Here is a 71,602-nt window from a genome sequence, read left to right on the forward strand (position 1 = left end):
AATGATAAATCTTGCAATGACAAATATATGCAGCAAAATAATGCAAGTTGCAGATAAAATCTTATATTGATACATTTATATGACTGCAAAACATGCGAAGTAAATGTTGTGTATTGCTCTGGGATACACCTATAGAAACAGAGGATTCCACATCTCATTCAGTATAGTGGCTGTCTCTGAAAGGCCGTTTCTGTTGAAGGGAGGAACACAGGGGTTTCAGCCATATAGATAATGTTCTTTCTTTCCCCTTGAGCTTTGGAATGCTTTAACGGGGTTTCACTAAATTCCTTACAACTCTATTAATGTTTTACATTTTTTTTCTTTTTAAAGATCTTATTTATTTATTCATGAGAGACACAGAGAGAGAGGCAGAGACCCAGGCAGAGGGAGAAGCAGGCTCCTCGCAGGGAGCCCAATGTGGGACTTGATCCCGGATCCCGGGATCACGACCTGAACCAAAGGCAGGCACCCAACCGCTGAGCCACCCAGGCATCCCTTTACATATTTTTCTTAAAAGAAAAATGAGCAGACCTCTAAAATTAAATCTCTGGGACAAAAAAAAATCACAGGCTGAATGCTGAGCGGGTGGCAAAAGCAGCAAGGAAGAGCTGTGGAAGGGGAAGCTTCTGCATGGCCACCGACAGTGGACAGGCATGTTGACTTCCATGTAGAGGACCCAGGATCCCATAGAATATTGATCTTTAACGACTCCTGGGCTCCTAGCTGGTGAAAATGAGTTAATACTAGTATTTGAGTGTATAGATAACTTCAAATCCAACATATTGGTACTAATTTTTTTTAAAGATTTATTTATTCACGAGAGACACAGACTGAGAGGCAGAGACACAGGCAGAAGAAGCAGGCTCCTCACAGGGAGCCCGATGTGGGACTCAATCCCAGATCCCAGGATTATGACCTGAGCCGAAGGCAGGCACCCAACCACTGAGCCACCCAGGCGTCCCTGTACTAGTTATTTTACTATTGGTGACCCTATGACTCAGATTAAAGGTCTTATTTGTTCCAAGAAATGTGCCCTGGACTCCCTTTCCTTTACCTTTCATTCTCAACATCTGGCTGTGAGAAAATGGAAACAGCTGGAGACCTTCAGGTGGCATGGGGTGACCACTCTTTAGGCATCTCTGAGGAAAGGCATGCTCCTAGGAGAACCTAGATTCTCCTACTGCCCTCATCTCTTCCCATTCAGAAACCTGTGGCAGCTCAGAAATAGCTCAGACCCCCATGGTAGGGGCATGCATCCAAGAAGGCTGTGCAGCCCAGTCTTTGCCTCCTTATAGTATGGACAGAACAGAGTGTCACACAGCACACTAAAGTAAATGGAGTGGGAGAGGGCTTGAGTCAGAGGAAGCAGTATTCTCAGATACCTGTAACCCATTCCCTACCCAACCAGGCCCTTGGTGAACAGCTCTGCCTTGCTCTGGGTATTACAGGCTGGACTGCAGCCCATGAAACAAAACCTTGAACCTTCTGTTGCCTCTACCTTTAAAATACTAACATCTGGGACGCCTAGGTGGCTAAGGGTTGAGCATCTACTTTTGGCTCAAGTCATGATCCCGGGGACCTGTGATGGAGTCCCACATCAGGCTCCCCGGGTTCTCCTTCTGCCTATGTCTCTTTCTCTGTGTGTCTCTCATGATTAAATTTAAAAATCTTAAAAAAATAAAACACTAACGTCCAAAACTGGACGCTGATTACCACCAGTGTGATCTAAGCTATCATTTCCCACTTTGATTACTACATTGGTTTTAAGGGGCATTCTGCTCCCTCCCTCACCTTTTTAGCTCATTTTTTACACATAAACCAAAGTGATCCTTTGGTGAGGCCAGAGCTCATTAGTGCTCTGCTCCGAACCGTGGGATGGCTCCCCATTTCACTCAGAATCAGAGCCATCAAAAAAAAAAAAAAAAAAAAAAAAAAAATCAGAGCCATCACAATGACCCTAAGGCTGTCTGAAATCTGGCCCCTAATTGCCTGACTACCGTGCTGTTCCCCCAGCTGAGCCGTGGAAACCACGGTAGACAAATCTACAGGCAAGATGGATCAGGAACAAGGAGGAAAAGGTGGGGAGCCAGGGAAGCTGGAGCTGAGGGACACCTCAAACTCAGCCGGGAAGAAGGTTCCAACAGAGTCCCAAAGCGCTGTCACTGGATTTGGGGATTCCAGATTCAGCTAGAGCTGGAGGCTGGGGTTGGTGACTCAGCGAGTGAGGAGCCTTTTCATCCTCCTTGTCCAGGCTTTTCAGGAGTGGTTTGAATGACGGTTGCCAGGCAGAGATTTCGTTAACCGCGTTCTACGTTCTAGTCTTCAACGCCTCGCAATAAATGCTGACGCCAGATACGTCGCAACGTAGGTCGGTGGGTACTTAGGCTCCGATAAAGCTTCATCATCTAGATAGATTTGGGAACAATCCCTTGCATTCTAAACACTAAGGTTTCACGTGCGACAAGTTCCAAACCAGCCTCATCTGGAAAGGGGGATCAGAACAGCTACTTCCTCACAATATTGTAAATGGTAAGTGAAAGGACAACTTTGGAAGCGTTCAGACCTGCGTCCCGGACGCAGAAAACGACTAGACTTCGTCAAGTTCGCATTGCTAAGCGCAGCTACTCTGAGCCCCCATTTCACAGACCGCACACTGAGGCTCGCGGGGCCGCGACCTATTCAGGCCTTCCCAAGTTGGGCAGCGGCGGCGGGGAGGGTGGTGTAGGCCCAGGACAGAACTGTCTGGCTCAGCGGGGACCGGGATACTACTATACGCCCTGGAAAGACACTGACGCTGCAGAGGCCAACTCCAGGCGAACAGCTCCCGGTACCTGCCATGGCGGCGCTTCCGGACCAGCCGGAAGCTCACCGTCCAGAACTACAACTCCCAGCAACCTGCGCCGCGCGTCCTGGTCGACGTCGGGGGAGCGGCCGCCATTGTCCACTGCCGAGGTGAGGCGGTCGCTGAGGCTGTGGGGCCGCCGTTTCTGTCGCAGCGGAGGGATAGGAAGGACGGGAAAACGAGCTAGAAGACGCGACTCCGGCAATCCGGGCGGCGCCAGGGCAGATCCCGCACCTGCCCTTTCTGCGCCGGCTTCGCGCTCCCGTTTCCGTTGGTTCTCCCGCCTCCGGGCTCGCGGCAGCGCTGGGCCGGCTGGGCGGACCCGAGGAGCCCTGGACGTCGGGCCTGGCGCGGGGTCGCGGCTGTCGGCCCCGCACGCTTTTGTCTTCCCCGCCGCGCGCGAGGATCCCAGGTGCCCCGCGGGCCGAACCTTGGAGCGGAACAAAAGCCGGACGCCCCTGGCCGAGCGAGCCCGAGCTTGCTAAGTCGCCTGCCGAGCGCGCACTGGCGGGGACCGGCTCACGGGTGGGAGGCTGGGAGCCACGAACCAGGTAAGGCCAGCGGCTCGCTGCTACGAGCTCCTGAGCATCTCTCCTCCCCGGTGGTTGCAGATAAAATCGGGCGGGAGGCCAGGCAGCAGGTGATGAGGACGCCTCTGAGGCTGTTAATGGGCATGCACACCTTTCTTTCCCCAGCGGGTGTTTCTCGTCCGCGCGGGTCCACCGGAGGCGCGGAAGAACGACGTGGAACGTGGGAGGGGAACAGCCCCCATTCCCTTCAGCTTGCAGTGACGGCGGATTTTGTTAAGTTGCAAACAGCGGTGCAGCGTAGTATGCCTACTTTGAGTTTTGGCACAGATCCCGGTGTTCCTGGGGCCCAGTAGGCGTCCTGGTGCCTTATACACACTCCCAGGAAACCCAGAGCTCTGCCAGTTGGCCTTGGAACCCTCAGAGAGGTCTCGGGACTTGCACAAAGACTTGGAACCCAGGGAGTTTGTGGTCTGGGCTCTGAACCAGTAAACAGACAGGCTTGGGCCTGGTAGGTTTTGCAGATTGATTTCTTCTTTCCTTCCCTTCCTTACCTCCATCCCTTCCCTTTTAGGTAAAATTTGCATAACAAAAAATTAGCCGTTTTAGAGTACAACTTAGTGGTTTTGTTGTATATTTAAAGAGTTGTACAATAAAATATTATCTAATTCTAGAACATTTTCATCACCTCCCAAAAGAAATCTTTGCACCTATTAAGCGGTCACTCCTCATTCCTCCCTCCCTGGCGGCTCTAGGCAGCCACTGATTCATTGGGGGTGCATGTAGATTTTACAGTAATTTTTGTGAATCACCAAAAAGTTACTTCGAAGTTGTCACTCGCTGTCTCTTGGGAGCCATTGACAAATTTCCACCCTCTAATCCTGGATTGTGCTCTTTTTTCAGCTTGTTTAACTCCCTTTTCATTGTTGTTTTTGACTTGTAAATTTTGTTTTCTTATAATGCTCCCTGGAAGTCTTCTGTTGTTTCTGTGGATAGGCTGCCTTTTTTGTTACTGGTCCTTCTTCAGAGAAAGGACCACTTTTGTGTTTTCTATTTTTGTCGTTAGGTTGGTACTGCAATTGCATTCCGTGAATGAATCACCTGAATCAAGTGCACCTGGGAGGGCACCTGGTCCATTGATCCTGTGGGATGGCAGCCATCAACCCTTGGGCCTCCTGGGGTGAGTTCAAATTCTGTTTCTTCTGGGCCTCCTCAGCAGTGACCTGCTACTGCCAGGGGTCAAAGTGGCACAGGGGCTGAGGGTTTTGAGGAATTGGAGGAGGGTCTGTTGATCTTGGTATAGAATTAGAACTGAGGGATCCCTGGGTGGCGCAGCGGTTTGGCGCCTGCCTTTGGCCCAGGGCGCGATCCTGGAGACCCGGGATCGAATCCCACGTCGGGCTCCCGGTGCATGGAGCCTGCTTCTCCCTCTGCCTGTGTCTCTGCCTCTCTCTCTCTCTCTCTGTGTGACTATCATAAATAAATAAAAATGTTTAAAAAAAAAAAAAAGAATTAGAACTGAGTGAGATTTAAAAAGAAGAAACAACTTGGTTTTTGGTGAAAAGGGAAACGGTGTAAAATGCCACGTAATTTTTGTATATTTTATAGTCCTTTCCTAAGGTGTCTCATTAGTTCTAAGAGATTTTCTAATGATTTGTGGGATTTCTTAGAAGACCATCATACATCTGATAAGAATTTCTCTACCACTACCATATTTTTTTCTTGTTTTTATAGCATTGGCTTGTAATTTAGGAACAGTGTTAAATAGTGTGAGGTCAGTGGTATGCTATCTTTAAGTGAGGTTCCCTGTATTTATCAGTAAAGACACTGAGGGGAGTATCTTACTATGTAGATTTTTTAAAAATTAGGTAATGTTAAATATTTTATCAGATACCTCCTTAGTCATTTAAGGAGGAGCCATTTATTTATTTATTTATTTTATTTATTTATTTTATTTATGATAGTCACACAGAGAGAGAGAGAGAGGCAGAGACACAGGCAGAGGGAGAAGCAGGCTCCATGCACCGGGAGCCTGACGTGGGATTCGATCCTGGGTCTCCAGGATCGCGCCCTGGGCCAAAGGCAGGCGCCAAACCGCTGCGCCACCCAGGGAGTCACCAGGAGGAGTTATTTTACTATTGGTGACCCTATGACTCAGATTAAAGGTCTTATTTGTTCCAAGAAATGTGCCCTGGACTCCCTTTCCTTTACCTTTCATTCTCAACATCTGGCTGTGAGAAAATGGAAACAGCTGGAGACCTTCAGGTGGCATGGGGTGACCACTCTTTAGGCATCTCTGAGGAAAGGCATGCTCCTAGGAGAACCTAGATTCTCCTACTGCCCTCATCTCTTCCCATTCAGAAACCTGTGGCAGCTCAGAAATAGCTCAGACCCCCATGGTAGGGGCATGCATCCAAGAAGGCTGTGCAGCCCAGTCTTTGCCTCCTTATAGTATGGACAGAACAGAGTGTCACACAGCACACTAAAGTAAATGGAGTGGGAGAGGGCTTGAGTCAGAGGAAGCAGTATTCTCAGATACCTGTAACCCATTCCCTACCCAACCAGGCCCTTGGTGAACAGCTCTGCCTTGCTCTGGGTATTACAGGCTGGACTGCAGCCCATGAAACAAAACCTTGAACCTTCTGTTGCCTCTACCTTTAAAATACTAACATCTGGGACGCCTAGGTGGCTAAGGGTTGAGCATCTACTTTTGGCTCAAGTCATGATCCCGGGGACCTGTGATGGAGTCCCACATCAGGCTCCCCGGGTTCTCCTTCTGCCTATGTCTCTTTCTCTGTGTGTCTCTCATGATTAAATTTAAAAATCTTAAAAAAATAAAACACTAACGTCCAAAACTGGACGCTGATTACCACCAGTGTGATCTAAGCTATCATTTCCCACTTTGATTACTACATTGGTTTTAAGGGGCATTCTGCTCCCTCCCTCCCCTTTTTAGCTCATTTTTTACACATAAACCAAAGTGATCCTTTGGTGAGGCCAGAGCTCATTAGTGCTCTGCTCCGAACCGTGGGATGGCTCCCCATTTCACTCAGAATCAGAGCCATCAAAAAAAAAAAAAAAAAAAAAAAAAATCAGAGCCATCACAATGACCCTAAGGCTGTCTGAAATCTGGCCCCTAATTGCCTGACTACCGTGCTGTTCCCCCAGCTGAGCCGTGGAAACCACGGTAGACAAATCTACAGGCAAGATGGATCAGGAACAAGGAGGAAAAGGTGGGGAGCCAGGGAAGCTGGAGCTGAGGGACACCTCAAACTCAGCCGGGAAGAAGGTTCCAACAGAGTCCCAAAGCGCTGTCACTGGATTTGGGGATTCCAGATTCAGCTAGAGCTGGAGGCTGGGGTTGGTGACTCAGCGAGTGAGGAGCCTTTTCATCCTCCTTGTCCAGGCTTTTCAGGAGTGGTTTGAATGACGGTTGCCAGGCAGAGATTTCGTTAACCGCGTTCTACGTTCTAGTCTTCAACGCCTCGCAATAAATGCTGACGCCAGATACGTCGCAACGTAGGTCGGTGGGTACTTAGGCTCCGATAAAGCTTCATCATCTAGATAGATTTGGGAACAATCCCTTGCATTCTAAACACTAAGGTTTCACGTGCGACAAGTTCCAAACCAGCCTCATCTGGAAAGGGGGATCAGAACAGCTACTTCCTCACAATATTGTAAATGGTAAGTGAAAGGACAACTTTGGAAGCGTTCAGACCTGCGTCCCGGACGCAGAAAACGACTAGACTTCGTCAAGTTCGCATTGCTAAGCGCAGCTACTCTGAGCCCCCATTTCACAGACCGCACACTGAGGCTCGCGGGGCCGCGACCTATTCAGGCCTTCCCAAGTTGGGCAGCGGCGGCGGGGAGGGTGGTGTAGGCCCAGGACAGAACTGTCTGGCTCAGCGGGGACCGGGATACTACTATACGCCCTGGAAAGACACTGACGCTGCAGAGGCCAACTCCAGGCGAACAGCTCCCGGTACCTGCCATGGCGGCGCTTCCGGACCAGCCGGAAGCTCACCGTCCAGAACTACAACTCCCAGCAACCTGCGCCGCGCGTCCTGGTCGACGTCGGGGGAGCGGCCGCCATTGTCCACTGCCGAGGTGAGGCGGTCGCTGAGGCTGTGGGGCCGCCGTTTCTGTCGCAGCGGAGGGATAGGAAGGACGGGGAAAACGAGCTAGAAGACGCGACTCCGGCAATCCGGGCGGCGCCAGGGCAGATCCCGCACCTGCCCTTTCTGCGCCGGCTTCGCGCTCCCGTTTCCGTTGGTTCTCCCGCCTCCGGGCTCGCGGCCGCGCTGGGCCGGCTGGGCGGACCCGAGGAGCCCTGGACGTCGGGCCTGGCGCGGGGTCGCGGCTGTCGGCCCCGCACGCTTTTGTCTTCCCCGCCGCGCGCGAGGATCCCAGGTGCCCCGCGGGCCGAACCTTGGAGCGGAACAAAAGCCGGACGCCCCTGGCCGAGCGAGCCCGAGCTTGCTAAGTCGCCTGCCGAGCGCGCACTGGCGGGGACCGGCTCACGGGTGGGAGGCTGGGAGCCACGAACCAGGTAAGGCCAGCGGCTCGCTGCTACGAGCTCCTGAGCATCTCTCCTCCCCGGTGGTTGCAGATAAAATCGGGCGGGAGGCCAGGCAGCAGGTGATGAGGACGCCTCTGAGGCTGTTAATGGGCATGCACACCTTTCTTTCCCCAGCGGGTGTTTCTCGTCCGCGCGGGTCCACCGGAGGCGCGGAAGAACGACGTGGAACGTGGGAGGGGAACAGCCCCCATTCCCTTCAGCTTGCAGTGACGGCGGATTTTGTTAAGTTGCAAACAGCGGTGCAGCGTAGTATGCCTACTTTGAGTTTTGGCACAGATCCCGGTGTTCCTGGGGCCCAGTAGGCGTCCTGGTGCCTTATACACACTCCCAGGAAACCCAGAGCTCTGCCAGTTGGCCTTGGAACCCTCAGAGAGGTCTCGGGACTTGCACAAAGACTTGGAACCCAGGGAGTTTGTGGTCTGGGCTCTGAACCAGTAAACAGACAGGCTTGGGCCTGGTAGGTTTTGCAGATTGATTTCTTCTTTCCTTCCCTTCCTTACCTCCATCCCTTCCCTTTTAGGTAAAATTTGCATAACAAAAAATTAGCCGTTTTAGAGTACAACTTAGTGGTTTTGTTGTATATTTAAAGAGTTGTACAATAAAATATTATCTAATTCTAGAACATTTTCATCACCTCCCAAAAGAAATCTTTGCACCTATTAAGCGGTCACTCCTCATTCCTCCCTCCCTGGCGGCTCTAGGCAGCCACTGATTCATTGGGGGTGCATGTAGATTTTACAGTAATTTTTGTAAATCACCAAAAAGTTACTTCGAAGTTGTCACTCGCTGTCTCTTGGGAGCCATTGACAAATTTCCACCCTCTAATCCTGGATTGTGCTCTTTTTTCAGCTTGTTTAACTCCCTTTTCATTGTTGTTTTTGACTTGTAAATTTTGTTTTCTTATAATGCTCCCTGGAAGTCTTCTGTTGTTTCTGTGGATAGGCTGCCTTTTTTGTTACTGGTCCTTCTTCAGAGAAAGGACCACTTTTGTGTTTTCTATTTTTGTCGTTAGGTTGGTACTGCAATTGCATTCCGTGAATGAATCACCTGAATCAAGTGCACCTGGGAGGGCACCTGGTCCATTGATCCTGTGGGATGGCAGCCATCAACCCTTGGGCCTCCTGGGGTGAGTTCAAATTCTGTTTCTTCTGGGCCTCCTCAGCAGTGACCTGCTACTGCCAGGGGTCAAAGTGGCACAGGGGCTGAGGGTTTTGAGGAATTGGAGGAGGGTCTGTTGATCTTGGTATAGAATTAGAACTGAGGGATCCCTGGGTGGCGCAGCGGTTTGGCGCCTGCCTTTGGCCCAGGGCGCGATCCTGGAGACCCGGGATCGAATCCCACGTCGGGCTCCCGGTGCATGGAGCCTGCTTCTCCCTCTGCCTGTGTCTCTGCCTCTCTCTCTCTCTCTCTGTGTGACTATCATAAATAAATAAAAATGTTTAAAAAAAAAAAAAGAATTAGAACTGAGTGAGATTTAAAAAGAAGAAACAACTTGGTTTTTGGTGAAAAGGGAAACGGTGTAAAATGCCACGTAATTTTTGTATATTTTATAGTCCTTTCCTAAGGTGTCTCATTAGTTCTAAGAGATTTTCTAATGATTTGTGGGATTTCTTAGAAGACCATCATACATCTGATAAGAATTTCTCTACCACTACCATATTTTTTTCTTGTTTTTATAGCATTGGCTTGTAATTTAGGAACAGTGTTAAATAGTGTGAGGTCAGTGGTATGCTATCTTTAAGTGAGGTTCCCTGTATTTATCAGTAAAGACACTGAGGGGAGTATCTTACTATGTAGATTTTTTAAAAATTAGGTAATGTTAAATATTTTATCAGATACCTCCTTAGTCATTTAAGGAGGAGCCATTTATTTATTTATTTATTTTATTTATTTATTTTATTTATGATAGTCACACAGAGAGAGAGAGAGAGGCAGAGACACAGGCAGAGGGAGAAGCAGGCTCCATGCACCGGGAGCCTGACGTGGGATTCGATCCTGGGTCTCCAGGATCGCGCCCTGGGCCAAAGGCAGGCGCCAAACCGCTGCGCCACCCAGGGATCCCAGGAGGAGCCATTTAAATATTGTTCTATGGCTATATCACATCAGATTTTCTAATAGTGACTAACATGCATTTCTGATATAAATCTAGCTTTTTTTTTTTTTTAAGATTTTATTTATTTATTCATGAGAGACACAGAGAGGCAGAGACACAGGCAGAGGGAGAAGCAGGCTCCATGCAGAGAGCCTGATGCGGAACTTGATCCCAGGATGCTGTGATCATGACCTGGGCTGAAGGCAGATGCTCAATCGCTGAGCCACCCAGGCATCCCAAACCTAGCTTATTATGTTGGATTTTGTCACATGTCCTTGGGCTCTGTTTATGGAACTCTGTTACCCCTTTCAGTGAGACCGATCTCCTTTTCCATTTTGTTGCCTTTAGTCACTAGGATTGTTGTGCCAATACCTTTCCTTTACTTATCCTAACCTGATTTCGTGCAGGTATCCTTACGGACCAGTCCTGGGGAATGGCGGCTGTTGACCCGTGGGCCTCCTGGGGTGAGTCAAAGAGCCTGTGTCCCCTTTGGCCATGTTGGCTGCAATGTCCAGGCTTTTCCCAGCAGTGACTTGCCTTGGCCAGGAATCAGACCTAGGGAGCCACCTGGGGATTTAGGGCATAGGGCAGTGGGGAGTGTTTCTGGTCCAGATCTTTCAAAGCTGGAATAGCGAACGATCCGAACACACCACTGGGAGATAAAGTGATGGTGATACCTCCACGAAAGGGGCATGAGAATAAATGTGTGGGCATTTGTGGGTAGGATATGAATGGCCCAGAAAGGATATGAATGGCACTATTTCTCAGAGACGGTGCCTCAGAGCAAAGGGGGACAGTGCAGGGTTCATGTTTAGGCACATTCCTTATCTGCTCTTGAGTCTCATTTCCCTGATCTATAAAATGAGGAGATGAGTTTTTTTATTTGTGTAACAGAGAGGTCCAGAAACCAGTTTTCCCTGAACCCCCCACCTCCCAGGAGGAAGGACTCATGTAGGCATACTTCTGGCAGGGAGAGCTGCCTCCGTGACTTTGTTTTCCTCCCCAGCTCTATGTCCTCAGGACTCTGCCTGGCATTTGGAAGAGAACCGTGAGGAGGAGAGGAGGGCCACTGGGCTCCCGACAGCCGAGGTCCAGGTGAGGTGGGCTTCTGCTTTTTCCTGAAGGGCTGTGCTGTTCCCTAAGGTGCCCAAGTTGTTTCCCACCATCCTAGTCTATGTGTTCCTCACTTTATAACAGCTAGAGTTGGGTAGAGAAGGAATCGGCCAGAAGTTTACTGCTTTCTGAGCACTCAGAATTCAAATAATTTTCTATGACTTGGAGCCACACTATTAATTAGTCTATTCATATTCCTGAGCCCTAGCTGTGCTGTGTGTTGTTTTGGTGGATGAGGGGCAACCCTTTTGGCTGGAAGTCCCCCTTCCTCCTCCTGCCTTACCTCATGTATTCAGTACTGATTCAGTTTGATGGTGTCCTGTGAGCTGTCTGCCTGCTGGGAGGGGAACGTGGACAGGTACAAGCCCAGTCCTGAGGGATTCTCAGTCCCCTTTCCAAAATGATTCACTCAGCTCCTGAGGGCTCATGGCCTGCTGGTGCTGTAAATGTGGTTCAGGATATGAGCCTGAGATGCTGGGGGAGGCCCCAAGCCTTGAAAGAGCTGAGCCCAACTGATGTCTTAGGAAGTGGGTCAGTCTGCATAGAGTCACTGGGGCACAGAGCAGCTGGAGTCTTTCTGCTGTGGTGAGAGTGGCTGCCCAGGAGACCTGACACATTTGCACCAGGAGGTGAAGGGGATTCATCAGCCTGGTAAGCAGGGGTCTGGCCTTTTATAGCACCACCAGTGTGTGGTGTTGGGTGGGGGGTGAGGCAGGGGTATTGCATGACCAGCATCTGGGCGAAGGCTGACCCCAATTAGAATTTAGCATGGAGAGCCTAGGATGAATCCAACCAGGTTCTGAATGCCTGCTGCAGAGCCAGGGGTCCATCCTGGTGGTATAAAGAGCCTCTTAAATATTGGGAGTAGGAGGCGCCACTGTCTAAAATGTGGCTGGAAGGATGTCCCTGGCAGGAGTGTGGGGAGAAGCGGGTTGTGAGAAGCAGGCTTGCATTTCAGGTCAGTGTGACCAGGGCCTAGGAGCAAGACCTAAGAAGTATTAGGGAGTCAAAGCAAGGGAACTTTATGACTGTAAGGGCATAAGAATGGCTTCTGAGAGAACTAGGACAGCAGAGTTGATACGGGAAAGGTGGCAGGAAATAGGATAGCAGAATAGGTAATATTGGAAAGGTGTCATCTCCCTTTTTTCCTGCCCAGCCTCTTCATTGGTGGCAGCCACTTAAAAACAAATTTTTTCATAACAACTTTATTAGAATATTCACCCTTTTAAAGTAAATAGTTCTCTTGTTTTTCATATATTCACAGAATGGGGCAAGTATTATCAACCGATAATGTACTTCTAGAGCATGGGTGTATATCACCCCAAAAAGAAATCCTGTACCTATTAGGAACCCATGTTCCCACCACCCTCAGCCCCTGACAACCACTAATTTACTTTATCTATTTATTTTTCTATTCTGGACATTTCTCATAACGGGAAATTCTATAATATATGGCCTTTTGTGTCTGGTTTCTGTCACTTAGTGTGTTTTTAAGGTTCATTTGTATTGTAGTACACATCAATATTTTATTTCTTTTTATAATTCAGAGGCAGCCATTTTTAACTTACTGTTTTTGGTTCCTTAGGGTTATCTCTATGTTTCTTAATGAGAGATTTTTATCTTGATTCATGAAATTTACATTTACTTTATTGACTCCATACTATGAAAGGTAAAGAAAAATAGTTTCATTACTATATTTAGATTTTTTAAGTTAAAATAATGGATCAAGCAAATAAGAGATACTGAGCTATAAAAATATTAATAACATTTCAGGTTTATGCCTCCCTCCCCAAATTGAAATAAAACGTAATGAAATCTCCCACAGTTTCAAAGCTGACAGATGAAGTGCATTGCAAGTATGCTACCCCCACATAGCAGTACAGCTGTCCCCAGGAGGCAGAAGGGCCTGAACCATGTGACACAGAATGGTGGTTGTCTGACATCATAACTCGGGTGACTGATGCTCATTGCTGCTATGATAGTTATTTTTAGACTCTAACAGAATCAGCAGTGAGCTAGGCTGAAAGATGGGCCCCAAATCAGTCGCTTGGGAATAGAAGTTAGCTGTACTAAAATGCTGTGAAGAAGCCTAATAACCACTGGGCTGCACTCTGCTGTTAATTTATGTGGTTTCTGAGAATTAGGGTTAATGCTGAGAAAATAAAATGGAGAATTAAAATAACAACACCCTTCAATGTCTGAAGAGTTGTGATTTCTGAGAACATGCTCCTGGCCCCCTCCCCACACTCACTTCGGATTTTTCCTTGTGGGAAACTCAAGATTTGAATCATGTGAGTTTTTGTATTAAGCAAGGTCTTCAGGAACACTAACAAGAGCTCCGTATCCCTCCCTTGTTCCCTCCAAATTAAATACTGAAATAAAGCATTCACCTGGTGAAAACATCAAATGCTGTCATCCCTTGTTATCTGAGTAGTCTATTCTGGGCAACATGTCGGATAGTGAAGTTTCAACTAGTGGAATCCCAGATCTCATTATTTTGAAGAATAAGGAAAGTAATATCCCATCTAGAAAAATCTCCACCCAGTTTCCTCAAATACGGCAGCTCTCAAATCCCTGTATAACAATCCACCAATGCTTTCTGCATGATAAACATGCACATAACAATAATCTAACACTCTGCACCCATCTCTGATTGTCTTGAGGATGTACACATAGTTGTGTTTTCCTTGCCTGCAAAGAGCTTGCCCTGAAATATTAATGAAATTCTGAAGATGCGAAAGAACCCATCTGAATTTCTCTAGATTCCATGAATGAGCCAACTGTCCATGATTTCAGATAATGCAGGAACTGAGATCCATCTCAGCACCCTCTGCATCTTCTCAAACTGCACCATGGTTTAGATGTGTAGCTGGTTAGGAGATTCCCTGAAGTGCTATAGAGAGCCCTGGTGAGGGTTCATACATATGTGTAGGAATGATTACAGGAAATTTGGGCGAGGCATTTTCAAGTCATCCTAGCAGATGCTTGTAAAGTGCAAGTTGAGGTATGGTTGCCTGAGAATGGCTTACTCCATCCTGTCTTGCCTTCTAAGGTCCCTCTTGTCCACACAGCTGATGAGACTGGGCCTTTGACTTCTCCTATCTCTTCTTCTGTTTCACCTCCAGTTGTGCTTTTGCATATTCTGCATCTTTAAGGCCTGCCTGAACTGTAGGCCCCAGTATTAGGATATACCCAGCTGTGGGTCTTTTTCTCTTCCTGTGTGGTAGTCCATGATTCCTGCCACTCTGATAACATCTACAAACCTGGAAATACTTGTTTATTTCAAATGTTTGGACAAATCCCATAATTATAGAAAAGTATGAAAAGTAATCAAACGTCTCTATTATTCTGAATAAACAGTTATGCTTTGTCATATTTGCTTAGTTTTCCTTTTATACATTCTATTCACATTTTCCACATTTATGCAGAATGACCACTTAGGGTGTGTACACAGCTAATTTGTTTTTATACTCATTCATAGATAATGTTTCTGTAGATGTCAGAGATATTAATATTCCATTTTTAAAAGATTTTTTCTTAAGATTTTATTTATGAGAGACAGAGAGAGGAGGAAACATAGGCAGAGGGAGAAGCAGGCTCCTCACAGGGATCTGGAAACCCAGGATCACGCCCTGAGCCAAAGACATGCTCAACTGTTGAGCCACCCAGGCGGCCCTAAAATATTTTTTAATTTTCATTTTAACCCATTTCTGTACCCAATGTGGGGCTCGAACTCACCCCTAAGATTAGGAGTTGCATGCTCTACTGACCAAGTCAGCCAGGTGCCCCTATTCTATTTTTTTTTTTTAAGTAATGCTTTTCCTGCCTGTAGCTTTTCTACACCTTTCTTGCTTATTGAAGGCCAACTTTAAGGTCCATCCATGTGATAAGTCCATTTCTTTTTTTTTTTTTTTAAGTCCATTTCTTTTGCCCCTGTTCATCCCTTTTATGGATGGGCTTAGAAGTTCCCTGCCCCCACCAGTTTTGCTATTCCAGGGAAAGCTGTGTGGACATTCTTGTAATTTCACTTTGAGCACATGTATAAATATTTATGTAGATATGCCCCTAGAAGCAGAATTATGCTGAGTTGTAGGGTGTGTGTGTGTTTTCAAAATGACCAGTGCTGCCATAAGGCTCTTTGAAGGTGCAAAGCCTCTTCTCACTACTCTGGAAGAGTGCCAATTTCCTTGCATGTTTGCTGCCACTTAGATCTTTTAATGTTTGCTTACCTCAAGACCGAAAAGGTGTATTACTTTTCATTTCCTTGATCACTAGTGAGGTTGAGTATCTTCATATCATTACTGCTCATCTGCATTTCTCTCTCTGCATTTCTCAGATTTGTGTAGAATCAGACTTGTTGATAAGTAGGCATTTACATGAATTGTGGATTCCTTTTTTTTTTTTTTTTTGTATTGTGGATTCTGATTCTTTGCCTTGTATGAATTGGTTTCTCCTAGTGTCTCTTAACTTTGTGGTGTCTTTGATCAGTCAAGTGTTTTCCAGGATATTTTTGTCAAATAGATCTTTGTTTATGGCTAATATTTTTGTGTCTTCTTTTAAGAACCCTTGTAGAAAAAATCTGTCCTGTCCTATTCCTTTATTTTTGTTCTGTTTCTGAGGCCTTCTGTTACATGGTGGGCCTCCTGAAGCAATTGCTGTGTCTTCATGTTCAATGAATTTTTGTTCTTTGAGAGCCTCTCTGGTGTCAGCCTGTCTTGTTTTATACTGAAATCTCCAGTTGGGGAAGTGGAATTGCAGTTCATTGAAAGTTGGATGTAGCTGTGGCCTCTATTCTGTTTTCCTTTCAGCCTCTGAGTTTGGTCTCCTCTTGTGCTGTATGTACTTCTCTTGGCTCCAGGGCGCCTCTGTCTCTGTTCCCTAGGAAAGAGCAGTGAGGCATTTGAGCATCCTGCATTGCTATGGCTGAGCAAGTTTGGTTCCCCATAGGCCTCCCTTCGTGTGTGTGTCTGTGTCTATGTCTGCATCTGTCTTCCGATAAGTCTCACTCTAAGTTCCAATGGAGCTGGTTGAGCCAGGATCATCAAGTTGCTTATGCTCCTCCCTGTTTCCCCGGGTATGCAGCTGGCTGTCAGGCCACAGATCTCCCTGCCCCACATCCTGGGGAAGAGGTTTCAACTCCAGGGTTTCAACCTGAGCAACCTTAGAACCATGCACAGTCTTGTGTGTGAGAAGGGTCTAAGCTGTGTTGCCCAAGTATAAGTCCAACACATCTGGTGGTTGTGCTGCCCACAAGGTGGAGTGGCTCGTTGGAAGGTGGGACAATTAGCAAAGCTGTCCTGAATACAGACTCACCTCCTTACTTGTTTTCATCCTGGCTCTCACTCCTGCTTTCACTGTATCATTTAAGTTCAGAGTCTGAATCCTCTCCTGGAAACCTCTTCCACTGTACCCACTTCCAACGTGTGGGCCTGGAATCTCCTCTGCTCAGTTTCCTTGGTCCTCAGCACTTTCATCTGTAACCTCATCTTGCAAGAATGTGTGGAACACCATGTGCCAAACAAAGGCCTCTTCTGGATATTTCCCTGTCTTAGAAAACTTTGGCAGGTTTTTAAACCATAACATGGAATCTGAATCTTGTATTACTTCCTGTTACCAAAAATTACTGCAAACTTAATGGTTTAGAACAATATAAATTTACTCTCTTGTTCTAGAGCTCAGAAGTCTAAAGTGAGTCTGTAGGTTCTTGGCAATTAGCCAGCTCTATCTTTCCATTGATACTTCTTTTTTGACATACATTGTTATGTCTTCTCCCCTTCAGATATCAATAAATGGTAACACTTTTTGAAGACCAAAAATGGGGCGGTCTGTAGGGCTGTGTTCCCTCTGGAGGTTCCAGGGGAGAATCTGCTTACTTGCTTTTTCAGCTTCTGGAGGTTACCTGCATTTCTTGGCTCATGGTCCCTACCTCTGTCTTCAATGTGCATCACTCCAACCTCTGCTTCCAGTGTCACATCTGCTTTGACTAAGACCCTCCTGCTCCCTCCTTCATTTATGAGGACCTTTGTGATTACATTGAACCCACCTGGATGATCCAAGATTATCTCCCAAAATCCATATTCTTAACATAATCACATCTCTGCAAAGTCTCTTTCTCTTGTTAAGGTAGCAGTCATAGGTTCTGGGATTTAGGATGTGACCATCTCTTGGTTGGGGGGCATTATTACAAACACCTGTGTTCAATAACAGCAACTTTCAGCTTTCTGCCTGCCTCTTCATCTATGCTGACACTTGAAAAAACTGAACATCTTAAGGCAAATCTAAGCTATTCTGTCATTTTGTTTATAAACACTTATGTGTATATTTCTAAAAGAGAACATTCTTTTTAGAAAACAATATATCAATACCTTTATCACACACAACAAAATTAACAGCAGTAATTCCTTATTATTAGCTAATACCTAGGCAATGTTCATTTTTTCCCACTTGTCCCCAAAATATCTTTTATGATTGGTTTGTTCAAATAAGGATTCAAACAAGGACCACTCACCGTGTACTTCATATGCTGAAGAAACTAGTCACTTGTCCTGTTGGTTTACCTGATTTTGCCCTCTTGATGTCATTGGTTGAGTTCTTTTCCCTTTGTCTCCTTGTAAACTGATAACTGGGCTAGAGGGCTGAGTAGATTCAGGTCCCATATTTTTGGTAAGAGTACATCATAGGTGGTACTAGGTCCTTCCTCCTGTGTTGCGTTAGTGGGCACAGGTTGTCTGGTGGTCCCATTTTCAGATGAGGTGATGAATTAGGCTAATAGCTCCCCCTCCATCAGTCTTCATGTTATTCAGACATGTTCCCTGTCTGCTTTTCATGTGTGATTTAGCAGTCATTGATGATCACTGCCATTGTCCACTATTTGATTAAATGTTGCAGAATCACTCTGATAGTTTCAATCCTTCAGTGTCTATTAGATGTAGTTCTTTGATTCCTTTTTAAATTTGTGCATGCTGGGATCCCTGGGTGGCGCAGCGGTTTAGCACCTTTCTTTGGCCCAGGGTGCGATCCTGGAGACCCGGGATCGAATCCCACATCGGGCTCCCGGTGCATGGAGCCTGCTTCTCCTTCTGCCTGTGTCTCTGCCTCTCTCTCTCTCTCTCTCTGTGACTATCATAAATAAATAAAAAAATTTTTAAAAATTAAAAAAAAATAAATTTGTGCATGCGGGTTCCATTTCTGTCTTGGGAGGAGTGGTTGGCATGGTGGTTAACTTGTGGCTCAGTTCACCAGCTTGACCCCTTCACCTTGTTAAGTGTAAGTGAACTTGGAAGCCATCAAGTAGATGCCACCCTCTGGGGAGATGAGGTAGTATGAGGTGAGCACACCTGGAGCACCCTGGTTAGAAGGGATGATTGCTCGGTGAAAGGAAGCACCACCCACCAGGGAAACTGAGGCCTAGGCAGGTCTGCAGAAGAAAACCAAGGTATTGGCCTTGATGAGTCCAAAGGGTTAGGCAAAGTTTCACTGTGAGGTTGTGCTCAGCAATTTTTTTAAAAAGATTTATTTAATTAATTTATTAATTAATTTATTTATTTATTCATGAGAGACAGAGACAGAGAGAGGCTGACACGCAGGCAGATGGAGAAGCAGGATCCATGCAGGGAACCTGACATGGGACTCGATCCTAGGTCTCCAGGATCAGGCCCTGGGCTGAAGGCGACACTAAACCACTGATCCACCCGAGCTGCCCCTGTGCTCAGCAATTTTAAGTGCTTTTCAGAGTCATGTAATTATTGCAGCAGAATCAGTTCTGTGTTTTAAGCCAGGCGTTGTGTGAAGGTGGAGGGGGAGCAGTTGAGTCTGACAGAGCAAGGCTGATACACTGAAGACCCAGTCACGATGGCTGACCCTGACCAGAGGTAACAAGCTCAGTTTGTGAACCTTGAGCTGGGACAGAAAGGAAGGTCATGGGAAGGGCAGTGACATAGCAGGCTGGGAAGGCACCGGTAGAAGCTCACAGGACACTTGCAGTGGAAATTCACAGACACAGGGGTAGGCCAGAAAGCCAATTTCCAGACAGATGAGAGGACCTAGAAGCCATTGGAGCCTGTGGGGATTCTAACATACTAACCATGATGGATACCTCACTCCCACTGTCACCACAGGGAGGGCATGCTCTACTCCATCTGGATGGGCCTAGGTAACAAGTTCACATTGATTTGCTTAAGAGCTCTGTGAGAGGAGTGCCTGCATGGATCAGTCCATTAAGCATCTGCCTTTGGCTCAGGTCATGATCCCCAGGGTCCTGGGGTCGAGCACCGCACCTGGCTCCTTGCTCAGCAGGAAGTCTGCTTCTCTCCACCCCTGACCCGCAACTTGTGCTCACTCACTCGCATGTGTTCTCTCTCAAATAAAATCTTTTTTAAAAAAGAGAGCAGGGCAGCCTTTGGGGTCAAGTCCTATGTCAGGTTCCCTGCGTGGAGCCTGCTTCTCCCTCTGCCTGTGTCTGTCTCTCTGTGTCTCTCATAAATAAATAAAATCTTAAAAAAAGAGAGAGAGAGAGAGTGCATTGGGATGCTTGGGTGGCTCAGCGGTTGAGCGTCTGCCTTCGGCTCAGAGTGTGATCCCAGTCTGGGGATCGAGTCCTACATGGGGCTCCCTGCAAGGAGCCTACTCCTCCCTCTGCCTATGTCTCTGCCTCTCTCTGTGTCATGAATAAATATTTTTTTTTTTTTTAAGAGAGCACTGTGAGGGATGCATTCATACAAAAGTCAGACTTAGGTTGTAATTCCTCCTCCCTTCTAGTTAAGTATTCCTGCTTCTATTTTTCCTAAAAACCTCTCCTGGAACATTTTAAAACTCAGGTGCTTTTTGATGGCAGCTGTAGCTGATTCTCTTTGGCATGGACTGCTCTGCTCAAACCTGTCTCACTTTTAGCTCCAGTCCCTTGGGACAGGAATGAACTGAGAGTGGAAACCTCCTGTTAGTGGCCAGGAAGACAGCCTGTGAATATTTACATCCTCCTCTCAGGTCCTACATCGACATGTTTAGCAGACTCCAACCCAGTGCTTGTAGTCTGCTTTCTTCTGGTCCTGGCCTTAAGTATCTTCATCTCCGGAGAAGAAGGGGGGCACTTCCCTGGTGGTATTCCTGTCCATACTAACCAATATTACTAGAATTAGGTAAGAGTCTTAGGAGAGACCTGCTGATCTTCATTGTGGTTACTGTGGGCCCACATACCTAATTCCCTAAGAGTACATCCCAAATACAGATCCCTTGGGTTGCTCCCAATGGGACTTGATCCAAATCAGTTTACAGTACTGAACATATCCTGGACAGTTTCTCTATATCCTCTGTCTTCCCCAATGTGATCAGCCTCACTCCATCCCTAGAGAACATGGGAGGGTGTGGTTGCAGGCTGAGGGGGAACATCTGTGCTCTTTTAGGAACCAGTAACCTTCAAGGATGTAGCTGTGGACTTCACCCAGGAGGAGTGGGGGCAGCTGGACCCTGTTCAGAGGACGCTGTACCGTGATGTGATGCTGGAGACCTATGGGCATCTACTCTCTGTGGGTAAGGCTGAGCTATCTCAGTAAATGAAGCTATTTCCATTGCATTACCTTCTACTACTCTGTGTTAGAAAGTTCACAGGATGTAACTATGTGGTAATGGATATTAACTAGATTTATTATCATTTTACAATGTATACAGATACTGAATTGTGTACACCTGAAAGTAATATTATGTAATACGTCAGTTATATTACAATTTTTAAAAATTAGCAATGCGTAACACCAATAACAACAACGAATAAACACTCATTGGCAAATTACACACGCAAAAAAGGCCTCATGGAGGTCTCAGAAGGACTAAGATGATCTTGAGACCTGACATTCAAGGACACAGTCCTGATGCTTATGAAGCACGAAGTGGGAGAGACTGTGCTTATTCTGCCCAAGTGAGAAGTCAAGAACAATAGGCAAGGGCAGTTTACAAGGCTTTGTTTTTCCTCCATGCACAGGGAATCAGATTGCCAAGCCGGAAGTCATCTCTCTATTGGAGCAAGGAGAGGAGCCCTGGTCAGTGGAACAAGCATATCCTCCAAGCACTTGTTCAGGTGAGGGCAGGCCCCGGGTGGAAGCAAGAAGCTTTCCTGTAAGTCCTTGTTTGGAAAATGGGCTGAGGCCCTGAGGAGTTACCTTCCTCAGACATTCACAATTCCCTCCAAGGAGCTTTATGCCATGTATTGACTTTCCTGCAGCTGTTGATTCAGAGGAAAGATGCCCACCCTACTGACAGTTTTTATGAGCTGCCGTTTCCCTTCCCTGTCATCCATTCTCCTGACCCTCTCATACTCTCTCTCCACTGCCCCTTTCTCTGAGATGATTTCTTATTCACTTGCATGTGTTTTAATTTGTTCTTATTTCCTTTATTGCCAAACTTGTAGCCAGGAGCCAGAGACTCTTCTATTTCTTTTGTTTAAAAAAGGGTTTTTGTATAGGTGATGTATTCACATGGTTGAAAAAGCCCAGAGCTACATAGAATGAGTAAGCTGAAAAATTTCATTTTCTTTTGCTGCTGTTAATCCACATTATTCTTACCCCCATCCCATACACACATAGGGCACGAACAAAGGTAACCACTTTTTTACTAAAAATTTTTGAGCTATTTTCTTAGTCGTTGCCCTAGGGATTATAATTAACATTGTAATTTATAACTATCTAGTTTGGATTAATACCATTACCTTTGATAGTCTACAAACTCTCATTCTGTATATCCTCCTCCATTTATGCTGTTACTGTCACAAATTACATCTACATAGATTTATAATTATTGCTTTGTTTTGTTTTTTAAAGCAGGAAAAAAGTTCTAAACAAAAAATGCATTTATAACATCTTGTTAACTATGTTACTGTAATTGATGTTCTATATTTTGACTTACCGTCTAGTGTCCTTTCATTTCAGTGTATAGAACTCCATTTCTTTTAGGGCAGATTTGCTAGCAGCAGACTCAGATGGTGTTTATCTGGGAGTCCTTTCCTTTCCCCTTCATTTTGGAAAGAAAGTTTTGTCAGATACAGAATTCTTGGTTGACAGTATTTTTCTTTCTAGCTTCTGTGGTTTTTTTTTTTTTTTTTTTTTTTTTGCTTCTGTGGTTTTTGAAGAGGAATAAACTGTTAGTCGTATGAGGATCCTGTATGTGATAAACTGCTTCTCTCTTGCTGCTTTCAGGATCCCCTCTTTGGCTTTGGCTTTTGAGAGTTTATTATGATGGGTGTTCTAGATTCTTAGGAATATATTAGAACTTTTCAAAACTCCTGTGAACCATCTTACCCCTCAGCTTTTTAAAAATCTTTTTGGTTGGGGATCCCTGGGTGGCTCAGTGGTTTAGTGCCTGCCTTTGGCCCAGGGTGCGATCCTGGAGACCCGGGATCGAGTCCCGCATCGGGCTCCCTGCGTGGAGCCTGCTTCTCCCTCTGCCTGTGTCTCTGCCTCTCCCTCTCTCTGTGTGTCTCATGAATAAATAAATTTTAAAAAATTAAAAAAAAATCTTTTTGGTTTTATGTATTATTTGCCTCAGCTATTTTCCATCATCTCAGGCAGTAGCAACTTTTTAATATATTGCCTGCGAATGTTTGACAAATACCTGCTCCCTAGAGGCTTTTAGGTCCTGACAATCTTTCAAGGGAGGTCCTCCACCAAGTAGGTCAAATAATGACTGTTGTTTGGGAATAGGCTTTGGAAAACCTCTAGCTTCATTCTGTTCTCTCTAGTACCAGAAATATGGGTTGTTATTTTCCAAGGCTGCTGCTGAGCTGGGGAGCCAGAGATGGGATAGGGTAAGTTATAATGCTGCAAAGTTCACTGTTACAAAAATACAGCTGTTTTTCTTGAATAAAATCTTCCTTGGGCTGCTTCAGGACTTTGGTTAATTTATAGAATTTTGAAGACATTGATTGATAGTTTTTGCTAATGCTGTGGTTGCTTTTATAGAATGGTGACATTTCAGAGGCCCTTATTCTTCCATTTTTTACTGACCTCTTGCCCCAGATAATCAGTTTTAATAATTTCTATTGAATGTTTCCAGAGTTTCTTTCTTTCTCTCTCTTTCTTTTTTTAAGATTTGATTTATTTATTCATGAGAAACACAGAGAGGGACATAGGCAGAGGGAGAAGCAGACTCCCTGTGGGTAGCCCAATGCAGGACTCGATCCTCGGACCCTGGGATCATGCCCTGAGCCAAAGACAGATGCTCAACCACTGAGCCATCCAGGCATTCCTCCAGAGTTTCTTTATACAACTGTAAGCATATAGGGATATGATTATTTTCACTTTTTTTAAATTTTCACTTTTTCAAAAGTAGATTATGGTATACACTATTCTGTATCTTGCTGTTTTTTTTTTTTTAATTATTTTTTTTATTTTTATTTTTATTTATTTATGATAGTCAGAGAGAGAGAGAGAGAGGCAGAGACACAGGCAGAGGGAGAAGCGGGCTCCATGCACCGGGAGCCCGATGTGGGATTCGATCCCGGGTCTCCAGGATCGCGCCCTGGGCCAAAGGCAGGCGCCAAACCGCTGTGCCACCCAGGGATCCTGTATCTTGCTATTTTTAATTTAACAACATGCCATAGCCTGCTCTTAAGTTCTGAAGTTGGATGTCTTCCCATCCATTCTAATGAAGTGGGGTTTTTTTGGAGTCTCATCAGTTGCCCCCATTCATATCTGAAATGTTCCATCAAGGGCTCAAGAAATCTGGTAACTTTAAGTCTCCTACTCCTTGTGCTGACTATTCTGAGTTACCATCCTGAGCCCGGTGGTTCCACCATCCCCATCCTTATGCTTCTGCCATCCTGCAAATTATCTCGAACATCTTGATTGCGATAAATCAGTAATCTCAGCTCTTTCTTCTAGATGATGTTTCCCCCTCCTCTTGATGCATATTCCTGGTACTAGCCTTCTGTGAGTCCCCACTAAGCAGGAAATTGAGAAGTCCTCAATTTTCCTCTCCAAGAAGTAATTTCTCTTCTAACTCCTGAGATTTTCCTGCCTCTGAAATGTCAACTGTGTCATTTAGCTTCCAGCAACATCACTCTCAGGTTCTTTATAAAATTCCTGTTCAAGTTAATGAGGAAATTCTTACTTTATTAGCTACCTCAGGTGTTATTTCTAGCTATATCTCCCTGAAATCTTCCATTTTGAGGTTGTCAGTAAATCTATAGTGATTCAAATAGCCTTTTAAATGACTCTGACTAGATTTCAAGACCTTCCAATTTTTTCTGTTATTTTTCTCATTTTCTAACTAGTTCATTCCATAGAACAGCAGTCTATCTGTATTCAACCAAGGCTTGAAGGCCAAGCTCATGTCATTTCGCTTGTATGAAACTTTCTAAGGTTGTTGTCAGTGTTAATCTCCTTCTCCAGCCTCCTGCCCATTCAGCATCTGCATCTCCTTAGTGTCTCACTGATACACTGTCATCACATAGATTCTAACCAGGTTAAACCATACTTTGTTGTCTTGTCTCTGGTTCTAGATACTCAGCCCACCAGCACTGAATATAAAATTGGACAAGAATTATTCATTTGGTCAGCTGCCATTTTTTGAATCATGACCTGAGCTGAAGGCAGACACTTAACTAACTGAGATACCCAGTGCCCCTCTTAAAGTTTCTATTGGAAGGATTCAAAGAGTATATGAAAATCATTCCCTAACTTTTAACTAAGCTTGAAATTTGTAATCAATGCCAGTTTTTGAGCAGAGCAGAGCCCCTGTTGTAATGGACGTGGATAGTAAAAGGAAGGAAATGGTGTATAGTAAGAAGTAAGAAAAACCTAGAGAAAGAGGACAAGGGTCTAGGTCCTGTCCAATATCTGTGGCTTTAGACCATGTGATAGGGTGAATAATGACAACCTCCTACCCCTATCTCCAAAAAGATGTCCACATCCTAAACTTATTATGGTACTTATGGGGCAAAGAGGCTTCTTGGTTGTGAGTACTTTTGGAGATGGAGAGATGATTTTGTATTAACTGAATGGGCCCATAGTAATCGCAAGGTCCTTGTAAGGGGCTGGAGTGTCAGAGACACAGAGAGGAGATGTGATGATGGAAACAGGCTGGAATGATAGTCTTTGAAGATGGGGAAAGGAGCTGTAAGCCAAAAAATGCAGGCAGCTTCTAAGCAGGAAAAGACAAAGGATATGGGTTCTCCCCTAGAGCTCCTAGAGGAAGCTACCCTGGTTTTAGCCCAGTAAAAGTCATTTTGGATTTCTGACTTCCAAAGCTGTAAAGTAATAGGGTTGTATTATTTCAGGCTGCAATATGTATGGTAATTTGTTATAGCGGCAGTAGGAAAGTAATACAGACCCCCTCAGTTGTTGGAGGATTGATTCCTCAGCAGTGATGATGGGTGGCTTCCTTATACTGAATTAGCCAGACATTTCACTGGATTCACAATCTCATGGAATCATTGGAAATGTCCCCTAAGGATAGTGCAGAGCCAGCATTTAATCACATTATATCAGGCTATAACTCCCTTGTTTTCATCATAATACATTGCCTTTCAAGTCTATCTCTTTTGTCATTTTCCTACAAATGATTCTGTAGTTGTTAGAATTGTAACTATAGGAATATCCTTAAAGCATGGTGACTTTGGGCTGATGAATTTTGTGTCATTGACTGAACTAAATAGGAAACAGTGTGATAGTATATTATAGATAACATCCTTGCTTGAAACTTTTGTTGGTGATACTTTCTCTTAACCCCACCCTCTCCTTTTCTGGGGCAACTGTGAAAATAGGGGAGGATATTATAACATAGAAATGAATTAGGACACTTCAATCATTTGAACATTAGTTAAAGACCTGGTTGCTTATTTATTTTTTAAGCAAGTTATTTCTTACACTTTTTCACCTTAATAGTATCCATTGTGTCCTTTTGTCAGGGATCCCCCAGACTACCCTTAGGTTCAGTGATTCCCTAAAAGGACTCAAAAGATTCAAAAATCATTATACTCAGGGTAATGGTTTATTACAGTGAAAGGATACAAAGCATGTCAGCAAAGGGAAAAGACACCTGAAGCAAGTCCAGAGGAAACCACGTGTAAACTTGGAATAGTCATTCCCAGTTGAAGTTGCAAAGGATACATTTAATTCCTTCAGCAGTGAGTTGAGACTACATGTATGAAGTGTCGTCTTTAGGGAAGCTTGCCTGAGTCTAGGAGTCTAGGGTGTTAGTTAGGGATAGGATATTTGGGTACACAGTTCCTGCATAACTAACTGCAATCACTGAACCTTCAGATCCCCAGAAAGGAAAGCAGATGTTCACCATAAATGACATTTGTATAGACTATTTAGAGATATGGAGACACTGGCCTTTAACGTCTCAAGCATACAAAACACTCTTAGACTATTTCAAGACCTAAATTCCTAGTAGTTGGCCGAAGGCTGGTCATGAAACAGGCCTTTGTGGGAATGTGCAAAGTTTGAGCAATTCAGGCATGCAGTTAACTCTTTACTGCACATCCTTATTCTGGTCTTCTTTCCATGGGAAAATACCCCTAAATGGTTTTTATTGGTTTCCAGTACACACTTATTCTGGTTAACATTCTTTTTGTTTGTTTACTTTTCACTATTCTCCTTTTCCCTGTTGTGATTGTTGTGTTACAAATCTTTTTGAAAATAAATTCACATTTGCCTTTTCAATAATATGGACAATAAATCTCACTTTTTCACTCTGTTCTTCCTAGAAGTTTTTCTTACTGCTCTCATGGCTTTTTTTTTTTCTGATTATTTCAGAATGGATGAGAAAACTTGAAAGCAAAGCATTGATTCCAACCCAAAGCATTTTTGAAGAAGAACAATCCCATAGGATGAAGTTGGAAAGATACATATGGGATGATCCTTGGTTCTCCAAGTTAGAAGTCTTGGGATGTAAAGACCAATTAGAAATGTATCACATGAACCAGAGTACAGCTATGAGACAAATGGTCTTCATGCAAAAGCAAGTACTCTCTCAAAGAGGTTCTGAATTCTGTGAACTTGGAGCAGAGTATAGCCAGAACTTAAATTTTGTTCCATCTCAGAGAGTTTCTCAAATAGAACATTTCTATAAGCCTGATACAAATGCTGAAAGCTGGCGGTGTAATTCAGCAATAATGTATGCAGATAAGATTACCTGTGGAAGTCATGATTATGACAAAGCCTTCCACCAATCCATACAACCTATTCAGCCTGAAAGGATCCAAACTGAAGATAATCTTCTCAAGTGTGCGGATGCTGTTAAATCTTTCAATCATTTACTACATTTTGGTGATCATAAGGGAATGCATACAGGAGAAAAACTCTATGAATATAAGGAATGCCATCAAATCTTTAACCAGAGCCCTTCATTTAATGAACATCCACGACTTCATATTGGAGAAAACCAGTATGATTACAAAGAATATGAGAATATCTTTTATTTCTCATCATTTATGGAACATCAAAAAATTGGTACTGTAGAGAAAGCATATAAATACAATGAATGGGAGAAAGTCTTTGGGTATGATTCATTCCTTACTCAACATACAAGCACTTACACCTCAGAGAAACCCTATGAATATAATGAATGTGGGACATCTTTCATCTGGAGCTCTTACCTTATCCAGCATAAGAAAACTCATACTGGAGAGAAACCCTATGAATGTGATAAATGTGGAAAAGTGTTTAGGAATCGTTCAGCCCTTACTAAACATGAACGGACTCACACTGGAATAAAGCCCTACGAATGTAACAAATGTGGAAAAGCCTTCAGCTGGAATTCTCATCTTATTGTACATAAAAGAATTCATACAGGAGAAAAACCTTATGTATGTAATGAATGTGGGAAATCTTTCAACTGGAACTCCCATCTTATTGGACATCAGAGAACTCATACTGGAGAGAAACCTTTTGAATGTACTGAATGTGGGAAGTCTTTCAGCTGGAGCTCCCATCTTATTGCCCATATGAGAATGCATACTGGAGAGAAGCCCTTTAAATGTGATGAGTGTGAAAAAGCTTTCAGGGATTACTCAGCCCTTAGTAAACATGAAAGAACTCACTCTGGAGCAAAACCATATAAATGTACGGAATGTGGAAAATCCTTCAGCTGGAGCTCCCATCTTATTGCCCATCAGAGAACTCACACAGGTGAAAAACCCTACAACTGTCAGGAATGTGGCAAAGCATTCAGAGAACGCTCAGCCCTCACTAAACATGAAATAATTCATTCTGGAATCAAACCTTATGAATGTAATAAATGTGGAAAATCCTGCAGCCAGATGGCTCACCTTGTTAGACATCAAAGGACTCATACTGGAGAAAAGCCCTATGAGTGTAATAAATGTGGAAAATCCTTCAGCCAGAGCTGTCACCTTGTTGCTCATCGGAGAATTCACACTGGTGAGAAACCCTATAAATGTAATCAATGTGAAAGATCCTTTAACTGTAGCTCTCACCTTATTGCGCATCGGAGAACTCATACTGGAGAGAAACCATATAGATGTAATGAATGTGGGAAGGCATTTAATGAGAGTTCTTCCCTAATTGTACATCTAAGAAACCATACTGGAGAAAAACCATACAAATGCAATCATTGTGAGAAAGCTTTCTGTAAGAATTCTTCTCTTATTATTCATCAGAGAATGCATAGTGGAGAGAAACGCTTTATATGCAATGACTGTGGAAAAGCCTTTAGTGGTCACTCAGCCCTACTTCAACATCAGAGAAATCATAGTGAAGAGAAACTGTGAATTGAATTGATAGATTTTTTTTGTACATTTAGTAACACTTTGAAAAAGGAAAAAAAATCCCTATAAATCAAGAGAGGAAATGTTTTAGTAAGAATTCAGGAAAACTCCTCTTTTATTCGAGAGAAAATATCTGCTTAGAAGAAACCTGTGAATGGAAAGACTGGGAAAAGCTTTCAGCAGTTATGTAGCCTTTATTTAACATCAGATAATTAGAGTGAAGAAAACTCCAAACTCTCATAATTCTCCACCAGGAGTCCTACTTATGGAACACGAATGTAGGGAATGAGACTTCTTTTAGTAAGAGATCTCAACTATTTGTGGATCAAAGTGCATTGTTAAGGGGAAAACCTTGTTCTGGGAAAAGTTTTCAACTGAAAATATACTGTTTTGAATCAAGCTGGAATAATGGATGGGAAGATTTATAGTAACATCTTTTGCATAGTTGTGGAAATACAGATTTTGCTGTTTTAGAGGGAGGATGTGGGTGCCCTTTAAGGAATAGAATATGAAATACTATAAATCTGAATTTAAGAAAAAATAGTATTAAATGGGATATTTACTGTTGATCAAGATTAACCTTAGAAAAGATTAGTAAATGAGATTACTAATGGTGGAAAGATAATTACCTAGAAATATGAGACTGACGTTGGAACAAGAGGTGACAGTTTATGACCCAGTGTGTCAGTGTCCATGGTTTACTCATGGTTGCATTGTTGGAAAATTCATTTGTAATTTGTGTTAGGCAATCACTATAAGTTATAATGTGGACACTGCATCAGTATACATAATGTTAAGGAATGAAAAGGACAAAATTGTACATATATATCTATAATTATAACCTCTAAGAAATGTATACAGATTAAGACTGGAAGGACCCATGGAGAAATTAACCTGGTTAATTTAATTTTTTAAAAAAGTTTTACAAACACATACAGCACTTATTATGTGCTAGGCTTTGTTTTAAATGCTTTTCAAATATTAACTTGTTCAGTCTCCTTAATTCTATGAGATAGGTACCATTATTATCCCAGTTTTACAAATGGAGAAACTGGGGCAGAGATGTTGAGAGACCTACCTAAGAACACACAGTTATTAAGAAATGGAACTGAGATTGTTTGGCTCCAGAGTCATGTTTTTAACTACTATGTTATGCTGCCTCTCAAGTGATTTTTTTCCCCTATTTTTCCCCTTTTGTTCAGTTTTCTATAGTAGATATTTAATAATAAAAGTCCATAAATTCCTAAACAATGAGAAATAAAATTACCTGGCTCTCTATCCTGAATGATTTCTGGTAACATGAGAGCTCCTCCCTTTGGAATATGAAATCTGGATTGGACATTCAGAATCACTGCATTTTCTGGGACGTGGGTTCCCTAGGATTTCACTACCCATAACTCTGAGAATTACAGCACAGCAATGGCTGGAAGACTCAATGGACATTTGGGCAATGCTGAGGAATGCCCCTTGATGGGTTTAGACTGGCCTTCATAGGACAGAACAAGAGACACTACTGCACATGGGAGCACTATTTCTCAAGGTCTCCCTCAAATTCAGTGTTTATGCTTTATCTTCTCTACATGAGAAGATTGTTTGATAGTAGGGGGGCTTCAGAAGGGAAAGGAGCTCACCAATTCATCAGAGTGAATGCTCTGAATACTCCTAGTAAAGGCAAGATACCTAAGAAGATTTTAAGTGGCTTCTCTCCAGTTCACAAATATTTCCTGTATTTCCCCTAAAGTAGGGCTATAACTAAGAGTCAACAATCCTTGTATATGCTTCAAGGATATTGGTTAGAAATCTAGGATACAAAAGGTTCATCTGGTTCTTGGTTGAGAAAGTGGCCTAGCGGTGTGGGGAGGCAGTGCTCACCATCTGATTCCTGTAGCTGGAACTCATAATTATGTAACGTCTGATTCCCTACCTTTCAGGGTTCAATACATAGTGGTCACCCAATAAATGTTGCAGGAGTAAGTTAACTGAATGGAATTCTCATGTGATTTGTGCAAAGATAAAGAGATAAGATAAAGATTTGTGCGAAGAGCTTTAGAGAGAATAGAATTAGCAACATCTCTGTTAAGAGAAAGCACTACAGGGATCCCTGGGTGGCGCAGCGGTTTGGCGCCTGTCTTTGGCCCAGGGCGCGATCCTGGAGACCCGGGATCGAATCCCACATCGGGCTCCCGGTGCATGGAGCCTGCTTCTCCCTCTGCCTGTGTCTCTGCCTCTCTCTCTCTCTCTCTCTCTGTGACTATCATAAATAAAATAAAAAAAAAAAAAAAAAAAAGAAAGCACTACGTATCAAGTCATACTGTAGCTATATGGGTATAGTATTCCAGTACCCGATGTAATACACTTTGAGTAAATCCAGTTTCTCTGATTTAGGGACTCCAAAGGATCTCATAATTCATATACAATATTATATAAACATCCTGACAAGTTATATATTACCCAGCTTAGTATCTTTTAAAAAATAATTTCTAAAAGTGCCTCTTCTGGCCCAGCCTACATCACAAGTCAAGAGAAAGTCCCAGACTTCTGCTTCCTCCTGAAAGGACCCCCTACATCCTTACCACTTAAAACACAGCCTTACATGCAGAGTGTGCCTTAGATGTTCAGGACTCCCAGCCCCCTCACCTCCCTTATTCTAACCCATGTGTGGCTCAGTTCATTGTCCCTCCCCCCTTTTTAAGATTTTATTTATTCATGAGAGACACCAAGAGAGACAGAGGCAGAGGGAGAAACAGGCTCTATGTAGGGAGCCTGATGTGGGACTCGATTCCGGGACTCCAGGATTAAACCCTGAGCCGAACACAGACACTCAGCCACTGAGCCACCCAGGCATCCCAGTTCATTGCCCTTTTGACCACATCTTCAACTCCTCCCGAACTCTGGAACCTTCTGCCGGGGCCAGTTGGAATTCTTAATTTGGCCATGAGCTCTCCCCTTTCACCTTCCTGTTGTGGTTGAAGCTTGGGTCTCCCCTATGCACAGTGTCTCTTATAATAGTGCCAGGGGGTGGCTCCTTTCCCTCCCTCTTTTCTCATTTGCTGCTTCTAGATTGTTCCTCCCTTTTCTCTAAAACTTACCTCTGACTCTTAGGACATGAGACCGTCACTCTTGATTCCTTCATTGCAGTCAGCTATTTGGGGTCTACATATCAAAGATTTCAGCACCTGCTTTACTGCATCTAGAACCATCGCCATCATAATGCTTCCTGATTCCATCATCCATCTAAGTGATCCCACAGTTCTTTGACCACTGTGCTCATGGTTTTGTAAACCACTTTTCACTCCCATTGTCATCCCTAGGACTATACCATTACTAGTGACTGGAACACCTCCACTATCCCTTTTTGAAGCTGGTTGGCTATTTAGTATCAAGATTCCAATAGCCCTTGATTTAACCTTCCCTCATGCTCACTGCCAGCAGATGACTTTGCTTCTTATTTCCCCGAGAGAACAGAAGCAATCAGAATCCTGCCATAACATCGACCCACCTTCCACAGTGTCCATGCATTCCCACTGGAACCTATATACGAACTGATTGGGTTGGCCCTAGAGCCTGTCTCCTCCATACTGCTCAAGGGCATTGTTATAGCAAGTTTCCCCTCTCTTGTGTCTTCAGGTTTTCCCTACATACTGGATTATTCCAATATGCAAACATGCTTTTAAAAAAGAAAACCCGTTGATACCACATCCTCTTCTAGCTTTGCATAATTTCTCTGCCTCGTTGTAGAAAGCAAAATTTCTCAGAAGTTGTCTGTTCTTGCTGTCTCTACTTCCTTTCCAATCTTTCTTGAACCTTCTCCAAACCTACCTCAATGCCAGATGTCCTCCACATTGCTAAACCTAGTGGTCAATTGTTTTTTGCCTTCCTTGACATAGCATTATAGATAATAGATCATTTCCTCCTTAAAACATGTTTTTCAGGGATGCCTGGGTGGTATAGTGGTTGAGCGTCTGCCTTTGACTCAGGTCGTGATCCCAGGGTCCTAGAATTGAATCCCACATTGGTCTCCCTGCAGGGAACCTACCTTTCTCTGTGTGTCTCTCATGAATAAATAAAATCCAAAAAACAAAACAAATATTTTTCAGCTGGCTTTCAGGACTTCCCTCCTGATTCTGGGACATTCTTTATTTCAGGTCACTTGGCTGTTTCCTCCCCCACTTTCCTTACCTCTTAATGTTAGGACATTAAGGGTGCCCTGTTTCCTACCTGTTTACACCCTTGATGGTCTTGTCTAGTCTTGAGGCTTCAAATACCACTGGTATGCTGATGACTTTACTTTTACGGCTACAATTTGATGAGTGTTGAAGTACTTTCACTTTTCCAAAAAGTTCCTTCATATCTCTACAGTTCATTCCCACCCTACCCCACACCCCCAAGCCTTGAGCAACCACTTCTCTGCTCTATCACTACATATTAGAATTCTCTTTTAGGCTTTTTTGTATAAATGGAATCACACAGTATTCTATTCATATACTTACCTTTGTGTCCAGAATTTTTTGCTCAACATAATGGAGGTTTTTTTGAGGCTCATCCATGTTATACGAAGTATTGGTAGCTTAATCCTCTCGCTCTTCTCTCTCTCTCTTCTCTTTCTCTCTCTCTCCCCCTCCCTCTCTTTTTTTTTTTTTTGAGTTGAATTCCATTATGTGGATATGCTACCATTACTTATTCTATTTACCTGTTGATGAACATTAAGTTGTTTTCAATTATTGGCTATTCTAAATATAATTGCTATAGACGTTCATCTACAAAGCTTTTGTATATGCAAGTTTTCATTTATGTTGTGTAAAAACCTAGGCTTAGAATAGTTGTGTTTTGTGTTAAGTATATGTTTAAGTTAATAAGACACTGTGGATCTTTCAATCTGATGTCATTAATGTTTAATATTTTGGGAAATTTATGTCTTTTTTATGATAGTATCCATTTTTTAAAAGATCAGGAACAACAAAACATTTTTGCACAAGGAGGATAAGATAAGGAAAAGAAAATAGGAATTGAGAAGAGCATCATAAGAGATGAGAGATCAATTTTTAAAGGCCTGTGATATGCTTAAATCTGAGACCAGTGCTTTTGTGTCAGTGGCAAATGGTAACAGAAATGAAAGAAGCAGAATGATGGTAGTGAGGCTTTATAAGGATTGGTAAATATAGAGAACAAGGAACAAGCCCTGCCAGTCCATAGGATTCAGGCTCTTTCTGCCTGGATTTCTGTTAAACCTTGATTAAGATGCTTCTGGGGCACCTGGATGGTTCAATTGGTAAAGCCTCGCTTTGGTTCAGGTCATGATCCCAGGGCCCTAGGATCATGTCAAGTTCCCTGTTTAGTGAGGAGCCTGCTTATGCTTCTCCCTCTCCCTCTCCACACTCATGATTTGTCTCTCACTCTGTCAAATAAATAAAAATTTTAAAAATCCTTATTTAAAAAGACTCTTCTAGCCACATACCACAAAGTGGGCTTTGTTTTTCTGAATTTCACTGTTCTTTTTTTTTTAAATTTATTTATTAATGACAGACACACAGATAAAGAGGCAGAGACACAGGAGAGGGAGAAGCAGGCTCCCCACAGGGAGCCTGACGCAGGACTTGATCCCGGGTCTATAGGATCACACCCTGGGCCAAAGGCAGTGCTAAACTGCTGGGCCACCAGGGCTGCCCTAGCTGTTCTTTTTATATGTCCTTGACAGTTATGTACAGAGACAGTCAGTTATACCTATTCATGTCACTAATCCACCAGGGTGCTCTGCTCATCAGCTCTAGCACAGTTCTTTGGAAACCAATCAAGTATCCCCACACAAATCCATCTTCTGATTCCATGCCTTTCTAAGCTTTTTTTTTTTTTTTTAATTTTTATCCATTTATGATAGTCACACAGAGAGAGAGAAAGGCAGAGACACAGGCGGAGGAAGAAGCAGGCTCCATGCACCGGGAGCCCGACGTGGGATTTGATCCCGGGTCTCCAGGATCGCGCCCTGGGCCAAAGGCAGGCGCCAAACCGCTGCGCCACCCAGGGATCCCCTTTCTAAGCTTTTAACACTTATTTCCCTCTTTTGTATTTTCCTGGTTTACCAAGGAGTAACTAACTCTTCTCACTTATTCTTTTAACACTTATTTCCCTCTTTTGTATTTTCCTGGTTTACCAAGGAGTAACTAACTCTTCTCACTTATGACTAAAAGAAGAAGGAGAAGAAAGAACTATAATATAGTAATAGTTCATTCCATGGATAGTCAAATCTGACAAAGGTTATAGTTCTTTCCAAGGTCAAATGCCTTCTTTTTTTTTTTTTTTAAGATTTTATTTATTTTTTCATGAGAGACAGAGGCAGAGACATAGGCAGAGGGAGAAGCCAGCATGGGGAGCCTAATGCGGGACTCAGTCCCAGGACCCTGGTATCACAGCCTACCCAAAGCCAGATGCTCAAACACTGAGTCACCCAGGTGCCCCAAGTTACTATGTTTCTGATTTTATCTTGAGTAGCCTTACACAGAAATGGTGTTACATCTGTAGTAAAAAGAAGGTAAACTATGATAGTAAATATAATAATATTAGACAAAAATATACAAATATAAAATTTTATAATATGTCATAGTATAGTAACAATTTTTGAGTGACATTCTGGAACATGTGCAAAACACTGTGGAAATTTATGTTTTTTGTTTTTAAATACTTCATCCTTTTCATTTAAAGAGTTTCTCTTTTAGGATTTCTGTTATTCAAATGTTAGCACACAATGTTTGTTGTCCATATTTCTTAGGTTTTCTTCTATGTTTCCTAATTCCATTTCCTTTCTTATTTTTTTCTGGACATTTCCTCAATTTGCCCTTTCAGTTTGCTATTAGCTGATAATTTATTAGCTGTCCATTTTGCTATTTCCTCTACTGTGTCTTCATTTCAACAATTGTTTACATACCTAATATTTATACTTGGTTCCTTTTTTGTGTTAATATTCTCATTTCCTATTGCAATACCATACCTTACCTCTTTAAATATATTTAGTAGACTAACTTAAAATTTTGGTCCATCTGTTCTATTTCTGATGGAAGCTGTAACGCATTGTGTGTTTTCTCTTGAAATTATGTTCAGAAAATTGCTTATTACTTTCGCCAGTGTGTTTCCTTTGGGGTCACTGGCTGTTCTGTCGGTTGTTATGCATTCATGTGATGGGATCAGATTCTGGTTCCTATAAATAGTTCAGGATGAATGGATCCTAAGAGGGGAGGCTGAGTCATCAGAAAGCTAGTCAATGACTCCTTACCTCATGAGAGAACTCCTTGGAATGTGATCCCAGAGCCATCCCAGAGCTTTGAGGAGGCAGGGTGGAGAAACACTTGCCTGAGATAATGTGGTCTGTGCCTGCTTCTCAGCTACTCATAAGCACAGGCTACTGCCTTGCCTTGATTTTGCTCCACAGGAAGCCTGGACCAGAGGCTGGGTTACTGCAGCTGTGGGCACAGATACTGTTCCAATGCAAACAGGAAAGAAGCAAGAGCAAACTCCAGAAGTTCCTTTTGTTTGATTCTTACAGCTCAGCTATCTATCTCCTGCTCTAGTCATACAACCCAGCATACTCATTCAAAGCAGGTATCAATCTAGGTCTTTCTAGCATTTCTGATATTCCCTGATCTTTTGCCTCTTAAGTTATATCTGGATTTAATCTCATGTAGGTGCCTATAGGGCTTGTAGGGACCAGAATTGGAATTTCATTTGTGAAACTTTGAATAGATTGTCTTAACATGAAGTCTGTGGAAAGGTACTAGAGACCATACCTTTTACCTCCCCTTATTTTCTCAGCTTCTCCATAGGAGCAGCACACAGCACAGGCAAATCCAAGGCCAAGGGGTTCTATTTAAAATTGCAAAGCCTCAGGAGGCCTGGGTGAGCTCAGCAGTTGAGCGTCGGCCTTTGGCCCAGGGTGTGCATGATCCCGGAGTCCCAGGACTGAGTCCCACATCAGGCTCTCTGCATGGAGCCTGCTTCTCTCTCTGCCTATGTCTCTGCCTCTCTGTCTCTCATGAATAAATAAATAAAATTTAAAATAAAATAAAGTGGTAGAACCCTCTTATTCTTGATTCTCTTACCCTACTCTACTCTCCTGGTCTATATATTTGTAACCCCTACCAACTTTAAGCATGCAATATAACCAACTTGTTATGTCTCTTTTTATTGCCTTTATCACTCTTACTAGATACAAACTTCAACAAGACATGGTTTTTCACTTGTTCAGTGTTCTGTCTCCAGGACCTGGAACAGTGTCTAGCACACAGCAAGTTTTCAACAGATGTCTGTTGAACTAAAGGCCAAATCAGCATTAGGGTGACTCCCAAACTCAGACTCTGAACATCTTCCCATATTATTATGACAATGGAAGGGTCCTAACAGAGTCCAGGGAAGACAACCCAGGCCAAAGGGAAGAACTTTGGGGCATGGATTTGTTAGAGCATGCAGAGGTAATAATGGGTAAGACTGTTCTGGATTTTGAATAATTGGAAAAATAAAGCTTGAGGCTTAAGAACTTCCTTGGCGCTGTACTTGTTCTGGTTTATTTACTGGATGTTATCATTTTCCAGGGAGTAAACCAGCTGGATTGGGAAGTTGTGAGCTTATTCCTTTGGAACTTGGAGTAAACTGCCACATGGCTTAAGTGGACCTTCCAGCGCCTTAACACTGTCGGGAGGTGCTAAGACGTGTAATATATGTAAGGTAATGGTATAAATAGCTCAGTTACTCACAAACATCCTTGGGCATCTTCATTTTCAGTACATTGATATCAGAAACCATGCATGAAAGCCACGTTTCTCTATCGGAAGGCTATTGTACAGGCTTTGGGAACCCTCAAGCAGCTTCAAGCAGGAAGGACAGAAGGCTTTTGTGTGTACAAATACTTCTCTGGCCATTGTGTGGGTAATGGACTAACGGAGACAATGGCCTGATGGAAAGAGAAGCGTGGAGGTACGGAGGCTCCGGCCAAGGAGGTGCAGAGGTTGTGGAGAAGCGATGAACATTTCTGTCTGCTGATTCAGACAATGTTATACTTTCAGACAAGAGCCTTTTTTTTTTTTTTTTTTTTAAGATGTTATTTATTCAAGAGACACAGAGAGAGAGAGGCAGAGACAAAGACAGAGGGAGAAGCAGGCTGCCCTCAGGGAGCCCTACGCAGTACTCGATTCCCGGACCAGGATTATGCCCTGAGCCGAAGGCAGATGCTCAACCGCTGAGCCACCCAGGCGTCCTAGACAAGGTCCTGCAGACAAGGCCCACAAATAAACCACATCGTGGCGAAAGTACTGATGATCAAGAGAAGCGCCAGAGCAGCAAAGGACCAACTCTCAACCTGAAGCAAAACGCTAAGGCAACCAGAGGACCGCGGGGGCAGGGAGAGGCCGCAGGGGCCGGCCCCATCCTTGCAAGGAGGGCCGGGTGTTTCTTCCCAGTTAGTTCTGCCTCCGGGGAGCTGAAGATCGAGGGAGCCCGGAGCAGACAACCCCACCGCCTAATGCGCGTTTCCCTCATACCAGCGCCAGCAGCCAAATAGCATCGTTGAAGCCCTCGGCCTCGGCGCCGCTCCCGGAAACACGCCTGCCTTCACGCCTCGCGACTTTGCCCTCACTCTTCCCGCAGCCCCTCTACCAGGAGGGGAATTCAGGCGCCCACCCGCGTCCACCTCCCCACAGGCCACCCGCGGGCCGCAGATTTCGTTAACCTCGGAGACGCTGCCAGGCCGCACGGCCTTCTGGGACTTCCGCCAATACAGGCTGTGGAGACGCCGGGTCCGGGTCCGGGTCCGCTTCTGGGAAGCGCGCGGGGAGCCGCCCTCTTCCTTCTCCCCTAGGTCCGCTGCCTCCTGGGCAAGAGCTCTCTGCGGTTCTCTCCCAGCCCAGTGGGAGTGATCACGGGGTGGCGGGAAAATTCTCTGGCTGGTGGGCCGCGTTTAAAGTTGAGGGACGCCTGGGTCTCTCAGCGGTTGAGCGTCTGCCTTCCGCTCAGGGCGTGATCCCGGGTGCGGGATTGAGTCCCACATCGGGCTCCCTGTGAAAAGCCTGCTTCTCCCTCTACGTCTCTGCCTCTTTCTCTTTGTTTTAAATCAATCAATCAATCAATCAATCAATCAATCAATCTATAAAAACAAAAACAGCTCCCAGATGGGCCCCTCGGCGTCCCTTGGAGGAGTAGCCTGGGGACAGTTTGCAGATATTGGAACAATAGTTCTGCTTGTATACCAGCCGTACATAGGGCACATAAAGGGGGAATACTGTTTTGTAAACATACAAACATTTTAATGGTGAGGGGAAATGAAAAGAACGGAAATCTGTGGCAATAAATTTACATATATTTTCAAGAGCTATAAATGAAAATGTGAATGATTAAGAGATACAATCCAAGTGCTTCCTGCATGAGTAGACCCAGTAATGTAGAAATGTGAGTTTTCACTAATCTGCGAACTGAAGAACATCCAAACTAATTATCCAAAATAATAGCTTTAATTTTTATTTAAATATTTTATTTATTTATTCATGATAGACATAGAGAGAGAGAGAGGCAGAGACACAGGCAGAGGGAGAAGCAGGCACCATGCCAGGAGCCTGACGTGGGACTCAATCTGGAGACTCCAGGATCTCACCCTGGGCCAAAGGCAGGCGCCAAACCACCGAGCCACCCAGGGATCCCCCAAAATAATAGCTTTCAAAAAGAAGTGAGCTATCAAGCCATGAAAAGACGTGGAAGAACCTCAAATACATATTAGTGAAAGAACCCAATCTGAAAAGACTTCATACTATAGGATTCCAACTATATGACATTTTGGAAAATGCAAAATTATGGAAACAGTAAAAAGACTGGTGATTGCCAGGAAGAGAGTGGAGGGAGAGACGAACAGGTGGAGTAGGAAATATTTTTATTTTTTTATTTTTTTAAAGATTTATTTATTCATTTATGATAGACATAGAGAGAGAGAGGCAGAGACACAGGAGGAGGGAGAAGCAGGCTCCATGCTGGGAGCCCGACATGGGACTCGATCCCCGGACTCCAGAATTGAGCCCTGGGTCAAAGGCAGGCGCTAAACCACTGAGCCACCCAGGGATCCCTAGGAAAGATTTTTAGAGCAGTGCAGCTATTCTGTATGACACTACAGTTTGGATAAATGTAACGATATATTTCAACCCATGAATTATAGAATTATAACCCATAGAATTATAACCCATAGAATTATAGGTTCTCAAACCCATAGAATTATAACAAACCCATAGAATTATAACACCAGGAGTCAACTGCACCCCATGAGGGGCTGCACAGCGGGGTCACCTAGAGAGTGAGCTCAATGAAGCAGGTGGGGAGCAGAAGGTGAATATCCATGGGCAAGTACCTTTATTGGGGGCCAGGATGGAGTACATAAGAATAGGTGGGAGAGGATATCATTGATATATTTGAATATTGATAGGTCGTGTTGAGGGGAGAGCAAAGGGGAACCTGTAGCAGGGACCAGACTTATCACTTAGGTAACCTGGTCACCTGAGTGAGGTGCTCAGAGCCTGTTTGTGTGGATGTTGAGGCAACAGGAAAATATGAAGTTTCAAAATTTACGGTACAGTGAAGTAAGATGAAGGGGGTAAGAGGTACAAACTTCCAGTTATAAAATAAGTCATAGGGGTGTAATATACAGCATAGTGACTAAAGTTAATATTATATTGTGTAATACTATAGTTGCTAAGAAAGTGGATCATAAAAATTCCCATCACAAGAAAGTGTTGCTCAAGAATCTCTCTCCCTCTTCCTCTGCCCCTCCCTCTCTAAAGTAAATAAATAAATCTTTAAAAAAGAAGAAAGGATAGTTGGCCTTTGTTGTACCCTGCAAGTGGAAACAGTTTCTAATCTGAGGGGGTTTTACAAGCATTGGAAGATCTAATCTGTTATTATGATTGGTAGAAGTGACTGGAAACCTACCTTGGAAGTTTTGAGAACTACTGGATGGACAAAGGACAAATAGAAGGGACAGCCTTCTTCTATGCTGTATCTTTTCAATCCCGTGTCTACATTTTGAGATGATTCCATTAATTTTATTTATTTATTTATTTAGTTAGTTAGTTAGTTAGTTAATTAGTTATAGATTTTATTTATTTATTCATGAGAGACACAGAGAGGCGGAGAGTAGGCAGAGGGAGAAGCAGGCTCCCTGCGAGGAGCCCAATGCGGGGCTGGATTCCAGGACCTGGGATCACGCCCTGAGCCAAAGGCAGATGCTCAACCACTGAGCCACCCAGGTGCCCCAATTAATCTCTTTTAAAGAAACTTCTGGAGGCAACCCCTGGGGTGTGGGCTTCTGAACAGTACCCTGACAGTGGAGGTGTACTGAATTGCTTTTTTGCAGTTACTCTTCCATTTTACAATAGGAACTAACATTCAGTGCCAACACTATGTTTGAGCTTTGCGTGGATTATATTATTTAAACATTATTATGGGGAACCTGGGTGGCTCAGTGATTGAGCATCTGTCTTTGGCTCAGGTCATGATCCCGGGATCTGGGATCGAGTCCCACATCAGTCTCCTTGCAGGGAGCCTGCTTCTCCCTCTGCCTGTGTCTCTGCCTCTGTGTGTGTGTGTGTGTGTGTGTGTGTGTCTCTCATGAATAAATAAAGAAAATCTTTTAAAAAATTAACATTATTATAACCCTGTGAGGTAGGTGCTATTTCTTCCTCCTATTTTACACCTAAGGGAACGAAAGCTCAAAGAGGTTAAGTAACCTGATCAAGCAGAAATGTCTAGGAAGCCAGAAATTAGGACTAGAATTCAGGCATCTGAATACAGAGCCCTACTGTGTTCTCTATTTGCCTTTTATGTGTCTCACTGGATTATAATTAATCTTCATTGCCTCTTTACTAGTCTATACACTCACTGAGGGCTGGGCCCTGGCTTCATTCTTATCTGTATCCACAGATGAGCCTCCTCCCACACCCCATCCCATTAATCTCCCCATTGGCTGATGACGTTCTGTACAGGAAATCCAGGTGGCAACGTGAGCTGACCTCACACTGGTAACTCCAAGTGAGAACCCAAACATTCCGTAGGGAACATTTTCTTAGTTCCTTAGATAAATAGAGGGCAGATACTGCACTATAGCTAAATATTTCCTTTCATCCATATGATAAAAGACTAACAGTTTTGGAGTGATGGACAAAGTTAAAAGTTCTTTCACCATTCTAGTTTTGTTTTTAATGGAATATCCACTTCTTTTATGCTTGCCTTATGGAGGTGAGTTCAAACCAGTTGAACTAGCAACAGACTTAATGAGTAGCTTCAACCATCATTTTTACTAGTTCATGGGAAATAAAAAGGGGTAATGACATTTCACTGCTATGAGTTTTCTTTTCAAGGCTACAAACAGCTACAAACATCTGCAAATGTCACTAAGCAGAAAGGACTTACTTCAAGACCCAGAGGTAAGTCATTATATTACTCATTTGGTGAAATGAGAACCAAAGTCTGGGGTCCTCCTATTTGCTATACCAATGTGTCTTTTTTTGTGTGAGTATTTGTTAGCATGGTCTATACAATAATATAATTAGATAAGCATTGCTTGGAAATTAATCCTATATTATTCTCTCTCTGTAAGCTGTGCTTTCTTTTAGGGGTGCCTGGGTGGCTCAGTGGTTGAGCGTCTGCCTTTGGCCCTGGGCATGATCCTGGAGTCCCAGGATCGAGTCCCACATCGGGCTCCCTGCATGGAGCCTGCTTCTCCCTCTGCCTGTGTCCCTGCTTCTCTCTCTCTCTCTCTCTCTCTCTCTCTCTCATGAATAAATAAATAAATCTTAAAAAAAAAAAATGAAATTGCCAGGCTTCTCTTTCATTTCACTTAGCACACACAGAAACTGAGACCGCATCAGGATCATTTGAATGTGTCTCTATGACTTTAATTGTAATTTGGGGCATGTTTTGGTGGCGGACCCATATGAATCCAGATACGGAGGCCTTGCAAGTGTAAAATGTTCTTTATAATCATCTGCCTTCTGTGACTCTGAGTCCTGAAACTCTGTGTGTCTAAAACAGAGAAACTGACCTTAACAGTTGGTGAGGTCAGGCCCCAACTCTTTGTGAAGATATGTGGTAGTTATAAACAACCTCTATTCTGTACAAGGGAAATGCTATCTGCACAATACAATAGCATCTAATTTCTGTAGGAGGAAAGGATACTGCCATGGGGCCCTCCCTGGCACTGGCTCTCTGACCTTTTGCCACAGACCCCTTCAAATCTGTGAGGTCCTCAACCAGCTCATGTGACTGCAAAAACAGACCAGAAGCCAAATGCATTATGTTCTTACACTCTGTATTCATAAAAGTATACACTAGATGCAAACAAAAGAAATTGCAAATTAAGTCACATATTTCAATGAGGCATTGTAATAAATTTATTAACAGCATTACCATCTTAGCTATTAGGTCCCCTTGTCTAATACCAAGTTATTTCTTTATTTTCCTAAATCTATCTTAAACTTGTCTCTTCTCTCTGATTCCTTTGAATGGCCTTCTAGCTCTGAGATCTACTATGCCCAACCAATTCCCAAGGCATCATGGTAAGTCAAGGGATCTGGGAGGGTGGTGGGGATTCAGGGACATTCCCAAAGCTGTTGTGGTGTATGGCTCCAGAGGACACCCCCACAGTGCTCATCACTAATTTGTACAGCCCTTTATGCAAATTAGAAAAAGGAGTCCCCCTGGATGGTTGATTCAGGCATGATGCCACTCAGAGCAGATTAGGAAATAGCACATGTCAAAGAATCAGGAAATACAGAGAATCTTAAAAACACAATTAATACATCCAGCAATCCTGGACACATTATTGATTTTTTTAAAGCTTAGCTATGAATATTTCACTTGCCTGTTCACCCCCATACTGCCAAAGCCAAGAGACCTGGGGTTCTAATCTTTACCTTGAAACCAACTTGTGCTGTGAGCTTCCACTAGAGAGACCTCCGAGGTGCCTGAGCTTTGGGTTCCAAGTGCAGGTTCCAATATGGAGATAGAGGGCAGAATTGTTTTAGATTATTGAAGACTCAGTTTTCTCTGTAATTCTTAGTGCTTGGTTATATGGAAAGAAGCTTAATTGATAATAAAGAAAATATTCATTCCAGTTTTCAGCTATCATGTTGAAAGTGGACAGAATATTTCATTAAAAAACTGGCAAAGGAGTTGGGAAATATAATCTCTCTCTCTCTCTCTCTCTCTTTAAGTAGGCTTCATGCCCAATGTGGAGCCCAATGTGGGGCTTGAACTCATGACCCTGAGATCAAGACCTGAGCAAAATCAAGAGTCAGATGCTTAGCCAACTGAGACACCCAGGTGCCCCTAATCTAACATTTTTTTTAATTGAAGTATAATTAACATAGTATCCTGTTAGTTTCAAGTGTATATAATCTCATATCTGGTGTGTAGGCTAGGAACAAGTGCAACTTCTATAAAGGGCCATTGACTATTCTTAAAATAAAAAAGAATGTATATACTTTTTGGCCCAGAGTATTGAAATATACCTGAGATTTATTTTTAATCAGATATGATAAGACATACAGATGTGGAAATTATTGTTCATGAAGGAAGAACATTATACTCACAGATTTCTAGAAGCAGGAAGCAGAGGGATGAGAGGGAAGAGCATGGCCCAGAGTCTTTATTGGTGTTTTCAAGGGAAGGAATGGGTGACGTGGGTAGGTACACTGAGTAGTGGAGAGTTGGAATGATTTTGGTGGGCTCTGGGCTATAGGAGTGGTTTCTAGTTGTCCAGCACCTGGCCCTGGGATAATTTAGGGCAGGGAGAACATTGGCTTCGTGCGTGAGAGGTAGTTAGGAGTGTGGGCTCTGGATTGGATGGTTTAGATCAAAGGCATGCTCATAGGGGAGTTGTTTGAGATTTGTAGGAAATAGCCCTGGGAGGGACAGTCTGTCCAGGATCAAAGCCTCAAATACCAAAGTTTCAAAAATATAGAAAATAGGAAACCTGACTGGCTCAGTCAGTGGAGTGTGCAACTTTGGTCTCAAGCAACTCATATGTTGGGTGTAGAGATTACTTAAAAACAAAATAACTTAAAAATACAGAAAATAAGAAAATATAGTCAATATACACAGAAGTTTCATTTCTAGGAGATTTTATTAAAAAGTGTTTCTCAGGGTGCCTGGATGGTGCAGTTAGTTAATTATTTGACTCTTGATTTCAGCTCAGGTCATGATCTCAGGATCATGAGATTGAGTCCTTCTTTGGGCTCTGCGCCCAGTAGGGATTCTGCTAGAGATTTTCTCTCCCTCTGCCCCTTCCCCCATGCCCACTCTCTCAGATAAATGAATAAATCTTTTTTAAAAATATGTTTCTCATTTCTCTAACCCACTTATTCTCCTTTTCTTTTTTTTTAATTTTTTTAATTTTTATTTATTTATGATAGTCACACACACACAGAGAGAGAGAGAGAGAGAGAGAGAGAGAGGCACAGAGACATAGGCAGAGGGAGAAGCAGGCTCCATGCACCAGGAGCCCGATGTGGGATTCGATCCCGGGTCTCCAGGATTGCGCCCTGGGCCAAAGGCAGGGGCTAAACCGCTGTGCCACCCAGGGTTCCCTTATTCTCCTTTTCTTCATAATGATTTTCACATCTATTTTTCTTGTTCAGCACAACCCCCAACATGTTTACCTTACTCTCACCCTTGTTTCTTCCATCACTGGCAACATACGAGCTGTCAAAAGAGAGTATCTGCATCTCCCTTCCCCCATCTACCTGCAATTGCACCCTTGTTCTCTGCCTTCCTTCCTTTCCAGGGCAAGGATGGCCCCAGCCAGTGAGCCAGTATCCATCTCTGCCAACTCACAGGTGCTACTGGCAATTCTCTCCCCATTTCCTGTAGTATCACAACTTAGAGTATCACTCCCATTCTCCTATGAATGTACTGTCAATTCTCTCATCTTAGAAAGCAAAACCCATCTCTTGATCCCATAAGCTCTTCTGGAATATGCCCTGACCGATCCCCCGCAACACCAAATTCCTCAAGAGTTTCTAAAACTACTGTCTTCAATTCCTTTCCTCCTGTCCTCTGTTGAACTGTTAAAGTCACTAGGGCAACTCCACCACACACCACATTGTTAGCACTGCCTGAGTCTTCTTCCAATGACCTTCCCAGGGTCAAACCCAGAGGCCATATTGATATCATCTGTAACTCATTTTTTCTCTCTGCCCTAGTATTTCATTGGGAAAACCTGAAAGCACATAGGAGAGTAGAAAAAAATCATAGAGTGAACACCCACATTCTCCACGCCTGTGGTCTACAATTATGCATTTTACACCACTAGCCTTTTCATAGCCCAGGTTCTTTTCATCATGCTCACCTGACCCTCATTGATGGGTGAACTTCAGGGAAGTTTTTAGTTTAGTTGCAGAACTCCTTCTGCACCAGAGAAAAGGAGGGCCAAGTGCAGGACAAAGATCACCTCAATGTGTCAGATTTTACAAGTGGCTGAATAATGTACTTACTTTGCCAGTTGTTCTTTCATTTAAAATTAAAATTAAATGATATGAATGATAACTCTCTGGTCATTTTTTTTTTTAATTTCAGGTACTGGGAAGGGTGATACACCTAGCCCTATAAAGAACAACCAGAGTTTTAAGGCACATTCGACACCCCTGAACACCGACACCTGGAATGCAGGTTCCTGGAATGGCATTCTTGATTTCTCTCTAACACCCTTTCAGCACAGCACTGCACACCCTGAGACCATCAATGCAACATGTGAATTGTCAAACTAAAGCCACTCTCCAGGGTGCCTGGATGGCTCAGTGGTTGAGCGGCTGCCTTTGGCTCAGGTTGTGATCCTGGGGACCTGGGATCAAGCCCTGCATCAGGCTCCCCGGGGAGCCTGTTTCTCCCTCTGCCTATGTCTCTGCCTCTCTCTGTGTCTCTCATGAATAAATAAATAAAAGTTTTTTTAAAAACCACTCTCCTTTCAGCTACAGAGATGGAAGGTGCTGCTATACAGAGCCAGAGATCCTGTGTCTCTACAGAGTGAAAAAGGGCTTTGACAAAGGACAAGAGGCAGAGGAAGCAAAGGGAGTTAGAGATTACGTGGGAATTCTAATTATATCTGTTCACACGGGCTGTGCAATCTAGCCTCCATATTTTTAAAAATCAAGGATGCTATCTTTTATGGTACTTCTGATTTTGTCTCCCATCCCCTTTTGGAATAACAATATGATTAACAAATCTATTGACTGATAGACACAAGTGAAATGAAATTTTATGAGAACTTTTCTTTCCATTTTCAGCACTGATTCCACACAGATCTGCTCTTGTTCAAGTAATTGTAATTGCGTGCGTAGCCTTCAGCATTGCCCTGATATGTGGAATTACTATTTCCTATGTGATATAGTAAGTATATACTAAGTATCATTTACCATCCTCAAATAAGACATAACAAACTAACTAGATTATTATTTAGTATCAACAATGGTAATGATGATTCTTATAATCACTAAATTTTTTTTTTCTTTTTTTTTATTTTATTTATGATAGTCACAGAGAGAGAGAGAGAGAGAGGCAGAGACACAGGCAGAGGGAGAAGCAGGCTCCATGCACCGGGAGCCCGATGTGGGATTCGATCCTGGGGTCTCCAGGATCGCGCCCTGGGCCAAAGACAGGCGCCAAACCGCTGCGCCACCCAGGGATCCCTCCTTTTTTTTTTTCTTTTTTTTTTTTCTTTTATTTATGATAGTCACAGAGAGAGAGAGAGAGAGAGAGGCAGAGACACAGGCAGAGGGAGAATCACTAAATTTTTATAGTCTTTCTTTTTTTTTAATTTTTATTTACTTATGATAGTCACAGAGAGAGAGAGAGGCAGAGACACAGGCAGAGGGAGAAGCAGGCTCCATGCACCGGGAGCCCGATGTGGGATTCGATCCCGGGTCTCCAGGATCGCGCCCTGGGCCAAAGGCAGGCGCCAAACCGCAGCGCCACCCAGGGATCCCTTTATAGTCTTTCTAAATTTCCACACCAGCGTTTTTCAGAATATGGACCATACTCATGTTGGGTCATAATATAAATTAAAAAAAAAAATAGGACAGAATACAACTTAGTAGGATAGAAAATATTAGAAAGCATTACATGTATTAATGTAAATGCTGATTTTTAACTTTTCAGACAGACAAATACACAGTTATGAGGCAAAATGTATTTCCTTTTTTTTTATTTTTTTATTTATTTATGATAGTCACAGAGAGAAAGAGAGGCAGAGACACAGGCAGAGGGCGAAGCAGGCTCCTTGCACCGGGAGCCTGATGTCGGATTCGATCCCTGGTCTCCAGGATCGCGCCCTGGGCCAAAGGCAGGCGCCAAACCGCTGCGCCACCCCGGGATCCCCAAAATGTATTTCCTATTGTGGACCATGGTCAAAATGTTTGAAAGCCACTGTCTAATATGCTTCCATCCTTCCAAAAGGTGATGTTCTAAAGTGAGCTTGATACTTTGACAGGAATCTAAGGCAAAGCAGAAAAATTGTGACTGCTCTCTTTTCATTAGACATTTGTTATTATCTGGGAAAACAGTAGCATTTGGGGAAGATACTTCATTTTGTTTGCACAAATAAAGTTTGTGGTCAAGCTCTTTCAAATGATGTGATCATTTAGAGTTAGTATTAGACAAAATGCAGACTCTGAATTTATGCTATTCTGACCATAATGATATACTGATTCCTTCTCCAAGATTCAGTGCCAGGATTCTGTTATATCCCATCAGAAACAGCGTGCGGAAGTAATACATTATTTGATCTACTGGAATTGAGCATGAACACAAGGAATATGTTGGCATGTATGGGGTAATTTTTAAGATACTCATTTTAGGACCACCTTTGAGTATGTCCTATAAAGGCAAATAAAATTAAAGGTAAAATTGAAGACATTTTACAAATGAGAGGGTGTAACCAGCGTGTTTAGTTCTGAGATATATAACATGGTGATCTTTCACTCTATTCATGTAGCTGCATTTTCAGTTTATTTTCATTAGTATAGACAATGATGTTAATATTGAGAGAGTTTTCTAATATAATTCACTAAAACATCCTCTGGGACTTGCAATGCCCAATTATGTTGCTGAGCTAATGTCAACTCTCAACAGCTTTTATATTTGTGTTATTCATAGGGCCACATCAAGCTATTTTAGAGTATGAGGCAAAAGGAAAAATATATCCCCCAAAGTACATGATTCAATGTAATTTCTAGTGCTTAATTTTTTCCAGGAATAGATTTTTTAAGAGTTTTCAATTTATTTATTCATGAGGGACCCAGAGAGAGAGAGAGAGAGAGAGAGAGAGGCAGAGACACAGGTAGAAGGAGAAGCAGGCTCCATGTAGGGAGCCCGACGTGGGACTCGATCCCAAGTCTCCAGGATCACGCCCTGCGCTGAAGGCGGAGCCACCCAGGCTGCCCCAGGAATAGATTTTGAAAATACTATTGTTGTATTGTTGTACAACTGGTAGTGCAGCGGTTTAGTGCCGCCTGCAGCCCAGGGTGTGATCCTGGAGACCTGGGATTGAGTCCCATGTCGGGCTCCCCGCACGGAGCCTGCTTATCCCTCTGCCTGTGTCTTTGTCTCTCTCTCTTTCTGTGTGTCTCTCATGAATAAATAAATAAAATTTAAAAAAAAGAAAGAAAATACTATTGGTAAGTTTGCTTTCATTTAAACCAGGAAAGTAAAATAATAATAAATTCTGTTTCTGGTATAGATAAAATATTTAAACTTAAGGTGAATTTTGATATACTACTTTTCAAATTGGTAATACATTATCAACTTCTTTAATGTTTTGGAAAAAAATAACTACTTAAAAATACATAAAAAATATGGGGCACCTGGGTGGCACAGTCGGTTGGTTGGGTGTTGGTTTTGGCTGGGACCAACCCAATCTCAGGGTTGGTGGATCAAGCCCCACCTGGAGCTTCACACTCAGCCAGAGTCAGCTTGGGACTCTCCTTCCCTTTCCCTCTGCCCCTCCAGAGCCCACCCCATCTCTGAAATAAATAAATAAATCTTAAAACAAATTGTATTTTTTAGATTTTATTTATTTATTCATGAGAGACACACAGAGAGAGGCAGAGACATAGGCAGAGGGAAAAGCAGGCTCCCTGTGGCAAGCCTCATGTGGAACTCAATCCCAGGACTCCAGAATCACAGCCTGAGCCAAAGGCAGATGATCAACAACTGAGCCACCCAAGCACCCCTTTAAACAAATTTTTAAAAGGATTCTGTTTATTTATTTGAGAGAGAGAGCAAGAGAGAGCAGGAGTAGGGAGAAGCAGGGGAGGGGCAGACCCAGAAGGAGAAATAGACTCCCCACTGAGTAGGGAGACTGATCCTGGCTCAACCCTAAGACCCTGGGATCATGACCTGAAATGAAGGCAGATGCTTAAGCCAGTGAAGGACCCATCCAACCCTAAGTAAATAAATCTAAAAAATTACATAAGAGACCCCTGGGTGGCTCAGTGATTGAGCATCTGCCTTTGGCTCAGGGCGGGATCCCCATCTGGGGATTGAGTCCCACATCAGGCTTCCTGCAAGGAGCCTGCTTTTCCCTCTGTCTATGTCTCTGCCTCTCTCTTTCATGAATAAATAAAATCTTTAAAAAAATAAAAATTATGGGATCCCTGGGTGGCGCAGCGGTTTGGCGCCTGCCTTTGGCCCAGGGCGCGATCCTGGAGACCCGGGATCGAATCCCACATCAGGCTCCCGGTGCATGGAGCCTGCTTCTCCCTCTGCCTGTGTCTCTGCCTCTCTCTCTCTCTCTCTGTGACTATCATAAATAAATTTTAAAAAAAAAGATTTAAAAAAAAATAAAAATTAAAAATACATAAAAACATATATAAGGGGCTCACCTTTTTCTTTTGACTCAGGTTCCCATATGGTTCATCATAGCACTATTGGATCCTATGTTTATTTGAAATTTTGATATTGGTTTATCACAGATTTTTTTCATTCATTTCAATTTAAGGTATTGAGCTACAATATTTACCATCATTACTGAGTTGTTTTTTTCTTTTTTTGGCACATCTTGCAATTGTAATAAAGACATTGGGACAAGACCAGGATTTGGTTAATTACTCCTTTTTTAAAGATTTTATTTATTTATTTAATTTATTTATTCATGAGAGAGAGAGAGAGAGAGAGAGAGAGATGCAGAGACACAGGCAGAGGGAAAAGCAGGCTCCATGCAGGGAGCCTGACGTGGGACTCGATCCCAGGACTCCAGAATCATGCCCTGGGCCAAAGGCAGGCGCTAAACCACTGAGCCAGCTGGGCTGCCCTATTCTTTTTTTTCTTTTTTAAGATTTTATTTATTTATTTATGTATTCATTCATTAGAGACACACAGAGAGAGAGGCAGAGAAAGAAGCAGGCTCCATGCAGGTAGCCCAATGTGGGACTTGATCCTGGGACCCCAGGATCACAGCCTGAGCTGGAAGGCAGATGCTTAACCGCTAAGCCACCTAGGCATCCCTTGGGTAATTATTCTTTTTTTTTTAATTTTTTAAAAATTTATTTATGATAGTCACAGAGAGAGGCAGAGACACAAGCAGAGGGAGAAGTAGCCTCCATGCACCAGGAGCCCGACGTGGGATTCGATCCTGGGTCTCCAGGATGGCGCCCTGGGCCAAAGGCAGGCGCTAAACCGCTGCACCACCCAGGGATCCCCGGGTAACTATTCTTAATGATGTTTAGGATCAGCCTAGTTCTTCCTAATTACATACATCAAACAGAATTAGGAAGGTATAAAAAAAAAAAAAAAGGAAGGTATGTATGTTAGGAAAAAGGAAAGCATTCTATTACCCCTTTTCACATAGCTGCTTGAAAATCCACTTCCAGGGCTTATTCTGGGGTGGGGTGAGCAAGGCACCTACCTCAGGTACAAAATTTAAGAGGGTGCCAAAAAACTCAGTCATCAAGATGAATAGTATTTTATTTTATTTTAAAGATTTTATTTATTTATTTGATAGAGAGCACAACCAAGGGGAGCAACAGAGGGAGAGGAAGAAGCTGGCTTCCCACGGAGCAGGGAGCCCAGTGTGGGGCATGATCCTAGGAACTGGAATCATGACCTAAGCTGAAGGCAGATGCCTAACCAACTGGGCCACCCAGGTGCCCCAAAATGAATAATATTTGAAGGCAATATTTTATAAAATCTAAATTTATTTCACAAAATATCCACAATGAACAAAATAACAACATTTTAAATACAGGATCAGTAACAGTGCCAGGTCAAGCTATTTCAGAGGGTGAGCAAAAGGAAAAATCAGTAATACCTAGATGGACTTTATTTAAAATGTTGATATTTTGTTCATCATGGATTTCTTGGCATTCATTTTTCTTTTGTAAAATATTGCATTAAGATATTATTTAGCCTAGGGATCCCTGGGTGGCTTGGTGGTTTGGCACCTGCATTTGGCCCAGAGTGCGATCCTGGAGTCCCGGAATCGAGTTCCGCATCGGGCTCCCGGCATGGAGCCTGCTTCTCCCTCTGCCTGTGTCTCTGCATGCCTCCCCCCCCCCCGCTCTGTGTGTGTGTGTGTGTGTGTGTGTGTTTATCATGAATAAATAAATAAATCTTTTTTAAAAAGATATTATTTAGCCTAAAAAGAAGACATTATTATATTCTTATATTATTTTGTGCCCTCCATGAGTTCCTTATTCCCCTCATCTAATGCTGGTCCTGAGCCACATTGGGCATCCTTGCCCATCTTCTTCCTATCAGTGCACACCAGAGCCCAATCTGCTTCTGCCTCCCTCCCCTGACTACCACCATGTACCAGTGACTTGTTTCCAGTTGAAGATCACAGGATTAAGATGTAATGATTTACCGTGAAAATTGTGCTCTTAAATTCATCCACATTATTCTCCAGTCGGCTGGTCCAGGCTGAGGAAAGACAGCAACTGGTGTGGCTTTATAACAATGTCAGGATACCATTTCTGGGAGATGAGGACGAGGTCTCTGAGGATGAGAGCCAGGATGAGTCCACCTACCTACTTCCAGAGAATGAGAAAGAGCTGGAAAAGTTCATTCACTCAGGTAATTAACCCACCAGTTTATCATGTCAGATGCAGAGTCACGTGAAAACTGAGCTGGACTTGATGGTTTGTTTTTCAAAGACAAAGCTAGGAGGGATTTAATGGAGTTTGGGGTAATAAAAGCAAATGTTTACAGTCAGACCTACAGAAATGAACTGTTTTCATCACATTACACAGAGAGCAAACAGCCATGGGTTGCTTGGTCCCTTTTGTGAGGTAATTCCAAGGACCAGAAGCAGAGTTCAGGGGACAAAACTTTCCCCAGACTACACATTTCCCTTTAACACACTTTACAGTGTGGTGTTATTCCTGAGTCTAGAACATAGACAGGTGTCTCTCTGTCACAGTTGGCCTCCCTCTGATGTGGGAACAGGATCCAGGCCCAGAAAACAGACCCTTGTGTGAGAGATGCTCACCACGCCTGCAAGTTTTTGTGAGGAGAAGGCAGGATGTGTGTTCATATACACCTGATTTTATAGAAGTTCTGAGATTCTTGGATTTTCAATTTAAAAAATTCTACAGCAAAAATATGTAGAGTGTGGTGTCTGATTCAACCATAGAGGCATCCCTGGTATGGATCTAAAATTACACACAAGTAAAATCATGCTATTTGCCTTTCTCTGACTGACTTACTTCACTTAGCATAATACTCTAGCTCCATCCATGACATTGCAAATGGCAAGATTTCATTTCCTTTTATGGCTGAGTAATATTCTATTGTTTATATATACCACATCTTTATCCATTTGTCAGCTGACATTTTTTTTAACTGGTGTATTTATAAAGCCTGTATATAAGAAGTGGGAAAATAATTTCATTTTTTTGAGGGAAAATAATTTTAAAATTCAATTTCCACCATCCTTTTCAGACAAATAACATTCATTATATCTTGAAAATTCTATTTATACCTTATTTTTCCAAGTTTTCCCCTCATATCTTTTGTCTTTATTCCTAAGTATCTCAATAACATTATGTCTACATTTTAGTTATTAGATCCAAAAGAAGAAAGCGTATGGAAAACAAGAGATTGAAGAATGAACAAATGTTCATACAGGATACAAAACTGAACAATTCTCTGCACAGTGTATTCTCAGAGAATCTATGAGAGCAAATGAAAGAAATGCAGAACGTGGTAGCCAGTATGGAGCCAACAGTCACAGGGACAACCCACAACTGGGGACCTGAGAATGACTTACTCCTGGAAAGCTCTGTTCAGAGCACTCTAAAGAAGAAAACTGGAAGTATATAACAGAAAATAAATCCATATGTACAAAAAATCTTGCTTTTTCACTCTTATAGTTCATTTTATAACTATAACTTAATTGGAAAGGAGAAAAATCCAACTTCATGAGTACGAAAGAGAAACTGCCAGGATTTTCTTCTCTTTTCTTTTTTAAGATTTTATTTATTTATTCATGAGAGACACACAGAGAGAGGCAGAGACCTAGGCAGAGGGAGAAACAGGTTCCTGTGGGTAGCCCGATGCAGGACTCGATCCCAGAACCCTGGGATAACGACCTTAGCCAAAGGCAGATGCTCAACCACTGAGCCACCTAGGTGTCCCTATTAATGTTTTTAGGATATTCTTTTCTTGCTCCCTAACCAGAAGCACAAATAATTTATTTGGGCCATCTGGCAGACCAAACTAAGAAATCACTCTCATGATACAAAACTTTTCCAGGGATATTATCTATCAATTCCAGTAAATTGTTGCCATTTTACTCACATGGAGACAGAGAATATCAAAATAGTTATGGCAGTGTATTAAGTTACAATCATCCCTGTTTATTGTTTAAATATTTTATTTATTTATTCATGAGAGACACACAAAGAGAGAGAGAGGCAGAGACATAGGCAGAGGGAGAAGCAGGCTCCATGCAGGGAGCCCGATGTGGGACTCAATATGGGACTCAATCCCAGGTCTCCAGGATCATGCCCTGGGTCAAAGGCAGGCGCTAAACCGCTGAGCCACCCAGGGATCCCTTCATCCCTGTTTTTAAGGAGCTGGTATCTAGTGAGGAAAAAGGGTCTTCAGGCAAGGAGCTGTAAAGCATGGCCAGTTGTAGTGGATGCTATAAACTGTGGAAATACAGGAGTCAAGACTGAATCCAAATGGGTCAGTGCTTTGGAAAATGGTCTGATGGTTCCTCATAACGTTAAACACAGAGTCTCTATGTGACCCAGCAATTCCACTCCTTGGGTTATGTCCAAGAGAACTGAAAAGACACCTACACACACACACACACACACACACACACAAAGACACCTACACGAAAAATCTGTGCACAAATGTTCATAGCAGCACTACTCATAAGAGCAACACAGTGGAAACAATCCAAACGTCCATCAACTGACAAAAAGATAAATAAAATGAGGGGCTAGCCATACAACGCAATGTTTTTCAGCCGTAAGAAAGCAAGAAATACTGATACATCTACAACATAGAAAAACCTTGAAAACATTATGCCAACTGAAATAAGTTAGACTCAAATTTTTAGTCACATATTTTCCAATTGCATTTATACAAAATGCCCTAAACAATCACATCCACAGAGGCAGAAAATAGATAAGTGGTTCCAGGAACTGGGTGAGGGGAAAAAAGGGAAGGACTGCTGATGGTTGTGGGGTTTCTTTTTGGGGTAATGAAAATATTCAAAAATTAAATAATTGTGATGGTTGTACAAGTTGGTGAATATACTAAAATAAAAACACAGGATTATATTCTTTTTAAAAGAGTAAATTTTGTGGGTATGTGAAATAGATCTCAAATGACCTGTTAAAAAATTTTTTTTTGTCTGAGGGTGAACTGAAGGCAGACTTGGGCTTCCTGACTCTTCCTTTCAGTTTCAATCTTTCCTAAATTAAGAAAATTATAATAACAACAAAAATCCCAAAGTCCAAAGAATCTTTCAGCCAGCAGTTTGCACCACCTGCCTGGGTGGTGCTTCAAGGGTAGAGTACCATAGGGCATTGGAGGCCCAGGGGCAGCAGCCTGAGGAGCTACACCAACTCACAGCCCCTAGGCCTAGATGGGCCTTCAGTGTCCTTCACTGCAACCTCATATCCTTGCACAAGACGCACTCCTCGCTCCTCTGAGATAAAATCCTTTTTTTTCCCAAAGATTTTATTTATTTATTCACGAGAGACACACAGAGAAAGAGGCAGAGACACAGGCAGAGGGAGAAGCAGCCTCCTTGCAGGGAGCCCAATGTGGGACTCCATCCTGGGACCCCAGGATCATGGCCTGAGCCAAAGGCAGATGCTCAACCGCTGAGCCACCCAGGTGCCCCTCTTTAGTCAGTACTTGAAACTTACTTTTTCTGATTTAGATAACAATGAAATTGATATTTTGTGATTTTTATTTTTCTTGTTTTTGAAAAATTCTAATGGCTTGAGTTTCATTTTTACTTTAATATTCCCTCCCAGATTTTCATCTAGCTAGGCTTAATTTTAGGAAAGAAAAATAATTTACTAATATACTAATTTACTAATTTATATAATTTACTAATTATATAATTTATTTTAGTCTTCTTTACTTGGCTATAGTCTAGCATCAACTAGATGTTGAGCAATGAGTTATTTTAGTCTTTTTTTTAATGTTGTTATTGATATGATAGTCTAACTCTGGTGTATTTATTTGACATGATTAAACCCCGACGAGGGGATCCCTGGGTGGTGCAGTGGTTTGGCGCCTGCCTTTGGCCCAGGGCGCCATCCTGGAGGCCCGGGATCGAGTCCCGCGTCGGGCTCCCGGTGCGTGGGGCCTGCTTCTCTCTCTGCCTCTCTCTCTGTGTGTGTGTGACTATCATAAATAAATAAAGAAAAAAATAAAAAAAAAAACCGACGAACCCGTTACCTTGCCTTCAGAAAATCCTGATAGTTCTAGTTGTTGGGCACTTTCTTTACTTGCCAGAACCATTCCCTTTCCCCTTGCTTCTTTTCTTACCATTTCCCCCATCATACAGCAGATTGTAAGAATAGCATTACTTATGATAAAAGTGCTAAGAATTCAATTGAAATAAGTTTATTTTGCTAAAGTTTTTTGTTTTAATTAGTGCTTAAAAGTATGATGCCTTTAAAAAAAAAAGTACGATGCCTAAGTGGTTGAGTCAGTTAAGCATCTGCCTTTGGCTCAAGTCATGATCCCAGGGTCCTGGAATCAAGCCCCACATCAGGCTCCCTGCTCAGCGAGGAGCCTGCTTCTCCTCCCGCTCCCCCTTCTTGTGCTGTCAAATAAATAAATAAAATCTTAAAAAAAAAAATCAGTGCCTTCTGAGGGGGGCACTTGACAGGGTGAGAGCACTGGGTGTTATACTATATGTTGGCAAATCGAAATCCAATAAAAGAATGTACAAAAAAATCAGTGCCTAAATGTAATGCAATACAGTATTTAATAGGCAGCTTTTGTAAATTATTCTCCATAAAATGAAATTCACTTTCAGAATTTATTGTTAGCCATTGGCGCTTTTAAGAGTCGAATGTGTTTATTCTCATCTCTCAACCGCAATAAATCATTTGCTTTTATTATCACTAATTTTAATAACATATTCTTTCCAAGTAAAAAAGTCTATCACTGGGCAGCCCGGGTGGTTCAGTGGTTTAGCGCCGCCTTCAGCCCAGGGTGTGGTCCTGGAGACCCAGGATCGAGTTCCGTGTTGGGCTTCCTGCATGGAGCCTGTTTCTCCCTCTGTGTCTCTGCCTCTCTCTCTCTCTCATGAATAAATAAATAAAATCTTAAAAAAAAAAAGTTTATCAGTTAATAGAAAATGCTTCCTTTTTGTGATGACTGATTTAATAAAAATTCAATTGTGTGAAAATTAGTAACAGGAAACCTCACTAAAATGTAGTGATGAAGCTTCAGCAGGTGTGAGGCTCTCACACCCTATCACTTGTTGGGCTGGCGAGACTGGGGACCTCAAAACAGCGACCCCAGGCCAGCAGCCTCGCAATAAGGCCGCCTTGCAGCCCTACCCGCCCTACCCTAACTCAGCACACAAAGACCTGTAACCCTTGCCCTAACTGGAATGAAGCCCTATCTCCATCTTCCTGCCAACACCCTTACCTCCCTACCCTAATTTAGCTTACAAAGACCTGTAACCCTTGCCCTAATTGGAATGCCACCCTGCCCCCATCTTCCCGCCGAAATATCTTTATAGAACCCCCTGCGGTTTGCCTGGGCGCGACTTCCCTGACTCAAGCCCCTCCAAGTCGTCATGGAACCTCGCCCGGGAGCACTCCCCATTAAAGCACTCTTGAACCTACTGCCTGGCTCTGCCGTTTTGTTTTGTTTTGTTTTGTTTTAATTTCTCCGCCGTTCATTTGGGAAAAAACTAACATTTGGTGCCGAAACCCCGGGGGAGATCAAGGCCCCACGTTGGTGGGGACCCTCTCTCCTCTCGCCACCAGGACCTTAACTGAACCCAGCGCCTGGAAACGCCGGGTAAGCCCCTGATTCTGTGCCTCCCTCCGAGTCGTCCTGCCTGAATCCACGGCCGCGCCAGGGCACCTCTGCCGAGCCACCGGGTGGCTCTCCGCCGGTCCCTGGGGATCAGGAGACGTCCTCATCCTCACGGTGAGCTCTGTTTCTGTCCATGACCCTGAGAGCTGCAAACGGGGACGCCTGTTTTCAGTCTCTGGGTTACCAGGCAGGAATCATGGGAAGTGCCCAATCCAAATTCGACCCCAAAACCCCTAGTAGCTAACTTTAGTCTGGGGATATTCCCATGACCTGAGGAGACAACACCTTATCCATTATTGTACTGTAGCCTGGCCTCAATACCAATTAGACAATCAGTCTCAATGGCCTCCAGAGGGTACTTTCGATTACCAAAGTCTTATGGCTCTTGATAATCTTTGCAGACGCCAAGGCAAGTGGCTCGAGGTTCCTTATATACAAGTTTTTTGGGATCTGCGCTCTCGTCCCTCCCTCTGCTCTCAATGTTCGACTACCCAAGTCCTTCTTGCCTGTACCGCACCTCCTAACATACCTCCTACCAATTCCAAGGACCTCTACTCTTACTCCCCTTCTCCCCTTTCGGAAACCGAAAACCTCACACATCTTCCCACCCGCTCGGGACCAGCGGCTCCTCTACACCCCCCCTTACACTAACCTAACCCCGTCCCTCCTACTCCCTCCGCTCCGACTCCCCCATCTCCTCCGACTTCCCTTCCGGTCGCTGCCCCGGACTCGGTCTCAGCAACGACCTTGTCTGTCCCTTGCAGGAGGTGGCAGGGGTCGAGGGAGTGGTCCGCGTTCACGATCCTTTCTCTTTACAAGCTCTCTCTGATTGGAAAACGGCTCTTTTTCTGCCAACCCAGATAACTATATTAAAGAATTTCAATATTTATCTCAGGCCTATGACCTCACATAGCACGACCTCCATGTGGTGCAGACCATGACTCTCACTCCTGAAGAGAGAGAGCGCATTCAGGCAGCGCGCGGGAACACGCAGACCAGGCCCATCTCCCGGCCGCTGCGATGCGGGTGGGCGCCCACGCGGTCCCGGCGGCGGATCCCGGGTGGGATTATCAGGGCGGCCAAGATGGCCGCCGACGCCACAACCGCTTGGAGCAACGCTTCCCGGCGGGTATGAAGGCGGCCTCAAACAAGGCGGTCAATTATGACAAACTGCGAGAAATTGTTCAGAACCCCGATGAGAACCCTGCCATGTTCTTAAATAGGCTTACGGAAGCCTTAACTCAGTGTACTCGTTTAGACCCGGCTTCCCCAGCGGGGGCGACTGTGCTGGCGACCCATTTTATTTCCCAGTCGGCGCCAGACACTCTGAAAAAACTTAAAAAGGCAGAGGAGGGTCCTCAAACTCCCATCTCAGACATGGTGAAAATGGCCTTTAACGTTTTTAACAACCGGGAGGAGGCTGCCGAACAGAAACGGCAACAAGCCAGACTCCAGCAGAAAGTCCAATTACAAAGCCAAGCCTTGGTTGCTGCCCTGAGGCCGGCAAACTCTGGAGATCAGAAAAAAGGAGGAAACAGTCGCGCCCCTCCGGGAGCCTGTTTCAAATGCGGCACCGAGGGACACTGGGCCCGTCACTGTCCTAATCCAAAGGAACCCACCCGGCCATGCTCTCAATGTAAGATGATGGGCCACTGGAAGTCCGACTGTCCTCTGCGCCTCCACGTGGAGAAGACCCTGAAACGGTGAGTCCGGCTTTCCAACTACTGGGTATGGAGGACGACTGACGGCGCCCAGACTCAGACACCCCACACACCCACGCCGAGCCCAGGGGTATGCTCCAGGTAGCCGGTAAGTCCATATCCTTCTTGCTGGACACAGGGGCTACCTATTCTGTCCTGCTCTCCCACTCAGGACCTAGTCAGCCCTCCCTAGTGATGGTGATAGGAATTGATGACACCTCCTCCAGTCCTAGGTCAACCCCGCTCCTCACTTGTAACTTGGACAGGTTCCCTTTTGCTCACTCTTTCCTTTTCATTCCCTCTTGCCAGGTACCCCTTCTTGGAAGGGACATTCTCCATAAACTAAGGGCCACTATACGGCTCTCCCCCTCTCCCACCACCTGTAGCCACCTTATTCTTCCCCTTCTGGCGTCTAAACCTTCTGCACCCTCTTCTCGCCTTCTGTTTGTCGATTCCCAGGTCTGGGATACCTCCAAGCCACTTGTGGCATCACACCACCAACCTATAAAAATCAGACTCAAAGACAATCTATCTATCCAGCCCATCCTCAGTTCCCCATTTCCCTGACACACCGACAAGGATTAAAGCCCATCATGGACCGCCTCAAACAACAGGGGCTCCTCATACCTATCAGCTCGCCCTGTAATACCCCTATCCTCCCTGTAAGGAAACCCACTGGGGCATATCGCCTCGTTCAGGACCTAAGACTCATCAATGAGGCCGTTATACCCCTTCACCTGGTAGTGCCCAACCCGTACACTCTTCTTTCCAACATCCCACCCAACACCACTCATTTTTCCATCCTAGACCTCAAGGATGCCTTCTTCACTGTCCCCTTACACCCCGATTCCTACTTTCTCTTTGCCTTTATCTGAGAGAACCCAGACACACGCATCTCAGGGCAGCTTACGTGGACGGTCCTCCCTCAAGGTTTTCGAGATAGCCCCCACTTCTTTGGGCAGGCCCTGGCCGAGGACCTCCAACAATGTTCTCTGAAAACTAGTACCCTCCTTCAGTATGTAGACGACCTCCTTCTCTGCAGCCCTTCCCTCTCTTCTTCAGAGGACGATACCACCACTCTACTGAACTTTTTGGGGTCCAAGGGATACAGGGTCACACCAGCTAAGGCTCAGCTCTGCACCCCAACTGTCATCTACTTGGGTATCTCCCTAACTCCCACCTCCAAGTCCTTGACAGAGGACCGCATCCAGGTGCTCTGGGACCTCCAACCCCCTCAAAGTGCTGCCGAAGTCCTTTCCTTTCTGGGATTAGTGGTTTTTTTCCGACATTGGATACCTAACTTTGCCCTTCTGTCTCGACCCCTATATCAAGCAGCCAAGGAGACCCCCCACGGCCCCCTGACTGCACACTGCAGTCCAAAACCTGTTTTCCAAGCTCAGGGACTGACTAATCTCAGGACCCACCTTAACCCTCCCAGACCCTTCTAGACCGTTTCACCTTTTTACCGATAAACGATCTGGCTGCTACCGGCCTCCTTGTCCAACCGGCTGAGCCAATGTACCAGGTAGTAGCCTTTCTATCCAAACAGCTGGACCTCACAACTAAAGGCTGGCAACCCTGTCTCAGAGCCCTGGCGGCAGCTGCCTCCCTCACTAAGGAGGCTGTAAAACTCACTTGGAGCAGCCCCTCACTGTTTTTTCCCACACCAATTAATAGACCTGGTTGGCCACAGATCCCTGGCCCATTTGACCCCCTCACACCTCCAACTATATCATCTACTGTTAATTGAAAACCCTCAAGTCTCCTTATCTACTTCTCCACGTCTCAACCCTGCTACTCTTCTACCCACACCTTCTCTTGTTTCTGAACCAACCCACTCTTGCCCACAACTCCTGGACGATCTTACGCCTTCTCATCCAGGTCTCTCTGATCAGCCTCTTCCCAATCCCGATCGAGTACTGTTTGTAGATGGGAGTTCTGTCATGGCTCCACATGGCCAGCGGCATACTGGATATGCAGTGGTCACTCTGGAGACCATTGTTGAGGCGGCTCCCCTTACTCTGGGAACTACCTCCCAGAAGGCTGAGTTAGTTGCCCTCATCAGGGCACTCCATCTCTCCAAGAACTTACGTGTTAACATCTATACAGATTCTAAATACGCCTACCTAATCACACACACACATTCCGTACTTTGGCAGGAACAGGGTTCCTGACCACCAAGGGCACGCCCATAGTTAATGGACCCCTTATCTCCAAATTGTTGGAAGCCCTCGACTTCCCTACCAAAGTGGCCATTATACATTGCCGAGGAAATCAGACATCCCAGGACCTCGTCTCTCGGGGGAACAGTAAAGCCGATACTGTGGCCAAATGGCTAAAGAAACTTCCTCAGCCCCTCTCCTGTTCCTGAATACACCCCACACCCCTTCATATACAGATGAGGAACTTAACACCCTCAAACAAATGGGGGGCAAACCTGGAGATAAGGGATGGATCTTTCTCCAGGAAAAAATTGCCCTCCCAAACAAACTTCTCCACACCCTACTTAGTGAAATCCATCAGTCTCTACACATAGGACCTAAGGCTTTTTTTTTTTTTTTTTGACCTAAGGCTTTATATCACTTCCTGTCACCCCTTTTTTATCACCGTCATCTCCGTAGGGATATCGAGACTGTCCACCATGCCTGTAAAACATGCTCCTTTGTTAACTCACAAGGAGGGATCCGTTGACCGGGGCCCAACCACCAACTGAGGGGACACCAACTGGGCAAGGACTGGCAACTTGACTTCACTCACATGCCCCGTCATAAAGCCTTCCGATATATCTTAACTTTAGTGGATACCTTTACAGCTTGGATCGAAGCTTTCCCCACCGCCCAAGAGACTGCTGACATTGTTGCCGAAATACTTATTGAACATATCCATTCCCAGATTCGGCCTCCCTCGAACCTTACAGTGAGATTATGGGCCGGCTTTCACATCCAGCATCACCCAGAAGGTCTCTGAAAGTCTCAACATCGCCTGGAAACTGCATGTACCCTACCATCCCCAGTCCTCGGGTAAGGTAGAGAGGGCCAACAGCCTTCTCAAGGAACAGCTTACCAAATTAACCCTTGAGACATGCTTGTCATGGCCTTCCCTCCTCCCCCTTGCCCTAACCAGGCTTAGGGCAACCCCAAGGGGACCCTCAGGACTTAGACCTTTTGAATTACTGTACAGGCAATCCTTTCTACTTACTCATAATCTTCCTTCATCACCACCTCCTCTCCTCTCCTATCTACCTTACCTGACTCTTGAGAGCCCTTCTCTGGGCCCACGCCAATTCTGTCATTCCTGCCCCAGGGGCACCGACTCCTGACACATTGCAATGTCTGTCCCCCAGAGATAGTGTTTTACTAAAAGAATTACACCCTAAGACCCTAAAACCCAGGGGTACAGGCCCCTATACAGTAATCCTTACTACTCCAACTGCAGCTAAACTTTTAGGATACCCCTCCTGGGTCCACCTGTCTAAACTAAAACAGGCCCTCTCTCAACTGAGTGGACAGCCCAACCTCTGGGGCCTACCAAGATGCAGCTTTCACGCCATCCTCCTCCTCCTGACCCTACCCCCCAGCCACCCCACTTATGAATCTGGGATTTTTTTAATTTTTTTTTAATTTTTATTTATTTATGATAGTCACACACAGAGAGAGAGAGAGAGAGAGAGAGAGAGAGAGAGAGAAAGAGAGAGAGAGAGAGGCAGAGACACAGGCAGAGGGAGAAGCAGGCTCCATGCACCGGGAGCCCGATGTGGGATTCAATCCCGGGTCTCCAGGATCGCACCCTGGGCCAAAGGCAGGCGCCAAACCGCTGCGCCACCCAGGGATCCCTGAATCTGGGTTTAGATGGAGGTTTTATATCACAGAATCCTGGAGCCAGGGAAACCGAAACTGGTCCAGCCTCATTTCTACCACTGATTGTCAACCTTTAGGTTGCCAAACTAGCATCAACTTTACCTTTGATAGATTTTACTCTCTCCCTCCACCTGGCCCTAATCCTAGCTCTGATCCCATAATCTGTTTCACCTATGATCAGACTCATCCTAACTGTCAAAATTATTGGGTCCAAACTAATGGAGGCTGTCCTTATTCTTATTGCAATATCCATCACCTTTGCCAAGGCCCTTTCACCAGTCCTTCTACGGCCCATCGTCAACCTTGTCATTTCTACCAACAGTCCGGTAAATATGGTCCCAGACCCCTGGGACCCCCGCTAGGCAATGGGGGTAACAGCAAAACTTTACCAATGGGGTTATTCCCCCTATCCTACTGCCTCCCTCCAAATCTATAGATCATACATAAGAGTCTTACAGAACCAATCCACCCTAAAAGATCAAGCTGACACCATATGCACACAGGAACAACTTCTCCAAACCCACTTACAGACTAACCCAACTCAGGACCAGGATCCCTTCTCCTGGGTAAAGCTTATCCAACAAGGCACTTCTCTTGCCAACCTTTCTGGCATGGGCAATCTGTCCCATTGTTTCATTTGTGTCCCCTCAAACTCCCTTTGTGGCCATTCCCTTCCCTAATGCATTCAGCCTCACTAGCCCTGCACCCATGTCCCCAGCACCTCATCTCTCTTTCACTGATGTTCCCCTATTTACTGATCCTCTCAACCACCAATTCCCTTTCTGTTATTCCACCCCTAACCTATCCCTTTGCAACGTCACCCAGTTAAACGCCACCTCTCATTATGCTCCTATCGCCACCTCTCATTATGCTCTCATTATGGTTTCTTTCTTTTTTTTTTTTTTCATTATGGTTTCTTTTGGTGCAATGGCAGCCTATCTAAATCTCTCAATACCTCTGCCTCCCTCCTGTCTGCCTGTCTCCCTGGTTCCGTGATTAACTATCTATAGTCAGGCAGAAGTAGCTCTCCTCACCAACCCCCTGGAAAAGCAGAAACAAGTGATCTTTGTCCCACTGGTTGTCAGGGTCTCCCTGGCCTCAACCCTGGTGGCCACAGGGTTGGCTACGGGGGCCTTGATCCATTTTATAGATTCCTCCAGGGACCTATCTGAGAGGCTTCAAATGGCTATCGAGGCTTCAGCAGAGTCTTTTGCTTCCCTACAACGCCAAATAAACCCGGTGGCCCAGGTAGCTCTACAGAACCGATGTGTCTTGGACCTCCTCACGGCCGAGAAAGGAGGAACTTGTATGTGTCTCAATGAAGATCGCTACTACTACATCAACGAAACAGGTGGAGTGGAAACCAATCTCCACATCCTCGCCAAAGGTCGGGAGTCTCTCCAAACACAGTATCACCCTGTCGGCCCAACTACACCCCAATGGTGGCAGACCCCACTAACCACATGGCTCCTCCACCCTCTAAGCCCACTCCTAATCATTGGCATACTATTAATGGTGGCCCCTTGCTTTCTCCGATTCATCAAGGAACGAATCCGCGAAATATCTCGGGTATCAGTCAATCAACTTATTTTACACCCCTATGCTTGCCTGCCCACCTCCGACATGCCCAGGACGCCCCTATTTCAGCAGGAAGCAACCAGATCTGAATCGTCGCCCAGTTATAACAAAAGGATCAGAATGTTGGGCTGGCGACCCCACGCCAGCACCTCCCAATAAGGCCGCCTTATTGCCGCCCTACCCTAACTTAGCACACAAAGACCTGTAACTCTTGCCCTAACTGGAATGCAGCCCTACCCCCATCTTCCTGCCAACACCACCTTACCTCCCTACCCTAACTTAGCTTACAAAGACCTGTAACCCTTGCCCTAATTGGAATGCCACCCTGCCCCCAACTTCGCACTGAAAACTCTTTATAGATCCCCCTGCGGTTTGCCTGGGCGCGACTTCCCTGACTCAAGCCTCTCCAAGTCGTCATGGAACCTCGCCCGGGAGCACTCCCCATTAAAGCACTCTTGAACCTACTGCCTGGTTCTGCCTTTTTTTTAATTTTATTTTATTTTATTTTTTGCCGTTTTTAAAAAATTTCTCTGCCATTCGTTTGGGAAAAACCTAACACTTGTAGTCAATTGCAGATCCAACAGGAAGAGACAGATTTGACTCTACCCTGACTTGACCTTGCAGGGGATACTATTTTACTCTCCAAGCCTGAGAAAGAAATGTTTCCTCAAAAAAAAAAAAAAAAAAAAAAGTTAAGTTTCCTCATTCCCCAACAGCTCAGCCAATGAGAAGCCATTCTACTTAGAGATTCCAGTTTACTTCTTTGTTGAAGTTTGTCCTAGATGGCAATTCTCTTTTAGTCCCAAATTAACCATCTTTTGCAGGAAAATAACTGGTAGTTGTTACTTTTAAGGTTTACAGTTGGAAGTTACTTTTTGATTTTTTTTTTAAATTTTTATTTATTTATGATAGTCAGAGAGAGAGAGAGAGAGACAGAGACACAGGCAGAGGGAGAAGCAGGCTCCATGCACCGGGAGCCTGACGTGGGATTCGATCCCAGGTCTGCAGGATCGCGCCCTGGGCCAAAGGCAGGCGCCAAACCGCTGCGCCACCCAGGAATCCCCAACTTTTTGATTTTTTAAGTGAAAATTAGCAGTGTAAAAATAGTCAAATATATTTAAACATAAAACATGTAATGGAATTATCTAAATAGCATTTTATTTGTTTATGTATTTATTTGAGAAAGTCGGGGCGGGGGGCGTTGAGGAGCAGAAGGAGAGGGACTAGCTGACTTCGTGCTGAGCAATGAGCCCCAGACAGGGCTCTATCCCAGGGTCCTGAGATCATGATCTGAGCCAAAATCAAGTTAGATGCTTAACTGACTGAAGCACCCAGGTGCCCCTGAATTGCATTTTAAAACAATATGTTGGGATCCCTGGGTGGCACAGCGGTTTGGCGCCTGCCTTTGGCCCAGGGCGCGATCCTGGAGACCCTGGATCAAGTCCCGCATTGGGCTCCCGGTGCATGGAGCCTGCTTCTCCTTCTGCCTGTGTCTCTGTCTCTGTCTCTGTCTCTGTCTCTCTCTCTCTCTCTCTCTCTGTGACTATCATGAATAAATAAATAAAATCTTTAACAACAACAACAACAAAAAACAATATGTCTAGGTGATGTGGATGCTATGAATAACAATCATTTCTAAAAAAAAATTCTTTAATAAAGTCAGTGACAATGCTATTTCTACACGAAAAAGCTATTTCTTTTCAGGGAGAGTCTTACGCCCAACTTAACTAGGATTTGCTGGTCTTTTTAAAGTCTTTTAATTAGACATGTTAATATTCTTCAGCGGCTCAAATTTTTCATAATGAAATTGTCTCCATTGAATAGTACTCTATGGCTTGGGAATGTGGAATCTTTTAATGGCAAAACAAAATGATCAGGTCTAAAAACTTTCTAATTCATGAATCCCCAAATTATCCATGGTGCACATCGACATCACTATTGAAATTTCTCCAAGATCTTCGCTTTTTTCACCATCCGAATATCTAGAGACACTTCTGCCACCATCTTTGCATCACTACATAGTCATAATTAATAACTGTCTTTAATTTTTTACAATTAAGTTATAATTGACATATAACATTATATTAGTTTCAGGTGTACAGCATAATGATCCCATATTTGTATATATTGTGAATGACTACAATAACTCTAGTTAATATCCATCACCTTACATAGTCACAAAAATTATTAGCTTTCTATAATTTCCATTTTACAACTTTTTATTTTTTTACGATTTTATTTATTTATTTATGAGAGACACACAGAGAGAGGCAGAGACACAGAGAGGGAGAAGCAGGCTCCATGCAGGGAGCCTGATGTGGGACTCGATCCTAGGACTGGATCCCGGGACTCCATCTCTGAACTCCAGGATTACGACCTGGGCCGAAGGCAGGCGCTAAACCGCTGAGCCACCCAGGGATCCCCTACAACTGTTTTTCTGAGATAATATCAATTCCTCATGCAGAATACTCCCCGTAATCACAGGGGAAATGATAACCACTTTCCAATAATGAGATGAGATCATGGATTTAAGATACTCCTACATTTTGGGTTTCAGAGTACCCTTTGCATGCATGGTCCACTTGTGAACACTGCAGACATTGTCCTGTATCAAAATAGCATTTTTTTCATTGTTCTTTTTTTTAGATCGATGTCAGATCTTATGGGAAGTGAATGCGAAGACATCGAGTAAGAGATGTGCATAAAAGTGCACAAAGGTTCACTAAATCGGACACCATAGATTTTACAGATCCATATTTGTACTCTTGCTTCAGGGTGGTGCATCCTCCTCCATCTTCCCTGTCGTGCCCTATCTGGGGTATTTTTTCTCTTGTCTCTGAACACACACAGTTCATTTCCTAAAATTGGCTCTAATTCTTCAGAGCACATGCGTATGAATTATAGTACGGTAATTTTTATTCGTTTCCTCTACCAGTGGACTCATTTTGTGACTAACTGGAAAATTTTGTGCATTTGAATCTGTATCCTTTGGGAGCATCTGAGAGAATGTTTAGCTTCCTAGAGCATGCTGTGCTTCATGGACTTTAACAAGTCTCCAAACAGGTGCTCGGTTGCAGCCAGACACCCCAGAAATCTGAGTATGCGTTCCCTTTAAGAAGGAGCTGAGTCCATCCTCGGTTCTGAGCTCCAGAGCCCTCGCGGCGGAGCTGAGACTTTTGGATTGGAGGTGAGGTACGAGCGCCCTGACGTATAGCTCCGTGGCTCTGTCAGAACTACATTGTCCAGAAAGCTCTGCGACGAGGGGCGGGACTCTCCCCAAATCGGCTTTTCTGTCCGAGGTAAAACGCCAGCGCTGGACTTCCGGTGTGTTTCTAGTAGTCAATCATTTTGGCTTCACTGAAATGCTGTCAGCCTAGTCGGGGATCCAGAACGCTGGGTGGGGACCGAGGTTGACGACACTGAGAAGGTGCGAGGGGAGGCGCTGTCCCCGTCGCACAGACAGGGGTGCACGGCTTGGCGACGCCGCCCGGGCTCCGCCTCACGGGGGCCGGGACAGGGACCCCCAGCCCGGGTGTCCGGTCCGCCCAACAAGTCCTATAGCGGTGGCCGTGCCCAGGACCCCCGCGCAGGTAAACGCTCGTCCCCCGGGCCCTCCCCGCGCCGCCGTCCGCCCTCCCCTCCCCGGACGTCCCCCCTCCCAGACCCTCAAGGCCTAAGCGCGGGGCGTCTCTGCAGCCCCTGCGTCTCTGCAGACTCTGCGGTATGTCTTGCCCGGGTGCCCCGGAGAGGGAGACGCCCGTGGGCGGAAGCGGGCTGCAGGGAAGGAGAACTTGGTTAGGGGCGGTTCTGTCCCCTGAGGTTGAGCAGCTAGCCTGAAGTCACCTGTCTCCATATCAGGGCCAGGCAGGGGTATAGGGAGACCGGAGTCCGTCAAGCCCTGCCACGGACTAATTCGTCTAAGGCTGTCCTCTTTCCACATCTCGTACCTGCAAAAGCAGCTGTACACCCACAGGGAAGTGGAGGGTCCCTCACCTCGAACCACAAGTTATATGGATTGTGGTGCGGTGGGGCTTAGTGCTATTCATTCAATCCTTGGGTCTAGGGATCCCAAACGTAGGGTCCTAAGTCTATGCCAGGGGTTTCTGGCAGTCACTGTAAACAGGTGTGGAAGGTTATCCCTAGAATTGATAGCAGGATGTGCAAATTCTTTGAGGTAATAATTTAATGTTCAGAATGTTCAGGAAACTACAAGTCTGTCTTTCAGGTGGTAACAAGGAGTAGGGGGTTAGGAGTCAGGACTGCAATAGCTGCCTGAAAATTTGAGTGTCTACTCTGGAGGTAATGGGAATTTTGTATCAGAAGAGGGAGGGATCTTACCAAGGTTGTAACAAGCTCTATCTGGTGCAAAGTAGGCAGAAACTGGGCTTGAGGAGGAAGAAGGAAGATCAGGGTGGAGGCTGCTGCCAAAGTCCAGCTGAATGTTAATAGACCAGAGTCATAGCTTAGATGTGGTTAGATTCTGTACTTGTGTTATTAATGGGGCAACTAGATTTTCTGATGTGAAGGCTGAGGGTGTGAAACAAGATTCAGAGATAGTTTTTGGTCTTAGAAATAGGAATGAAAACATTGTCTACCATGAGGAACTATAGGAGTGGTATTCACCAGGAGCTGTGTTTTGACCCTGCTAAGAGTCAGAAATATTTTAGATAGCAATAAGTGGACGTATTTCAGTTTGCAGCTAAAACCATAGGTATGAAATGTGGCGTGTGGTTCAGGATGAACACAAAATGTAGTGGCTATTGTGTGGACACAGTGAATGAATGTGGGTCACATTTAGAAGAGACGATCTTCAAGTTATGGTGGTAAAGACATTAAGGGGCCATGAAGGGGGGAGGGTGAAGGCAAAGGCCTGGGTCTCTGGCGTGGATACCTGGCTGATGGTATCAAGTTTTACAAACACAGGTGAAGGAGACAAGTGGTTATCAGTGGGGGTAAAAGGATGGGAAAGAGGTGGAGGGGCCTCAGAGATAGTGTTGTCTGGCAGGGGGCCAAGGCTTCCAGGAGAAGAGTAGACATGAGCTGGATGCAGACACAGAGAATAATGAGGTAAGATCTTGAGTTAGAATAGGTGCTTATTCACCACTCCATATATACACCAGGGTTTTGGTGGGACTTTGGTGGGACTTGTGTTCCATTCATCTTGAACAGTTAAGTCAGGAGCACATGTGGTCATCTGGAAGAGTCACTAGACCTGGAGTGGGCCCCCAGTGGGCTAGGCTTTGAAAGAGGGTTAGGTGGACAAAGAAAGGCTATGACTTTTGAAGGGACAGCAAGTAGAGCACAGAAGTAGAAGAGGGCCATGGTTTGTGAGAGCCGCATGTGGTTCTGTGTGGCATGAGTCTGAGCCAAGGAATGGAACCAGGCAGAGAGATCTTCATAGGTTTTGGTGCTGTGACCACTAGTGGAAGCCATGGGGTGTCAGAGACAATACTGGATCTTTTTGAATCTGTCAAACATAATCTGGATGCCATCTACCAAGTTGTAGCATAGGCCTAAAATTAAGGCCCATTATGGGTGCCCTTAATGTGTGGTGAAAATGGGATGGCTACTTTGACATGAGTGCAAGTTCCCCTCCCCACTCTGCTCCTGCAGGTAACCTCTCCTAACCAAACACCACCTTTTTTTTTTTTCCTCTCAAACACCACCTTTTTATCAAGGAGACCAGAGCGGTTCCAGTGTATCCCTTTGTAGAGGGTTTCAGTTCCCTGCCAATCTGTGGATTATGTAACAAGCCAATCATATCTTCCTATAGGAACCAAGTTAAACACTTCTTGATACTACAAAGCTTACATCACTCGTGATTTATTCTTTTCTGGAGTACAACCTCCATGTGGCCGTGTGTAGCATAGCATGTCTTCCTCTCCCATGATGTGAATAAGTGTGCTTAATGAATTGCTATCAATCTCATCTGGCCAGTGTCAGATATCATATGTTTGGTCATCTCTATAACTGTAGGATGGAAATTCCACCCTCACCAGTGGGATGAAGAGATGCTGAATAAAACACAAATAATATGTGGAGAGTCCAGGGACATGCCTG

The 71,602-nt window shown here is 44.3% G+C and overlaps 2 protein-coding genes and 1 pseudogene across 3 annotated transcripts; all 3 read left to right on the forward strand.

The window, feature by feature from the left end:
• The first annotated feature begins 8,960 nt into the window (after window positions 1-8,960).
• On the forward strand, window positions 8,961-30,856 carry ZNF606 (zinc finger protein 606). Of its 2 annotated transcripts, XM_041742990.1 has the most exons (6): window positions 8,961-9,074; window positions 10,448-10,504; window positions 11,047-11,135; window positions 20,552-20,678; window positions 21,127-21,222; window positions 26,900-30,856. In XM_041742990.1, exons 1-6 carry the CDS (start codon window positions 9,044-9,046, stop codon window positions 28,873-28,875), a joined length of 2,376 nt encoding a protein of 791 aa, XP_041598924.1. In that variant the 5' UTR covers window positions 8,961-9,043; the 3' UTR covers window positions 28,876-30,856. The 2 variants fall into 2 exon arrangements, with proteins under 2 accessions (XP_041598924.1, XP_041598925.1); XM_041742991.1 differs by lacking the exon at window positions 10,448-10,504 and having other exon boundaries at window positions 9,042-9,074.
• A 12,474-nt stretch (window positions 30,857-43,330) lies between these two features.
• Window positions 43,331-54,054, forward strand: C2H19orf18 (chromosome 2 C19orf18 homolog). The gene is made up of 5 exons (XM_041733690.1): window positions 43,331-43,442; window positions 46,462-46,554; window positions 47,169-47,271; window positions 52,784-52,950; window positions 53,936-54,054. The coding sequence occupies exons 1-5, from the start codon at window positions 43,415-43,417 to the stop codon at window positions 54,052-54,054; spliced, it is 510 nt and encodes a 169-aa protein (XP_041589624.1). The 5' UTR covers window positions 43,331-43,414.
• A 6,646-nt stretch (window positions 54,055-60,700) lies between these two features.
• LOC121478594 overlaps window positions 60,701-71,602 on the forward strand; it is a 17,121-nt pseudogene continuing 6,219 nt past the window's right edge.

The sequence above is a fragment of the Vulpes lagopus genome, chromosome 2, assembly GCF_018345385.1.
Source record: "Vulpes lagopus strain Blue_001 chromosome 2, ASM1834538v1, whole genome shotgun sequence".
NCBI lineage: Eukaryota > Metazoa > Chordata > Mammalia > Carnivora > Canidae > Vulpes > Vulpes lagopus.

Bases quoted from the DNA above. Each gene is read 5' to 3' on its own strand.
- ZNF606 (XM_041742990.1), top strand. From the start codon at position 9,044: ATGGCAGCCATCAACCCTTGGGCCTCCTGGG. The intron at 9,075-10,447 runs GTGAGTTCAAAT...GATTTCGTGCAG, and splicing joins CAACCCTTGGGCCTCCTGGG to GTATCCTTACGGACCAGTCC. The intron at 11,136-20,551 runs GTGAGGTGGGCT...GTGCTCTTTTAG, and splicing joins TCCCGACAGCCGAGGTCCAG to GAACCAGTAACCTTCAAGGA.
- C2H19orf18 (XM_041733690.1), top strand. From the start codon at position 43,415: ATGCCCAACCAATTCCCAAGGCATCATG. The intron at 43,443-46,461 runs GTAAGTCAAGGG...TTTTAATTTCAG, and splicing joins CCAATTCCCAAGGCATCATG to GTACTGGGAAGGGTGATACA. The intron at 52,951-53,935 runs GTAATTAACCCA...TCTACATTTTAG, and splicing joins GGAAAAGTTCATTCACTCAG to TTATTAGATCCAAAAGAAGA.